The sequence below is a fragment of the Thermobia domestica genome, chromosome 17, assembly GCF_964235325.1.
Source record: "Thermobia domestica chromosome 17, izTheDome1.hap1.1, whole genome shotgun sequence".
NCBI classification, from domain to species: Eukaryota; Metazoa; Arthropoda; class Insecta; order Zygentoma; family Lepismatidae; genus Thermobia; species Thermobia domestica.
In genome coordinates, this window is record NC_137470.1 from 124,938,615 (window position 1) to 125,010,703 (window position 72,089).

Here is a 72,089-nt window from a genome sequence, read left to right on the forward strand (position 1 = left end):
CCGCATCAAAAAAAAGAAAAAGAAAAAAAAGAAAAGAAAGAAAGAAAGAAAAATGCGAGAGCTAACGCCATGCTGTTAGGTCACCCAATACACACATTCTTATCCAATAATCGTGTCAGGTAAAGAGTAAAAATATATTACTCTCTCTTCTTCTTTCTCCCTCTCTCTCCTTCTTTCTTCTCTCCCATACTAAAATTAGCTAACAACATGAGCGCAATTCTTATTTCAAACTACACATGTATTAGTTTCGATAAAATGAAATGACAAAACCGAGGTGAAAGAAGATTCATAGCTTGGTGTAGGGATAAACTGAAACACACACAATAAAAAATTGAAACCAATGAATGTCTATTACACAGATATTCAGAAATGAGGCAGAGAGAGGAAGAGAGGAGAACAGGAGAGGAGAAGAAGAAAGATAAAAGGGAGAACAGATAAAACTGTGGAATTCAAACGTAGTAAGAAAAGAACCTAACATTAGAAAGTTCGGTTTCTAGAAATAAAGCAGTAATATAGAAATAACGTTTGTTTTCCATATTTTTTCAGAACTATTCAAATATATAGAGAATGCTTTAAACATTTATTGTGTCACTTTCATAATGGATAGCATACTCAATTTCAAGTAGAACTGTAGATCTCCGAGATACATCTAGGATAATGTCTAAAAGTTTAAGACACATGCTTCGCTTCCACGTATTTCGATTGCAAATTCGGTAGTGTTCATTCGACGTACTGATCCAAAATACATTCTAATATACGCAGTAGATAGCGTTGGTCATATCCTTCATTTCAGACTACTAATGCAAGCAGGACAAAAAAGAAAGAAAACAAAACAAAAGAGAAAGAAAGAAAGAAAGGGAAAATGGGAGAGTGCTATATTACTGCAAAATTTCTATCAGATATACCCAATATTAAAAGTCCAAAATGTATCGTAATGAAAAGTTACCCATGTTCGAAAGGAAAAGTTTGTTTCTAATAGATGTAGCATGTTTCAAAGTTCAACGTGAATAAAACACATTGCATTATAGGATGGGAACAAATTTTGTGTCGAGCTAGTATAAATAAATTGTTTTTCAAAGGACGAAAGAGGTTTCCACTTTCTAGTCTTTTCCGAAGATTTATCTGTTCCGTACATCCAGCATTGATTTCATCTCTTCCGGATAACACGTAATTTGCACAGATAAAATGAACACGTTAAGAGCTCAAACTGATCATTGTGTCAGTCGAATGATGTTGGTTAGGTTATAGACCACTACTGGGTAGCGGATTCAAATCCGTAGTGACACGGTAATTCTACTGAGACACGGTAACCTAGAGGATAAAAAAGAGATTTTACTTATTCCCTTGCGTTTAAACAGTACTTCCGTCAAGGATGAGCAAGACTGGAGATATTATCCCCAGAGCACAAAAAACACGACGCCGAAGTTAACAGTTAATTAGATTCTCCAGACCAGGTATAAATTCACCTGGTCCGTTTTAACTTTGGAACATGAAGTGCGTGTGTGCAAGAGAGAGAGAGAGGGGGGGGGCAGAAGTGAAAGATGCAAAGATAGGATAGGAAAACGTCAAGAAAAAGAGAGAGGGACGGGATGAATATAAATATGAAGCATACTTATCATTGCAGTGTATGATATAGAACGCACACACTGTTTACTCGAACTATCGCCAGTGATGCTTTGTAAGTTTTCCATCAGAAGATGAATCTGTGTTTGCAGCCATTATTTTATGCAAAAACATTCATACTACCTGATGGGGAATCGAACCAATATTTTCCCTCTGGAAGTCTGGCACGTTACCACTAAACCACCAATTGCTTAAGCCAAATTTTGTTTAAAAAATGCTGTAGTGTTTCTTTCTGAGAACGATAACACGAAAAGTGTACACTGCAGTCGATGATGTCTTTGGAATGTCCTGGTAATTCCCTTGCCCTTTCCCTACTAACATTCGTAAATCGTTTCTATCATGATACATGTGTTTGCTTCCACATCATTATGTATTGCTTATCCAGTATGTTAAAAAGATTCTTCACAATCATTTTGTAAAAAAAAAACTAACTTTGGCGTGAACAGGAATTGAACATATGTTAGCTGTATTATTCATAAGGTCATTGCGTTGCCCCTACATTATCATGTCACCTGAAATTAGAAGCCAAATATTACTTACTTTAGCCTGATATTTGAAACGAATCAAAGTGCACAACGAAATTCATTTATTCGACGGCCTAGAGAGAAATTAGTGCCCACTAATAAAGGAAAAATATACAATCCATGAAAAATTACAGAAATAAAACATGTTTTGCAGTAATTTCGTCGTACAAGTTCACAAGTACGTGAATAGTAATAATAATAATAATAATAATAATAATAATAATAATAATAATAATAATAATAATAATAATAATAATGTTTGAAATATGTTTATTAGAAGCAAACATCAATACAGCCACAAGCGCCCCCTATAGCCTTGTTAGATATTTACTAATAAACGGAACAAATTTCATAATATTTCTGTGAAGACTTTTTAAAGAAAAAAAGTTCTCCAGAACATATCCCCATGCAGAATTACATGAAAAAAAATTCAAGTCAATAATAGTAACAATAATAATAATAATAATAATAATAATAAATGCTTACATTTACAGTATAGTAGTCTATTATTATTATTATTGTTATTATTATTATTATTATTATTATTATTATTACTATTATTATTATTATTATTAGCATCAATTACCCGCTTCGTTGGGTTAAAGTGAGAGAAAATAGTAATATGTTCCGTTACTCAGTCACTGTTTAGTATTACTAAAGAGTTCTTTCATATCGGTCATTTTCGATGTGTTTTATATATTCCCTCCACCCCTATGTTGTGGGCAAGGCACCTGCAGTGTCATTGTTAATCTCAGCGAGTCGGAAAACTATGAATTGGACACTGATATTGGTTATTTCGATCATTTTTATATGTCTCGCCTTCCTCCAAGTTGTTGGGCTGAATTTGGATTTAAACAGCATCAGATGTGTCACTGTTAATCTCAGCGACTCCAAAAAATATAGATTCACCAATTCCGCTAGTAATTTTTCGTTCTTTTTAAAATGTCGCTCCCCCTCTCCATCTCTTAAGTTACACTGTCAAAGTGATATGACATAAACCATCTCAGGTTCGAACTTCATCTAGGTTGAAAATTTGATCAAGATTGGTTTGGTGGTTCCACAGTCATTAAGTTTTATTTATTTTTATATATATCTCCCTCTCCCGTTTTCCTCTCCAAGTTCTCCCGTGAAAGTGAAATGAAAAAATCATCTCAGGCCCGAACCTCACCTATGTTAAAAAATTGATCGTAATTGATCCTTTGTTTCACGAGTTACCAAGTTTTATTTATACATTTAACTTCTCCCTCCCCTCAACCCTAAGTCATATCGTCAAATTAAATATATAAATATCATATTAGGCCCGAACCTCATCCAAGTTGAAAATTTAATCGAGATCGGTCGGGTGGTTCAAGAGATTAGGAGCCACAAACATAGTTACATTCATTTTTATAATATATAAAATAATATATAATAATAATAATAATAATAATAATAATAATAATAATAATAATAATAATAATAATAATAATAATTATTATTATTATTATTATTATTATTATTATTATTATTATTATTATTATTATTATTATTATTATTATTATTATTATTTTCGTATTTTTCCTCGATTGTATGTTTTTCCTTTATCAGTGGGCACCAATTTCTCTTTTTTTCTGTGACTTAGTGAATTGGTGAAGTGTGCACTACAAGTATTTTGTTTCACTTGTGTGCAACAACATTTATATATACATATTCTGTAGTTGACGTGTAACGTCGTGTGTAAGCAATATGAGTTGTATGAGGTCTAATACACTCAGAATTAATTTCGTAACTGTTCGTCAAAAGCCTTCATCTATTCATATTCATGAATGAATTCGAAGTGTTTTCAAGTTAACTATTGACCAAGTGTTAAGTATAGAACTCGACTTTATTCGTAAACTTTTATACATCAAACTAGTTAGTAAAGTGCTAAGTGAACGTATTCTTGCCGGTACCAACGGCAACGTGACTTATACCAATACTGATGGAGATCATGTGTTACCCATTGATTTGGCAGACAACTCTGTTGTTATTGTAAAAGACATCAGCAATATTCTAAATGTCCAATGGAACTTAGTGATACCCAGTTAAGTCGTGTACTCTCCCAGTATGGGAATATTCAGAATATTGCTGATGAACAGTACTCTACTGATCATATTTATCTTACTCGCACGGGTCGCAAACTAGTCAAAATGATTGTTAAACGTAATATTCCATCACTTGTTACTGTTTATGGTTTACGTCTTTTCGTCAGTTACGCCGGTCAAATCCAGACCTGTGCCGTCTGCAACTCTCAGGACCATTTTGTACAGGATTATCCTAAGAGGAGAACTCCACCTTTACCCAGGTCTACTTCTGTTTCTCCGGGTGTCCGCATGCCTTGCAACCTTGCAGTGGAAACATCAGCTCCTGATACCGGCTTTTACAGTGCATATCCTGTTCTACGAAAGGATACTCACATCCCCGCACAATCCCTGATATTGCCACATGAAAGTTCTGTGTCTAGTGCTCCCGACATTCGTCCCGTCTTCCCTTCCGTTGCTGACAGCTCACATGGTATGGAAGTGACACCTACTCCCGATGCTGACGAGACAAGTGTTCCTTCTCCAGTTCCTATGACTGATCAGCCACTTCTACTAAACTCTGAGGTAGGTGATAGTAATATAATACAGGGGCACGGTGCTACCCCTTCAAGTGTTCCTCTCGAAGTTGGTTCCATTGATACCACTGGTTTTGAAGATGCTACTAGTGATACCATAAATGATTCCGATCTCAGCGCAGCGTAGTATTCAAAAGTACGTGAATAATAATAAAAATAATGTTTGAAATATTTTTATTGGAAGCAAACAGCACTACTGCCACAGGTGCCCCGAAGAAAGAAAAATATATTTTTTTTACAAGCAAAGGGCGCATGCAAATAGAATTAACAACATACAACTGATTATACAAAAATCTATGAAATGGATAAAATATTAGTTCAGAAAAATAACATAAAAACATGCAGTATCTGTTACAAACTCGCAAATACAAGAATAACAGCAGTAAAAAATAAATAAAAAAATAAGCATAATTAACATACATATAGAAAAGGTATAGGAAAAGTATACAGTGTAAAATTCAAAAAAATAGATTATTATTGACCATGTACTTGTAACAGCTTACAAAATATTAAAAGAAAGAAAAAATATTCAAAAAGACACTATGTAGCTGCTACTAAAAATTGAAAATAAATATTTTTAAGTTAAACACATCAAATAAAATACACTGATTCGTTAAGCTATTCTTCCCAATCGGAACGAACCAGGCACCGCACCCATCAGATAGTTCAGTAGGCGGGGTCTCATTTTCGATTCCCTATGGGACAGTCTTTAAAGTATCTCTTATAAGGTAATTCATCCTAATAGATGATCCAAAATAATTCTTTTTTATTTTTCTCAACTTCAGTATGCTTATTTGCATTGGAGTAGGATGTTATATTGACGTCTCAAATACACAGTAATAATAATAATAATAATAATAATAATAATAATAATAATAATAATAATAATAATAATAATAATAATAATAATAATAATATAGAAGACAAATTCTGTATGACACATTGTATTAAAATCTGTAAAATTACCCGTAGTGTTAGGCAGAAGTTACTAAATAGCCGGGATTGGAGAGAAGTGTCAGGACCATCAGAATATACCTTTTGCATACGTCCCTACAACTAGCTAAATGTTAAAAGGGAAAGTTTCGTGGCAAATTTCATGTACAAAGTAGAGATACAGAACTCACAAGAGCCGTGAGAAAATTTGTTTTTAAAATGGTTATCCTGGCTAAGCTACAGAAAACATCGATGATGAGAATGAAAGAAATATTGGAATAAAGAAAGTGGGAGGAAGCGGAACCCGGAGAAAATCTATACACAGGGTGTTTGTTCAGCACAGTGCCCACTAGGCGGGAGCTGGGGGGAACAGGGTAAACCCTTAAATTAACAACGCTTCAGTAATAATAATAATAATAATAATAATAATAATAATAATAATAATAATAATAATAATAATAATAATAATAATAATAATAATAAATAATGGTTTTACAAGTTTCCATATAATTTGCTAAAACTTAAACGTAGGGATTTCGGAGAATGTGTTCCGTACCTTCAAGACAAACTTCTGCAACTACCCACATTTTAAACAAAAGCTTTTCACTAAAGTTTCATGTAGAAAGTATTCTACTCTATGTTTTAAGGAAAATAACTGTAATAAAAATAATCGAATATGACTCAACAGTAAGGCGTATAGCAAACTTATTTTTGGATATGGAGAGGTAATTATAAAAGCTTTGCTACAAAAATACCTACACAGACCATAATTCAAATAGCTTTGAAATAAAAAGTAACAAAAAGGCTATAAGATTCAATCTACAGAGCAATTGCTACTTAAGGAATGGACATACACTATTTCGAGAATCGAGACAAGACGAGAAATGTTTCCGATACTTTTCGTCTCATCTCGATTCTCATCTCCAACGCAAGACGATAATTTGAGTTAGCCTTGTCCCGTCTCGCGTGAAAATGTTAATTCTCATTTTTTTCTTTCTTTTAGAAACGAGATGAAAAATTGGTCTTCTCGTGGGCAACATTAAACAAAACCAAAACATTCTTGCCAAATGTCAGGTTTCTGCATGTAATGGTATAAGCTGAGCGATAATTAGCTCCTAGCTTTTAATATTCTATGAGATAATAATAATTATTATTAGTTTATTATTATTACTGTTATTATTCATGAAGATTTGATATTTCAAGTATTGAAACATCCGAGTATTCAAATATCTGAATATAATAAAACGTGTGTCATCGTCGATCAATCGCATCAAAACTCCTAAAGTAAAAAAATGCTTTACGTGGATTCGAAAATTAAACCTGTGAGTTTTACGTCCCACGATTATGCCGGTTAGGCTAAAGGAGACGGTGATGATGAGTGATGAATGAAAATGGTGGAATGAAGAAAGTGGGAGAACCCGGAGAAAACCCACGCACACGGTGTTTGTCCACCACAAAGTTCACTTGGTGGGGGCTGGGATCGAATCCGGGACCCCTAGCACCAGGGGTGAACGCTCTACCACTGAGCCACCGCGGCCCCTACGTGGATTCGAATCAGGAACCTCCAGATTACTGGTCCAGCTTCTTGGCCACTGAACCACGATCAATACGCGGTAAATTATTCGTCTTTAGTGTCGTTACTTTAGGTTTCTTTGCCTCCGCTTGCAAAGCTGTATGTTATATTTCTTCTTTGGTTCACAAGTTTGTTTCTTCTCCACACGAAACCACAGATATGACAGATTTAATTCTCATACTCTGCATTTGTTTCAAAGCAGTCGCCATTACCTGATCAACGATTTATGTCCCCCACGATACAATCATCAACCATTTTTTTCCTTTGGTAAAATTTATTTTAGGAATAACTGTGGTATTAAAAGAATAAAATTACGTTATTTTTAATTTACTAAAAAACTGTACTCAAACTGTCCTTCCATTCTGAAGTTATTTACGAAACTAATTGCATCAAACGTAAATAATTTTTGTCGCTGGCTGTACTAAATAACTCAAGATACTCAGAAAGGACAGCTGTTAATCCAATTTCCAATTTCTTGTAACTAAATGTAAAATTCAATAAACGTGAAAACATCCTTATGTTAAGTACTGGCTGAATATACCCATTCTTCGCATGGGGACTGTATTTGGAAGTCAACGCCTGTGTAAGTATCAACATTCATTTCCGCAACCGCGAAAACTATGGATTTCACACTAATATCGGTCATTTTGGGCTATTTTTACATGTCTCGGTATCCTCACCTTTCCGCTGACTCCCAGCCTGCATTCAATGGTAGCTGATGGTGGACAAACATCGTGCTCGTGGGTTTTCTCAGAATTCTCCCGTTTTCTCCCACTTCTTTCATTCCACCATTTTCATTCATTTCTCATCTTCACCGCCTCCTTTAGCCTAACCGGCATAATCGTGGGACGTAAAACTTATTTTTTTCAATGGTAGCCGAGTTCAGTCGAGTTGTTTTTAGTTTAGCGTCCCTTTCAGCAGCAATGCTATATGAGACGTGGACCTACTGATTAACGTGGAATCCGAACCACATGAGCTCCCGCCGGGAATCGAACTCGGGTCTCCCACGTCAAAATTGTACTTGTATTTGCAAGCCATCGCTAATGGAAATGTCACCATTGATCTCAGCAACCGCGAAAACTATGGATTTGACACTAGTATCGGTCATTTTCTACTACTTTTACATGTCCCTGTAAACGCCCCCCTGAGACCCCCTGGTTCGAATTTTGACAAAAACGCTTCGCCTTGGTCTGGGACCTGGACCAAGGTACCTGTGACCAAATTTCGTAACTCTCGGTACACTCGCCTGATATCCAGGCCGCACACAGACAGACAGACAAACACACGAACATTTTTTTAAATATTAGATTAATGTTAGTTATTGCTTTTAATGTTCTAGGTTTGAAAGATTAAATACGTAAGTTTGTGTTTGATGAATGAATTAGGAATTCGATTTTTGGGCTTTCGGCATCTATGTCATGTATGAGGGATGACGTCACTCGGCGATCACAACATCCAAGGAAAGGGAAGGAAGGAAGCGGCCTGGGACCTATATGATAGGTGCCATACCAGCATTTGTTTGGCGTGAATGAGGAAAACCCCGGAAAACCTCACGCAGGATGGCTGGCTAAAAAAAATAAATTTTTCCACCAGGTGTCCCCAATGTGTTTATTGCAGAAATTTGGTCGAAAAAGTGTAAAAACTCACTGGTCAATTTGCCTATGTCCGATTACCCCTGCCGACCAACCTGACTGGGGTTTTCCAGGGTTTTCCTCAGTCCTACCAGGCGAATGCCGGGATGGTATCTACTAAACAGGCTCTGACTGATGCTTTCCTAAATTATTTCCATTGTTGTTATTGTTGTTACATATCCAATATAAAATGGCATTTGAGCTGAATCTAGTGATTGTTAAATAAATTAATTAATAAAATAAATAAACAAATAAGTCGGCATCGTTTTATATTTTAAACATCCAGATTTAAGAAACATTTATTTTAAATAAATATATTCCGAGTAGTGTATAGAACATTATATTTTTCATAAATATTAATCCTACATACCCGTTTCAAAAAGTTTCATCTGAAAAAAAAAAATGATACTTAATTCCAGCATGTAACGAACACATACAGGACAACGGTATGTATAATGTTGTCATTTTTGTTGAAATAGTGAAGCATACAATGCAAAAATGTTAGATGTATTTCTTTAAAAAAGAAAAAAATGCAGAATGCAAAGTTTCACATTCATATAATTTATTACATGAAGATCATTGTCATTATGATTATAATGTTTTATAAACGATGAGACACGCTAACGTACGGTAGATAATTGATTTGTAATGTTAAATTATTATTCATTTGTGCACTATATATATAACTAGCGTCAATTACCAGCTTTGCTGAGTTAAATAAGAAAAAAAAATAATATGTTTCGTTAGTCAGTCACTTTTTACTATAATTGAAGCGCACTCAGACATCGGTCATTTTCGATGATTTTATATATCCCCCTGCCCCATGTTGAGTAGTATGGCATCAGAAGTGTCACTTTTCATCTCAGCGACGAAGTATGGATTCTACACTCATATTGCTAATTTCCGATCATTTTTACGTATCTCCTTCCTCCAACTCCCCCAAGTTGCGAGACGGAATTTGGATTTTAACGAGATCGAAAGTGACGCTGTTCAACTCAGATACCCCGAAAACTATGGACTCGACACTATTATCTGTTATTTTCGATCACTTGGTGAATCTCTCCTCCTCCAAGTTGCGGGGCTGAATTTGGATATGGATCAGTTTATTTATGTTCCCTGTACAACGACAAAGAAAGCAAATCCCATTATTTTACTCACCATTTAAAATTAAGTTCGAGTTGTAATAGAAATAACTTACTTCGAAACCTGCAATGCTTTTTTCTTTTTCTTTATTTCATCATTTTCTCATTTTTTTTTTTTTTTTACTTTTACTTTTTTTCTTACACTGCGCTCTTTCCTGTCTACTTACATACGGGACTTCTGCACACAGAGTCTGTGTGATCAACAAGTAGCACAGCGCCACGGTCTTCCTTGCCAGTTAGATAGGAGGAAGTGTGCTGTGTGTCACGCCTTATATGCGCGTAAGAACGTCCGCTTGTATTCTGTGCAAAAACAAACAACAATTCTTCAATCGCTCTAGTTAAAAAGAAAAAAAAAACAATGACAGAAACCTTAGTGAATAATTTTGTGAGAAGCATGAAAAGTTATGGAATATACGTAGATATTCCACAAGAAATAACATCTAAAATAAAAACAATTAGTGTACTTGGACCAGACTCCATTATATTCTTGTCTACAAGTGATGATACAACATATATATTTCGACCCGCCAAAGTGTGGAACGAGTGTTCTGTACCACAAATGAGCGTGAAGAACATAAAACCCGAAAGTATCACGTGTTTGTCTAACAGCAGAAAAATTGTAGGCATAACTACCAGTGGTGATCTGTGTCATTTTGTCATTCCTGCAGGTGTAACTAAGAACAAAATACTACAAACGGAGAAATTTATACAATCAAGAGATATTCTTCAGAGTATCTTTGTTGAAGTGGTCGGTGGTAATAGATGTTTTCTTGCTCGAACTGATGACGGTAAAGTGTTTGAATTTAGAGAAAAAAGAGAGGGCTTTCGCATAACACGTATTTCGTGTTCGTACGTAGATCGAGAATGTACTCCTTACAAGCTTAGCCCTCTCCGAATTGTAAAAGTTGCATGCACTACAAATTATAGCATTGCACTGACAGAAATTGGAGAAGTGTACTCATGGACGTCGGGCCCGTGGTTTGATTTCATGACCCCTAGAAGCAATATAAATCTGGGTTTTGACGGAGACAGCTACAAAGTGTCTGGATTTGGCAGCAACTTCATTATTGACATTGCATCTGGTATTGATCATTTCTTAGCATTGTCAAATGATGGTAGGGTATTTGCATGGGGTTGCAATTGCCACGGGCAACTTGGTTTTCGAGACACCTATTGCGAAGCAAACGCAAAGAAATTACCGATTGAAATGTTGGGTCATGTTGTAGAGATAGCTGCATCACCAGAACTCTATATATCTGCAGCAAGAAATACGAAGGATGAAGTGTTTGTTTGGGGTCAGTTGAAAGATGAGCCATATTGTTATTTCCCTGTGAAAACATGTGTCCTTCAACTGAGTGATGTTTTCATTTCTAGAGCACCCAGCCCCGTCACATGGAAACCGTTAGAATTTTCTTCTGATTTCGATAATATAGAGCATTTGTTTGATGTTGAATCAAGTAGTGACCTGACCATTCTGGTAAAGAATAGGCCCATTTTTGTACATAAGAATGTTTTAAGAGACAGATGTGAATACTTCTGGGGCATGTTCAGAGAGTGCTGGATTGAATCTATAATGAATAAAGTTGAAATAAAGCACAATCATTTCAACTACGAAACATATAAAGCATTTTTGTACTATCTGTACACCAGGAAAGTTCGTATCTCAGAAGATAATATGATGGATCTCTTAATCTTAGCTGATTTCCACTGTAACACTGAGCTTATCAAAGCATGTGAGGAAGAGTCCAAGCGATTTGTTAATGAAGAGAATGTTAACACTTGGTATGAGTTCGCTATTGAGTACCGGCTAAAGGAATTGGAAATATTCTGCCAAGGAGTGATTCTCAGATATTTCTCCAGTATACATGAACTACAAAAACTGTGGAAGAGTGTCAGTAAAGAAGCCCAGATAAAACTTAAATCATTGGCTGCGAAACATTTTGCAAGCGGGTGGTGAAACAGATTTGGTAAGTCAATTATTTTAACGTTAACCATTAAGATAAACTATGATTTATGCAATTTCTTACATCCCTTCGGTTTCCATTTAGAAACATTTAAGAAAGTCATTTTAAGTAATTTCATAATACAATAATATTATTTTCTTGCCCTGTAATGTAACAGAAAAAGTACAAAAAATGAATGTACCTCCCGTTATTCATTGTTACGTATAGGAAACACAAGAATGTTTAAGATTGCAAGTAATTAGACTCTCCTTGTACAGTCAACAACAAAAGTTCTTTCCGTTTGGTAAACTTTATTTTAGGAATATCGGTAGTAAGGCTGGTGGGTGATAAGGAATTACATTTTCTTTAATTTACTGAAAACTGTACTCAAATTGTTCTCACATTTTGAAGTAATTTCCGAAACTAATTTCATCAAATGAAAAAAAAAATGTTCGTGATTGTACACATTTCCTTTCTTTCTTTCTTTCTTTCTTTTGCTTATGTTCCAAATAGGATCCTTCGAATTATGCTCCGAGGCTAAGACGGACAGCAATTATGCTAATGAATGAAATAGTGGAATGAAGGAAAAATGACACCTTTGAGGAAACTCATGCACACGGTGTTCGTCCGTCATTTAGTGATATCTTGGATCGAACCAGGGACCCCATGCACTAGAAGTGAGCGCGCTACTACTGAGCCACTGCGGCCGCATTGTGCATAAGATGTAAACTTTAGCGTTGCTAGGAACCTACTAATAATAACACACAACCACCTACGAATATATGTATACTATGCGGAGTGTTGAATGTAATTAATGACATGTTAACTTTCACAAATTCAGATTCATCACTTTTCAGTCCGCTGCTAATCTCTTTATATTGGTGTAAAATTGTATAATTTAATATTGTTCATCAATTCTAACTTCCCCTTCTCTCCCCCCTCTTATACCTTACATGTTATCGCATTGCCAGCAAAACTGGTTATCCTAAAGTAATATCTTAATCTCATACCATGTTTCTCTTTCAACTATCTGCAATATTGCTTATATTTGTATAACTTTGCAACCTTACTGTCTCTCTTTCTCTTGTCTTTCACCTTAACACTTTCCATTCTTCTCTACCTTCACATTTCAAGTACTTTTAGTCTTTTTATAGCTATTTCATAATATCCACTTTTGGGTTCAGTTCTGTTGCTTAAAAGCCTATTCTTGCTTTTATTTCCCGTTTATATTACAGATATTTTCTGGTAATACTACATAATACTGAAAACTGGTCACTTGTACAGTTGGCGACAAAAGTTCTTTCTTTTTGATAAAATTTATTTTGGTAATAATAGTGGTATGGCTGGAAGGTATAGAAAATTACATTTTTTTTAAATTACTGAAAACTGTACTCAAATTGTCTTTCCATTCTAAAGTTATTTACGAAACTGCTTTCGTCAAATGGAAAAAACATTTGTCACTGACTGTACTACTTTCTCTTTCCAAATTTTATAATTGTCATCATTTTCTTTGTTCCAACCATCATTGTTCTAGTTTTTGATAGGATTTTATCATCCATTCAGAAATTCCTTTTTTAATTTACTAATACCATTACATTTATCATTCCAGGTTTCGCTGCAAGTGTTACATCATCTGGAAAGTTCCAACATTGAAGAAACGTGTTCAACATGAACTACGTATGATTTAGGATTGAATACAAACAAACTTTCCAGATATGCATGATTACTATAATGTAACCTCGTGTTAGTAGTAAGTATTTCTATTTTACGATCGTACTTAAGTAAACAGAAAACTTCATTTTAAAGAGAATGTGTAGAATTAACACCCAGTCAGAGATAAAAATTTAGAAGCAAAATCCGTAAATTCAGGTTACAGGCCGCTTTCCTGGTGCTATTGCTACCAGGCAAGACAATCGCAATAAGCATTTTGCGCAGGTTTTCTGTATTGCGTTAGAAGCAGTAGAGCGAGGTCAGCCTAGACCATTGGTTCTTAACATAATTCCTACCACATCCTCTTGCCAGCGACTTTTTTCTAATTACTGGTTTGTAATAAGATTGTGTGTTTTTTTTTAACATACCTATTGCGGATATCTCACGATATCCATCTATTTCTATAATTGTAGAATCAATTTCTTGTATATAGTAGATACAGTAACTTCCCTAAAAGCGAATGGATTAGAAACAAATTTGACCAGTTCATTCATATTGCAAATATCAAATCCAATCCGTCAAAGTGTTTCAAAATAGAGACCGTTTGAAACATTTAAAACTTCATAACTCCCTTAATTTTAGGTCATATGATAAAAAATACAGTTGATATAGTTATATGTCCTACATTTTTTGTGGCTTCCCAGTCATCACCTACACAGAGAGTTTAAACCTGTAGAAAGCAAGGTAATGGATTATCTCTCCTATTGGCGCGATTTCATTCAAAGTTTCACGATTTTTTTTCTAAAATTCATTCAGTTTTGATATAACTCAATGTACATATTCTTTGATGTTTTTCTCATAAGGCTCAGTAACTGGGATTAAAATCATAGGAGAGTAAGCATTAAACTCAACCATCTTACGTGGGATTAATCCCTCGAATAAAAATATGTTAAATAGTAAGAAAAAAAGAGATAGATAGAGAGAGAGAGAGAGAGAAATGAAATGAAATCTTTGAGTTTAACGTCCCGCGATTGTGCCCGTTAAGCTAAGGGAGACGATGATTAAGGCAACTGAATGATGATAAAAGAATTGTTGGAATGAGATGTGGGAGGAAACAGAATAACCCCGAAAAAAATCACGGACACGATGTTGTCCACGACAAACTAACTTGGCCGGGAATCGAATGAGAGACTCCAGACACGTGAGATAAGCGCTCTACCACTGAGCCACAGTACCATCTTGTCCCAGGCTAGTTTCCGTTACAACTGTTCGATTTGGATGCAGTGTGGTACATGTTCACCACGAACAATTCACTTTTCATGGAGTTGAAATCAGTAAAGAATAAAATAGTAATATTACTCTCTCCCTGATTATTTTAGAGTTCCACGATAACCTATATAAAATAAATCGGTTTTTATACAATATTATGTATAATTACTACCACATTTAAATTAATCCGCTGTACTTGGGATTAAAATCCATCACGACTCTGCAGTGAATTTAACCCTTTGATGTGGTATGGAATATCGCTCCCCCTCAGTTTTTTTAAAGTATTATTCATCTTTCATTTAACAAAATAGATTTTCATGAAATGTAGGGTATTATTTTTGATGTTTCACAACCAACCTCACTATTTGGATTTAAATATAGTCCAAAACAAGAAAGTGAATCTTTTCGTCCGTCATTTTTAGAAATATATACGTATATCTTCTATGGTAGATTTCGTAAATATTATTCGATTGTAACAGAATATGAAGTATACGTTTATTAAAGTTTTCACATACCTCCCACTCTTACAGTTGAATTCAATCAAATATTAGGCCTAGGCGCACACCCAGAAGTTTTTGTTGAGAGGGTTCCAAACTTTCGGGGGGCGGGCGTGCCATACTACAAGCCACTAAGTCTATGTAGTATTTAACGGGTATTATTCTGCACCGGAAAAGACGATAAGTAATTGTAAAACAATTCCACGTGTATTTACAGAAAAAAAGATTATTTTTTATAAAAGAAAGAGTACAGATGAAGTGTAAGATCAAAATTTTCATGTTACATCAATCATATCCCTGTTAAACAAGTATATGAAAGTGTACAAATGGATGTTGAATTAGGAAGTTTTGGGAGAATTCCCGTAGATGCGCCCCTGATTAGAACTCGCTTAGCAGCCGCTCTCTTCTGAAGTTTTAAATAAAAATCGTATGATAGGCTTCGTAGAAAAATAAGATTTGGCTAAATATAGTTCTTTTTTTCTGAAAATATCCAATCAGCTCAATTACTTGTAGTTAAGTTGGGCCATAAATGACAAATCACGTTCTGCTCAATTTTATGTACTGGTACATATTTTTATAAATATTTATTAAAAACACTCAGGTTTCTATAGACCATTCTGTGTGTTTTGGTGGAGATCTGCTACACCTATAGTTTAGTATTGAAATTAGTAAGACAAATGATCGCTTGCTTCAACAATACATAACATCACTATTCTTCTTCTTCTTCTCTTTCTTCTTCTTCTTCTTCTTCTTCTTATTATTATTATTATTATTAATAATAATAATAATAATAATAATAATAATAATAATAGCACTGTATCCACTCAATCGAAAATGTGTAACAGCCTTCTCAGGCCAGTGATTATGAGTGAGTTGTTTCCTGTGTTTTCCTCATTCACACCAGTTAAATGCCGGAATGGTACCTAACATAATTGTTCCAGGCCGCTTCCTTCCTTTCCCATTCATTTCTTTCTCTCGAATTCCCCGGTCAATGTGATCGCCAAGGAACGTTATCCTTCATATGTGTGTGACGGGCTAGCATGACCCCAGTTGTCCAAAGCCCATAAAACTAATTCCTAATCCAAATACTAATAAAGTACTTGTCGAAACGTATACATCGAAATGCACATAGGAATTGATTTTGAATTTGATAAAATGTGATTGCAACTTTATTTATTGTTTCACAAATGCTTGAGAGAGCCAAATTTAATGACGTCAATAGTAAAATTTATATTTATTGGTTGATTTGAAGTTTAGTGTCCATTTCAGCACCGAGACTATGTGAGACGTGGATATACAGCTTAAAGTAGGATCGAAAAAGCATTATCTCATAAGGAGAATCGAACTTCGGCCTTCGCCTTTGATGGCACATAAAATTTGTAATGTAATGTAACGAAATCAACTCTTTCAGTTTAATGTGCTCCGTTATTCCGTTTAGGCTAACGGATACAATGATTAAGGGAAGTGAATGATGATGGAAAATTGGTGAAATGAGATTGTGGGAGGAAAGGGGATTGCCCGAGAAAACTCATGGACACAATTTTGTCCACCACAAACTCAGTTGCCCGGAGATCGAACCAGGGACCCCACACACCAGAAGTGAGTGCTATACCACTGAGCAACCCTGTCCTTCGCGTAACGTATGCACTTTTCTGTGTAAGTGTTCCATTTGTATGTGTTGTTACACACTGTTACAAAAACGAATAGTGTGGTGAGCTAATATATTTATGTTAATATATTAAAATAAAGGATAAAGGGCATTGCCGCATAAAGGGGGGGGGGCTGAAAAATGCCCTTACCCGGGTTGCTGTGATATTTATACCAAAGGCACCTCATATCAAAGATAACTTCAAACTCCTCCAAATTCAACTTCAAATTCCTTTGAATTTCGAAGTTATTCTTGAAAATTCAAAAATCAAAAATTGTTCATATCTCGGAAAAGATTTGAGTTACGAGGATGAAATAATATATGAGTATACTTTGCTTAAAGGGCCTTACAGGAAAAATGAAATAATATATTATCTTTTTGGAAGTTGAATTACAAAGGAAACTTGAAATTCATTAGAATCGTGGTCTTAAGAGGTGAGAGGCCGTAAGCTGAGCGAAGGTGGTGGTCTGGGTGCAAATCCCCAAGTTGGCCAAATTTAGGAAATATTAAGAGCAAATGCACAAACTTCGCTCTTAATGGAAAGGCTGGTACATAATAGATGCGATGCCGTAGGCCGAGCAAACGCCGGGTTCTGGAGAATGATGCCCCGGCTAGCGAATGTCTAGTCTAATCTATAAAATTTTGTCCTGTATAAGAAAGCCACTGGGAATTCAAACACGAATGTTCAGTAAGAGTTTTAGGAAAATTATAATACAATACATTACTGATAAATGCTGTTAGGTTATTGTTATTTAAAGCAGCCCAATATAGAATGAAAATCATAATTGGTAATAAAATGTGTGAGTGAGCTGAAAAAATGCACAATCTTGCCTAATATGAGACTGAATGGTATCTAGCAGCTACATTTTGCACTGCGAAAGTAAAAATTTCATAGAATTTCGTCATTCATTCTATATGAATATCTTATGAAATGCAACCTTTCTTTTCTTGTTGCGGCAATAATTCCTGGATTGGATTTGACACAGCTGTCGATTTTCTTTAACTACTTCCAGAATTTTAATTTTCTTATAATTTTCTTGAAGACGTATCATTTTTAAGTAAAATTCATAGGCGGTCGTCCACTGTATATTTTCAACGAACTTAAAGCATTCGTCACTTAATTCCCTATGACTGTGTATGTGGTGTGTGTGTGTGTGTGCGTCTGTCTACCTGCCTCTTATTTGCGATTTTTAAATTTTGAGCCCTAAATTCGATAGAGCATCAAAAACTAGCTGAGACAGCTATGGAAGTTTTCGCGGCACTCTTACTGTTCTCGAGATATTGGCCAAAAAATGGGCGACCGTATGTTATAGAGAGATGATCATGGTGTTGATCAATACGGAAGAGGATGGTGAACATTTTGGTACCAAATAGTAACCGTGGCCACTGTCCAACTGGCCACTCGTTTGACCAGTGGTCAGTACTTAATTTTGGTATCAAAATGTTTAGCATTCCCTTAGGTTTTGATTGACAGTCATATCATCTCTCTATGACTTACCGTTCCCAAGATATTGGCCAAAAACTAGTTCCGATTTGCGGAGATTTAAGGAGCCGTATTTCGGGAACCTTAAGTCATAGAGAGATCATATTGGTGTTCGTCTATACCTAACAGGATCGTGAACATTTTCGTATCAAACAGTAACCGGTGGCAACTGGTCAACTGGGCACCGTTTCTCACATATTGGCTAAAATATTCCGAATTTCGGAAGATTTAATGAGCCATATCTCGAGAATCGTAAGTCATAGAGAGATGGCGTTTTGCGAGAAGGAAAAGAAGGTGCGGATAAAAGGATTCACTTTTACATGTAGGAACAATGACAGTTATCCTTCCCGCTCCATTTCTCCATTCATTTCAGTCCGTTGTGGCAATGCTCTTCCAGCATTCTCATCTGGTTTATTCTGTAATTCTCTCCATTCGCAGTAGCGTGATTCTTCAATATCTCATAACGTATGAAATCATCCTTTCTCTTTGTTCCGAAATAGTCTTTTATTGTGTTTCTTATCTTTACAACTATTTCTGTTTCACATTTGCCATTTGAAACCTTACTCTTGCATAGTCTTTATTTTTTCTTTGGCACCATTTATGAGCACTTGCATTGTTCGTTCCTCTTTTTGGATCAAAAGATCTAATATATTTCAGGCAATTTTTTTCTTGTAGGCCTTTTATCTCGAGAACTACATATATTGTAGCCAAACCAATACTATCATTTAACTCAGTATGATTTTCTTATTCCGTAAAAAATACGAAAATTAGATTTAGGGATCGTTCAAAAATTTTGTGACCCTTGATCCACAAAATTCAATATATTTCATTGAATCAAACATTTTCTTGTACTTATCAAACATATTTTGAGCAGTGGCGGCGATTGGACGTTAAAAGTGGGGGGGCAAGATATGATCAGAATATCTGTATATAAATCTTAGTTTCCCTGGTTGTTTCTAACACTTTGTTTGACGAAAGGTTGTATAACTAATAGGATACTATCTTTTTCGGTTAAAATACTGTATATCGTATTTCATACTTTATTATTTAAATTGACAAGAGCAACGCAAGTAGGTGCTAGCCCTTTGTACTGTTAAACAACGAATGTGTAAGAAGAGATTTGATTACGCTCATGAATATCTTAAAATTTTATCTGGAAAATTGTGTAATCAGATTATTTAATAATAAATTTACAAAAGAAATAAATAGAAAGGATAATATTAAACAGTAATGAATAACGAGTCTTGTTTTGTAGAAGTAATATTAAAACTCGAGATTAATGAACAACTTAAATTTTAATTCCGGATATGCTATTAAATGTATATTACTCTTAAAAAATGAAAGACAGTAAATACTACAAGCATATGCTACGACATTTAAAGCAATATTTGCTTTTGCAGCTTCCCGAAACGTGTTCGTTGCCATTAGGTGCATGTTACATTTTCTTGGAACACATTAAAACACAACAATACTTAGAATCACTCCACACTCCAGTTATAGAAAATTATCCTAAAACCTAGAATTGTGTTGAATTCACTAAATTTCATTGTATATACACTCGTACACCCCTAAACACACCACTTCACGCGTATATTACACTACAAAACAATTAAAAAGGTAGAAGTTGTTTCTTATTACGGTTCTTTTAATCAATATTCCTTACTTTAGAAAGAAGAAAAGACATTTTAGGAACTGACAATTTTTGTGTAATTAAATAATACCTTGTGAAATACGTATTTTGTTTGCGAAACGTTCTCTCAGTTAGCTTCAAAGCGGCTGACTAACATATCGAGCCTTTGTAGGAAGGGAGTATAGAAGCAAACCCTGCTAAATCCATTTTCGAATTTTATCTGGGAACAAAGAAAAAGTGACGCCATCATGTTTTCAAAATTGTTGAACAACTTTTTTTTTTTGTTTAGTGGTTGATTTCACTCATTTGTATTAAGTAGTGAACAAAAAAAAAAATGTTCAATTCTGAAACATATGGGCGTCACTTCTTCATTTCCTGAGAAAATTGAAACATGGATTTAGCAAGTTTTGCTTCTATATCCCTGAATTGAAAGTATGCTGGAATTGTTGTGCTTCAATAGGTCAATTTTTGGGCCATTTTCCGTGGCAAAACGCAATTCCTGTAGGTTTCTTAACTTCACGGGAAGACAACCAATACGTACTCACGCAACGGCAATCACATGGAACCACTTTTTTTTTCTATGAAAGAGTTGTACATACAAAAACTGCACTTCCAAATGAAATTATATACTTTAATGGATTACTTCAAAAAAGTGGGGGGCAACTGCCCCCCTTTTCCCCCTAATCGCCGCCCATGATTTTGAGAACTACATATAGTGTAGTCAAACCAAAACTAACCATTTACTCAATATGATGGGCTTATTCCGCAAAATATAGGAAAACTTGATTTAGGGGCCGTTCCAGCGGCGACTGGTACTATATGTTGCATGGTTGTGATACCGGATATTTTTTTTAATACTAAAGATATTTTTAAGTATTAAAGTATTGTATCAGTAAAAATAAACCGTTGCTCTTGAACGCAAAACAGTACTGATGCATTTCTTTAAAAAATAAATTTAAAAAAACTGAAAGAAAGAGAGAGATTTGCATTTCGAGTTGCAGCGACCGTTACCACTGGAGGCAGTAACATTGAGCGATGGCTGCGAGCTCCTATACCCATGGGGAAGTGGATTTATTCTTGCATCGCTGCTATCTTCCCGCATAGTTCTCTTTCAATTGCACCTCACTCTGCCTGTAATAGTTACGAATTCCTCCGCTTGGCAGCGCTTGACTCAAATGATAAGATGACTAAGATACAGGCGCTTGGAAGACGGAAGTTAATCACAAAATACAAACTCGTAAAGAACAAATACGCGTCTTGTGGTAGTAAGGGCGGATCCAAGCTGAATGTTTTTTTTTGGGGGGGGGCGGTCGTTCGAAGTCAATAGGTTTTATTTTACATTTATAATACAAAGGTGAAAATTCTTGGGATGGGTTGTTTTTTTTAAATAAAAAGTATCCTATTCTGGGGGGAGGCGATCTAGTACGATTCAAAAGCAGCAAGTAGTCGGTTGAAAACAAGCAATGATCGAGACATCCTTCGACGTCAAAAACTAATGAAAACGTACAAGAAATGGCATTGAAGATTGTCTATAGGTGTTATGAGCAACTCAAAAGCGGCGAGGAGTCGGTTGAAAACGAGCAATGATCGAGACGTCCTTCGACGTCAGAAACAGATAACTATTGGAGAGATTTCCGAAGAATTAAACGTCTCGTATGAGTCTGCGAAAAGCATTTTAGCCGCCTATTAAATGGGCAAATGACTTTCTTCTTCACCACAAAAACGCGCCACACCTTGTTTCTCATGCACATTTTTTGGCCAGAAAAAGTTTTCCTGTTCGTTCACATTCGCCTTACTCACCAGATTTAGTACCATGCGACATATCGCTCTTCCCAAAAATTAAAAGCATGCTTAAAGGAAAACGTTCTAACACCATACCTGATATTGAGAGGTCCGCGATAGAGAAAATGGAAATACTTAAATAATAATAATAATAATAAAAATAAAAATAAACTTCCAGAATTTTTTCTAGTCATAGATTCAACGTTGGAATTAGTGCATTGCCAGCCAAGGAGAGTACTTTGAAAGACATTAGATATTAAATCAAATTCGATGTAAGCTTATTACTTTGTTTCTAATACAACTATCCACCGTACTTTTTGGTTACACCTCGTATATAAAACAGCGTATGTTTGTATGCATAACTACATGCATGCACAAATATATTGAGCAATAAGTTTCAAACAGACGCTTTATAACGTTATTCATATCTACGATTATAGCAAGCATATGGATATTTATCGTTGATATTCATACTACCATAAAATATATCTTACAAGCGTCAGAAAAAAATATCAGGTAGTCTAACTAGTATTGAGCCTCTCATGCAAAGTATTGAGATGTGTTAATGTCCCAAATCTCACAGTATATGAATCGCAGTGGATCAGGTCTAATCTCATTCGATATCTGACAGTTGAAGCTATTAGGTGGGTACAAAGTTGTGGAACTCTTATAAGCAGATGTAATGTGTTCCGCCGTGAAGATAAGTGAACTTTTCGCAAAACTGCACCTCATTTTACAATTTTATTTCGCTACATATTCTAAATGTAGTTCAGACATATTAAGAAATTTGAGCTATTTATAGGCAAGATAGTTATCAAAAGCAACAGCCAATAGACGGTTCAGTCGCTTTCGTTCTTAATACTTTCATATTCATGATGCTTCCCGCAGTGCGCGACGAACTGCAGGAAAAGCAGATGATATTCTGAGAAAAGTCGAGCAATGCCAGCATATAAGCAGTCATAACCTCGCTAATGACCTAAACATTTATCACCAATTAGTGTTAAACCATTAGAGAAAGAGCTAGCTGAAACATGTATGTTGAGTATGACGTTGTATGGATGTTAAAGTTGAACTCTAAGAAAACAAGAATTTTAGGAATGATCCAAAAAATGGATCAAAATATTGCGATCTTGGCCAAGAATTTTACGAATTATATATAACAAAACTACATCAAAAGATTGCGATCTTTCCCAAGAATTAGTTTTTGGATCAGGGGACACAAAAGTTTGGAACGGCTCCTAAATCGACTTTTCGTATTTTTTACGGAATACGCACACCATACTGAGTTGACTGATAGTTTGGGTTTGACTACACTATATGTAGTTCACTATGGGGCGTACAAGAAAATGTTTGATTCGCTGAAATATATTGAGTTTTGTGGATCAGGAGCCACATAAGTTTTGAACGGCCCAGTAGCGATTCGTGGTCTCTAGAAGCACCGGTTGCAAGGTTACAATATCAAATGTATGTAGGTACATGCAAATGTTTCCCTCCCCCAGCATTCTTAAGTCTTATCCCCCCCAAAAATATTAAGGAAATATGAAGAAGAAAGTCCTTTTAAGCTCTATTTGTATATTTATTGATTAAAGTGTATTCTCTAATATTGAATTAATATATAACTTATTTTCTTTTTTTTTAAACAACCACTATCAATGTACATTTATACACTATTTATATACAAAACTTCTACACTCATGTTATTGAACAAGAGATAAATCGAATATATAGCATGTGCTGTAGGTCTAAGCCATGAATGATATCGTTAACCCAAAAAGAAACATTTTAAAATAATTCAAGAAAATTATATATATTCATGCACGCAGTTAAACAAAATTATTTAACTAAGTAGGCCTAAACTATGCATTATTTTAAAATGTTAGGTCTTTCTCCGTTCTTTTCGAGCTTCAAATTTTTCTGACTTCAGTGAAATCTGAAATGCTGCTCGCCAAGTTTTTCTGAATAAAAAGCATCCTTACCGCAAATATTTTCCGCTTTGTTTTCTTTAGGGTACAAAACACCTCTCTCCTCCGACAGTATGCATTTTGTTAGCATTTCTTTGTATAAATATAAGAGATCACTTTTCAGTAACCACTTATTTTTGTCTGCTGTTCTAGTATAAAGAAGCATGAAATCTAAGATCTTTTTCCTCCGAAAATTAATAATAATAATAATAATAATAATAATAATAATAATAATAATAATAATAATAATAATAATAATAATAATAATAATAATAATAATAATAATTTAACATTCCAGTAATTTAGACTAAAGAAGACAGATGAGTATTGAAAGTGAATGATTTGAGATTAACTTTTTATGCTCTCCGCCCGAAATCGAACATGAGATCATGTGCAGGAAAGATACAGAACTAGGAATTAGACCAGTGGTAAGACATTTTCTTCTTCGTGACTAGATCGCCTCCCCCCGTAATAGGATAATTTTTCCTTTAAAAATAAAACCTATCCCAAGAATTTTCACCTTTGTATTATAAATGTAAAATAAAACCTATTGACTTCGAACGACCGCACCCCCCCCAAAAAAAAAATTCAGCCTGGATCCGCCCTTGCTACCACTAGACGCGTATTTGTTCTTTACGAGTTTGTATTTTGTCTGGATTGAATGGATATTTAAGAAAGGAGATAGAGCTTATTCTCAGAAAATGAACCAGCTGCTGATTCGCTACTGCTTTTCCGATATGAAAATCAGAATTGAAACCGAAAGTAGTAGTAAATTTCAACCATTTTCGCTTTTGGTAGTGTATGTTTACTTTATCTTCTCACGCTTCCCACCATTGCACTTGGTTGGCTTTTAAAGTATTTAAATACTTTCTGCTACCACCCACGTGAAAGTTTTAATCAAATAGCCGTCTTATTGGCTTTGTTGAGTAGGTGACGTTAGTTGCCAGCCAGCCGATCAAATCAGGTCATTGCTATTTCGCGGGTAATGGAAGTGCTTAGTTTCCACACGTGATCAAGTGTGTTACAGTGACTTGTAAGTGGTGTGGTGTTTTGCTGTGTTTCCTAGCGCAGACAGATCCATGTTTTAGGCGGGAAGCGTGCCAAGGTGACAAATACGCTATATTTAGATACTGAATCGATTGTAGAAAACTGACACAATCTGTTATCATTTGTGTTCTATAACGATAAGTGTTGAAGCCGGAAATGGGTAATTTCAACCACTTCTTGTTTTGATAGATGTTTAACGAAGAAGATGGAACATATTCTTGGGAAAATCTGCAAATATCTTCAAGTTTTTGCTCTGTGCAAATCAGTGTTGAAACCGGAAGTAGCGGTAAATATCAACCACTTCCGATTTCTGTAGAATGTTCGTGACAGTCGTAGTATATTGCCTTGAGACTCTAAACTGTCTACAATATACCACTTCTTGGTATTTGTTACCGTTTTCCTTCTACGATGATAAATGTTGAAACAGGAAAATGACTAATTTGAATCACTTCTGATTTAAACAGTGAGTTAACGGAGGAGAACGAACCTTTTCCTTGGACGATGAATCGATTGAAAAAAAAATCTCTATATCTCCTACCGTTTTTACTCTAATACCTGTCGACGGACTGACAAAACCGTTCTATAAGACTTTCTACACTTATCTATAGCATATTTTGGAAGTCTAAAATGGAACTAAAAGGGTAAATGTTCTGATGGTAAACTTATAGAAAGGCTTATTATTGAGGGTCAAATTAGCGGAGTATACTGCATTAACATATTGTTCAGATAAGACATCTTTAATGTTTGAATTGTTTAACCCTGATGAACAAGAGTTGCTTGGACTAGAGATATTGTTTCGAATAGTATACATAATTCTTATGCAGATGGCGTAACCTCAAAAGTTAAGAAATAACATAAACGAATTGGGTTCATGAACTGAAAACTTATTTCATCTTTCAAACTTTTTCCAATATTTTGAAAAGCAAGTTTACAAATTCTAAAATTCAATTGCAATTTTTGCATAGTGCAGAAAACCAACCATCCTGCGACCAAACATTAAAATGTCCCGCGCTTGACAAAAATATTCTTGACATGTATGGTCAACAGATTATCCCTTATTCAACAAAATTCTGAAATTTAGAAAATTCCAGAAATACGTACCTCAAATTCTACATGTATCCCATGTGCCAGGAGCGTAATTTGCTGAGGGCGGAAGGCGTACTACCGTAGTTACAGAAACATGATTTTTAATAATTTGTAATGTAATATAGTAGTAAATGTCGGTGGATAATCTTGCCTCTGGTGGCAGGAACGTAGGAACAAAATTTTTGATTTGGGCGAGGGTGGGGTGGGGTCAAAGCTGGATGACTGTCTTTATATATATCTATACTGACTGCCTGACTGATTGATCAATGCCCACGTAAAACTGATTAAGCTTGAACTTGAAATTTGGACAAAACATAGGATTTGTTATGTATGTTCACACTATGGAAGTATTTTCAGAAATTCGACGGTGAAGAGAGCAAAGGATGGATGGGAATCACTATCTTAAAATTTACATAATCTCAGAATCTGTGAATGCTAAAGAGACTTAAAAATTTGGTATATGGACTTCTCATCTAATCTAATATAAATAAAATAAAGACTTCGTCTGTGTGTGGCCAAGGGACCAAACGAGTGGACCGAGAGTTACCAAATTATGGTCACAGATATCTTGGCCCAGGCTTCAGACCAAGACGAAGCATTTTTTGAATTCGAATTAGGGGATCTCAGGGGTGGTTGGGGGCGTTTACCGGGGCATGTAAAACTAGTAGAAAATGACGAATATTAGGGTCAAATTCATAGTTTTCTATGTCGCTGAGATCAATGGTGAAACTTCGATCGCATTAACTTCCAAATTCACCCCATTCGGCTGCGGGCATGGCGTAACCGGGTGAGGGGGTACCGAGACATGTAAGAATAATACAAAATGACCTATATTAGTGTCAAATCCATAGTTTCCACGGTCGCTGAGGTGGATGGTGATACTCCTACAGGCGTTGACTTCCAAATACAACCACATCGACTGGGAGTTAGAGGCGATTTTTTTTTTAAATTTCGAACCAGGGGGTGTCAGGGGGCGTTAATCTGGATATGTAAAAGTAGTAGAAATTACCAATATCTTTTTCCTTTGTTATTCAGGTTGTTTACATAGATATTCTACCTAACCCATGAGAAGAATGGGTTTTTCAGCTAGTTTAAAATAAACGAGACACGTCTTTCAGTGTTTTTTAATATTTGAACTAAGTGGAAATAAAACGGGATGAGAAGGAAAAAGCTGTAGGAATTACAATTATTATAATAAGATACGAATCTATTATAATATGCACGAAGCGGGGGGATACTTTATTGCCAAAGAGTTGTTATCATTAATGGGAAATGGTTAAAATCAGACTTCATTGAAGAGATGGAATTGAAGCGGTATAGAGTAGACGTAAGTATATGACTTAAAAAAGGATATAGTGTGGTAGTTTGGAAATGGTGAGTTCATAAAGGATAAAAAATGTAGTAAATTGAAAAAAAAAATCCTTTAATCGGTCAAAGGAATTCCGAGTTCTGCCTATTATTGTGGGTAGTATAGGAGACAGATAACAATGATTTCATTGAGTTATTCTACAAAATTCACGAATTATCTCTATGGTGTAGGCTTTTGTAATGTGTAGGTGTATAATATTTTCACCTTTTTAAAAATAAATTTAAGAAACATATCTAGACAAGTGCAAATCTGAGACATAAAATTATATATATGAACTTCTCATTTAAAATAATTAGATACATGTTTAGCAGCTTTTTTTAAATATTTACCCTAGAAGGATAGAAAAATAAGGCAGGAGGAAGGAAAGGTGGGGATACAATTGATATAATGGGGTGAGCATATGTCTATATTCATTAAGGTTATAGATATGAAATATAGTATTTTGATTTTTCATTTAAAATCATTTAAGGACGTGTTTAAGTGTTTTTTTTTTCATATTTCTCCTACAAAGGAAGAAATAAATTGGAAATAAAAAAAGAGTCAGTGTTGCAATTGAAATGAAATCTTAGGAACGCTAGACTAAAGAGATGGTGATAATAAGAAATTAATAAAATTATGGAATGAAGAAAGTAGGAGGAAACAGGAGAATCCCGAGAATACCCACGTACACGATGTTTGTCCATCACAAGGCTCACTTGGCGCAAGCTAGGATCAAACCAAGAAGTCCATGCACCAGAGGTGAACGGTCTAGTACTGAGCCACCGCGACCCCAGGGGTTGCAATTGTTAAAATAAGAAAGCCAAATCTTGAACTCTCTTAAAGTTAGGAGCATATTAGTTTTTGGTTTTAATTTAAAATAATGAGTGTTTCGGCGTTTTCTCCTTAGAATAGACAAAAATGCAAAAAGAGAAAACGGTAAGTGTTCTAATTGTTAAAGTAACATGTTCATATTCGAAATCTTTTAAAAGTAGAGAAATGTTTAATAATAATAGAAAAAAGTGTTTTAGCGTCTTTCGACGTTTTCCTTCGAAGAGAAGAAAGAAAAATGGGGACTCCAGTTGTTCTAAGTAGATGACCATGTCTCAAAATTCCTTAACATTAGAGATACGTTAGCACGTTAAGGATGTGAGAAATGCGAGAATAATTGGAAATTACCGATAATAGCGTCGGATACATAGTTTTCGTTGTCACTAAGTTGATTGATGACAATTATGATGCCTTTAAGACCAAAGTCAGTTCCCAGTTGGGGTAAGACTCCCAGCACTCCTAGGAGAGGGGTGGGGAAGACACAAGAAAGATTAAGAACGAGGGGATCTAAGAGTTCATAGTTTTCGAGGTCGCTGAGATGAATAGCGACACTTTCGATGCCCTTTAAATCTAAGTTCATCCCCCGTTAATACCTCTGGAGGGGAATGGTGACATGAAAAAATCAAAAGCGACAGTTATTAGTGTCGAGTACATAGTTCTCGGGGTTGTTCAGATAAACAGTGACACTCCCGACGCCATTTAAATTCAGCTTCAGCCTCCATTAGCACACAGGAGGTGGGTGAAATGATGACATGTGAAAATATCGAAAACGGCCGATATTAATGCTGAATGTTTAGTATTTCAGCGTCATTAACCCTCGAGTAGTCGTGCCGCGGTCAAAAGCACCGCAGGGAAATTATTTTTTATCGTGTGCCCACTCTGTTTGTCCGACAGACTCCACCGTTTACCTAATCTTACCCCTCACCTTCCCGAACATTCCTGCTCAATCACTCCCTTATCCGTTGTTTAGTTTAACTACTAGTGATTTTTTAGTGACTCTGCGGTGCTTTCCACCGCGCGCGACTAACCGTGTAATGTTTTTTCTCAGTGTTTCGTTCTGCACGTGACCTTTGCTTTGGAGATGTTTTAAGCTTTATAAACATACATATTATTTTAATGAATGGAAGAGAGGTCGACAAAGTTAACAGACTGATACCAAGTGTGGAAAAAGAGGAAATTAGAAATGAAGAGCTTAAAAGAACGGAGAGAAATGTTAGGAATGGACTATTCGGATAAATCAGCCATGATGATCTCGTGGAAGCTTTGTCTGAGGAAGATCATAACAAAAAAGATAATGTAGAAGTGAGTGAACATGAAAGTGGAAGTGAGGAGTCTGCGAGCCAGTCTGAAGATCTTAAAGCCAGAAATGACTAGCGATTCCCCGAATGTAGTCAGCGCAGCAGAGGCCGAAATAAGCGACGACGAAGTGTAAAACAGTGTAAATTTGAATGCAACCTAGAATAATTCAATGTAGTGTTGTATAGGTGAAGTTTCAAAATAATAGGACCGTAAAATAAGTCAATGTAAATTTGATTTGATTTGATTTGATTTCAATTTAGCAGCCCTTTCAGCGTCAAGGCTATGTAAGACGTAGACCTACTGCTTAACGTGCGATCCGAACCACATGAGCTCACACCGGGAATCGAACCCGGAAGTTCCATGCCAAAGGGGCGTATGCTAACCGCTTAGCTACGAGTGAGCTATAATTGAATGTAAAATGCGCTTTTAAGCTTTGTTTTATTGTTATGTGTATATAGTATTTATTTTGCTAATTTATTATTGCATTTCTAATTTTAGACGAACCAAAGAGTTGACAAAAACAAAAGATCGTCATCAGAATTAAAATTTTCAATAAAACCAATCCGTAGTTATCTATCTAAAGAAATATGTAACGAAAAAAAAAACATTTTATTCCAAATAAGAAATAAAAAAGAAAACAGTACATGCCTAATACTAGGTTCCACTAATAGTTACTACTGTAAAACTTATTATAATAATACATATTTGATCCCTCTTAATCAGAAAATATACAAAATTACGTTTCTAATACAAGAAAAAATGTTTAAAACGATATTTGCAACACATTATGTTCGTGCGGTCCTTTTGACCGCGCGCGACTACTCGCGTTACTTTTTCAGCGCGACTTCTCGAGGGTTAAGTTAATAATACTTATTCAGTTAATAACTATTAAAGTCCATAGTCTTCATGTCGTTTAAGTCCAAGTTCAGCTCATCGGCATGGGAGTGAAAAGGAGTGCAAATATAATGTCTCAAATGGTTGAGATTAATGTCGAATCCATAGTTTGAATTCGTCAAGCTATTAGGTTGCAATCACGATGACATTTAATCCCAAGTTTACATATGAACGAACACGTCAGCTGGATAGGGAATATACAAGAGCAACGCTAAAGGCCTTGCTCGCACGTCTATATACATGGTATTTCAAAACAACACCGACAACTTTTGGGAGGTGATTCCTGACAACATGATAAGACAAAAAGTATAGACCAACCTGGGTGCACAAATACTTCCTTTCGGAGTTATAGGATCCCAAAGACATGAAAAAATCAATTTTTAAGTTGCATAGCTTCAATACTATGGAGCCTACCGTAGTCGGGTCAAGACTTTATTTAGGAACTAGTATGTGCCCTATCCAAATATCCATGTTCCAGAATACTGTGGTACGGGTACTTTCGCAACAATTTTTATAAGGGTAGTTGGTGAGTACTTCTCCTTCTCCTCATCCTCCTTCCATGAACTTTTTCTCTAAAAATTGTATCGTCAGTATTTTAGGATGCTGAAACATGTAATTTTAGACAACGCACGTATTAGTTCCTAACTAAAGTATTGAATCGACCACGGTAGGTCCCATAGTTTTGGAGATATGGACTTTTAAATCTCATTTTTCATGTTTTCGGCAGCCTATAACTCCGAACGGAAGCATTTTTGCACTCAGGTTGGTCTATACATTTTGTCTTATCTTGGTGGCAGGAATCACTTCCCAAACGTTGTCGGTGTTGTTTTAAAACATCCTGTATATTTGGATGCGTGTGCACGAATTTATATTTCAGCGTAACTCCGAAACGTCCTTAGCAATTTTAAGCAAACATGGTAGACAAATCTGGAAAGAAGGATTGTGGGAATGAGACACCCCAAAGAATGGGAGTTTGAAAGGAGTGACATGTAAAAAATAATGCGAAACGACTTATCTTAGTGCGGAATGCATAGTTTTCGGGGTCAGTGAACGAATAGTGACGCTTCTAATGTCGTTTAAGTCCAAGTTTATCCCCATCAGTAGAGGGAGAGAGTAAGTGAAAAATAAAATGTGAAAAATGACTGAGATCGGTGTCGAATTCATGGTTTTCGGAGCAAGAACACGTCTGGACCATTTGAAATGACTTTAAACAGTACTCACTTCAAGGCGTTTTCATTATTCTTATCAATTTGATTAAATGTGTATTCTGCGACAGTAGGGTATTTTAGTATGAATTCCGAAAGTAGAGTATATTCTGTGTTTTTACTATTACACTTTTATTGAAGTAAATATTCTAGTGGAGAAGGAGATTTCTCATAAACCTATTTTTCCCGGGTGAAGAACCGAGGAGCGTGCAATTCAGCTTATACTTACTTTATATTAAGCTATATATGACAAACATGAGATTGTTAAATTCCTGTTGTGATTTGGAATGAATAAGGCGATGAAGTCATTCTTTGCAAGAGTAATTAGGTGTCAATGCTATTTCCGGTTGCCACATACTAGATATATGTTACATACCTGAAGGTTGATGTGTTGAACGTCTTCGGAAATGCTGTTTTATTACTTTTGATTTATTAGTCCACATCATTACGTAAACATGTTGATGTACAACTCAATGTAATCTGTGCATCAAGCATTGGAATTTTGTTTGTTTATTCTGTTTCCGTTAGTAGCTTGTTATCTTTTTACGACAGTGGGTCAATCTATGCAAACTGATGGAGAAAAAAGAAAAATTGCCACTCGACCTCTTCAAAAAATCCATTTTTTTCGTGAATGTTTATTCTATATCAGAGTACTTCAAAGTACAATTAATTATTTTCTTTACAACATCCAATGGCGACGCAGCGACTGCCACCATTTTGCGTTTTTTTTTCGAGTTTAGGCGTTTACGTTATTTTGTATATATCAGCATGTATTTGTCCTACCAAATTGAAAATTGCTGAACGTCTCCAACTCGTGCAGAGTTAAAACGTTGATTTCTTAACATTTTTTTCCCCTAAAACCACTTAAAGAGGTGAAATCAGGGCCAAAGTAGCAACATTTTTGGACATTGAAGACTTGTTTGGGAGAGGAAACAACACACTAGAGGTATGAATTTGTGTATGCATGTAGTCCGGTGTCATAAGGTAATAGACAAAAAAAAGACCTGTAGCTGCTCCCAAGGGACAAGGAACTGAAAAAATTGCATAGTTGGGGAATTGTGCGAATTTGGAATGTTTCACTGTTCAATATCTCCAATGGGCCTGAATAAAAAGTCTGAAACTTTGGGAACACTTAGTCCTTTAGTACACCATAACGCACAACAAAGTGCATTTTGTGTTTTTGAGCAGAAGGAGGTCAAATTATTAAGAAATGACGTCTTACGCTAGGAGGTGTTTTGTTCACGAATTCAACTAAAAGTAGTTGTTGTGAAGTAAAATGAAGTAGGATGAATGGTTAGTCCAGTCAAGGCTCCCAAGCTCGTAACAATCTAAAGTGTAACAATCTAAAGTTACATTATTTACAGTAGACAGAAAATGGGTACTAAGAAGAATGTTATCCGTTATCTGTTACTATCGTCATTGGAAATCCCAGTACGGAAAATACTTCTTCCAACTTTGCTGAACTTCCGTACTTATCATAGCATTCATAAGCCAATTTTTTATTCATTCCTAAATTTCCAAGAAACATAACAGAAACACACATACCTACTAATAGATAGAAAACAATTCTATTTCCTGGGCCGCCGTGGATCAGTGGTAGAGCGTTCACCTTTGGTGCACGGGGTCCGTGGTTTGATCCCAGCTTGTATCAAGTAGACTTTATGCTGGAGAAACACTGTGTACATGGATTTTATCGGGGTTCTTCTGTTTCATTACACCACTGCATTCCCTTCTAATCATCACCACCTCCTTTAGCCTAGCCGGCGTATTCGTGGGACTTAAAACTGAAAGATTTCATTTTCATTTCAATTCTACTTCCTGACATCAAACAGCTTGTGTCATTTTAAATACACTTTCTGCCCAACAAGTACGTAAGTTGCAGCGAGTCAGACCTAACGTCATTTAACAGCTGAAACTTGGAGCTTGTAGGACTGCAAAAACCGCTGAAATAACATAACCACGCGGAAAGTGTTCTGCTGAGATGAGTGAACTTTCAGCAAAACTGCGCGAAATTTCATAAATTCATGCCAATAATGACGTAAATGTTGTTAAGATTCGTGAAAAAATAGAGCTGTGCGTGTGTGTGTGCAAGATACGTTATCAAAAGCAACAAACAAAACCTGGTTCAGACGATTTCGTTCTTGAAATGTATATGTCAAAATGGTCCTCACAGTGGGCGACCAACCACAGCAAAAGTGGATGACGTTCTGGTAAAAGTTGAGCAAGACTGACATGTAAGTATCCATGACATAATCAAAGACCTAAACATTGATCATCAAGTAGTGGCTAATTATTTGAAAGCAAGGTACAATATGAAACTCGGCGTTTGGATGTCACGTGATGTAACTCAAACACATCTGCACTAAAATCTAACGAACTAGATCCATTTCTGAAGTGGATGATCTCTAGTTATAAAAGAAATGGATCACTTACAACAACAATGTACGAAAAAGAACGTGCTTGAAGTAAAGAAAAGCTCCATAAACTGTGATAAATCACACACTAACGCTCAGAAAGGTAATGCTATGCATTTGGTGAAATTGGAAAAGCATGGTTGATCATGAACTGGTGGAATGGGGCGAAACGATATAGTCGGACTTGTACTGTCGATAATTACCGCGAGTACACCTACTAAGTTAAAAGAAACGACCGAAACTCCAGTACAACGCTGACAACACCAACCCGCATACGTATTTAACATCCCGTCAAAAATTGCGAGAAGTTGTTAGGGATTTTTTAATTCATCCAGTGTATAGCCCGAACTTGGAATCGTCAGACTATGATTTGTTTCGGTCTGTACAAAACGCCATGAATGTGAAAAGTTAGTTTCAAAAGAGAACTGTAAAAACCACGTGTTTTAATTTTTGACCAGAAACTACGAAAGTTCTAAAACGGCTTTATTACGATATTGTCGGTAAAATGGCAGAAAGTCGTCGAAGAAAATGGTGTGTGTGTATCCGTTTTCATAACCTTATTTTCAAATGGCAGTATTTTTTTTTTCAATTTTGACCTCGACAGACTCAATACCTTTTGAGACTCCCAATAGTGTAGTCGTATGTTCTTCCCTTCTTTCTTTTTCTTAAGAAAAATAGATGAGAGAAAGAAAGAACGAATGAAAGAACTTCTTTTATATTTTTAACAGATAAACACTACCTTAAATATAGAAAGTATAGTGGCTGATTGGTGAAGCGCTTACTTGTGATGTGAAAGGTCCTTTGGTTAGTCTCCGAAAACGCGAATTTGTAGTTGACAACATCATGGCCGAATTTTTCCTCGGGGTTCTATTTTATCTTATGGGATGTAAAATTTAAAATTTCAGTTTCACCACTATATTTTCGTCTCCCGCTTTGGAACTGTTCTACGAGTATCTCACTCTACAGATGGGGAAGTTTTTTTTATTTATTTATTTATTTAAAAAAAACAGAATCGATCATTATTTCCAAAACAGTGAATTAAAAGTTCATCTAGCAGCTGCCATAATTGGAACCTACGAACTTTTCGAAGTTCACAATAATCGCTAGGCTCTTCTATAATCCCATGACACTCGCAGCTACAAATAACTTGTTAAAACTATTTAGTTCTTTAGGTAAAGATAGGGGGAATAAAGAACAGGAAAAAAGAAAATTAAAATTACGGAAAGATAAAAGTATGAGTGCCAGACGAGATATTAATCTTTATGCACCCAGAATATTAACTGGAGGGCACGGTGGTTCAGTGGTAGAACGTTTGCCTATGGTACGTGGGGTCCCTGGTTTGATCCCCTACTCCCATTCTAATTCCACCAATTCTTCCATCATCCATATGCCTGAACCATCCATCTCCCTTAGCTTAAAGGGCGTAATTATTGAACATTCAACTGAAATACTTCATTTCATTTTCCATAGTCTAACAGGCATAACGTGGGACGTTAAATTGAAACAATTTCATTTCATATTAGAATTTTAACTGAATGAACACAAACTTTATTTGTAACATACGTTTAACTTTTCTTATTTTGATTGCTTATATAAACTTCTATATTTATTTAGCTAGTAATTTAGAAAATACTATATTTCGTGTTTCCTCTTCTTATTTTTATTGTAAATGAATTGATCATTGCAGGAAGGATCTTTGTCCGTTTTGTGTACCTTTCAGATGCTAAAGAATAGGCATTTGAATCTAGAACTGCAGACCTTTTTGATCTTGACCTATAGTTCAATGTTGATTCTACACCATTGTAATAGCTTCACACCTGTCCTTTCTATACACGAAGTTGCATATACCCCAAGAGATTCGCTAAAATCCATAATCCGAGTTTCAGGAAGAAAATGTGATTAGGATTTTTTGTGAAATCAGCGATTCAAATATAGTCCCTCTACGTGGAAATTTACACAATTTTCTAGTATAGGGTGGGCTACACAAAAGTTGCCCGGCGTGTTAATACCAGCCGAAAGAGTTAGGAAAATATAAACAATGTCTTATCTGCATGTCACAAGAAATGCTGAGAATGATCCAAGTTAACATCGAGTCACTTCTGCGCTCATCGCAGCACAATTGGCCGACACCCCGTGTAGCTCTTAATGTATGATGTTCTGGATGTTGGAGGTAGTGTTTCACTAAACTTCAGCTAGTTTAGTGTTCATAGATCTTCTGTTTTAAAAGCCAAAGAAGGATAAATTCGGGTAACGAACCCACAATCCCTTATTTACTGTGAAGTCTGTAAACAGTTTATGGACCAATGGCAGGGATTCGTCGAAGTGTGGCATTTGGCTCCATTTGTTGGGAGTAGGAATATAGTATTTTTTATGGTGTCAATTCGTCGTGAAACTGTTGCAAGAAGTCATGATAAACTTTACTATTTACTGACGAAATAGATAACATTGGACCTTTACACGTACCCCTGAAACTGGGCACCAAACACGATTTTTTTCTTTGCTCACGGAGGGGGGTTTCGAGCAGAATATATGGATTCTCAGGTGACCAGTGTCGCGTATCCTGCACATTCACGCAACCTGATAAATGGAACCACGCTTCGTCGGACATAAAATACAGTAGAGAGTTCTTACGTCTGTCCGCAATCACTGTTAGTAAACACGTTGGTGCTAGTGGTCTACTATTTCCACGTTTAATTGCATCAATGGAGAGCATGACTGCGACCGTTTGGTCTCTTTAATGGACGGGTACCGCCTATATTGCACCCCGCCCGTAGATGCTCTTGTTTGGACCTTAGTTCTCGTGCACGAAGTGAACCGCCAGGATTTGTCCCCTAATCCTGACTCGCCTAAGCTATGTAACCCCCATTCTCTGAGGGAGTAATATACACCCACTGCGCGGCCAGAGTGCCTACCAGTTAACCTACTGGTGGAAGCAGACTCCTAGCGAGCCAGTCCTACCATGCTCTGCAGGCATAGCGTCTGAGCGTTTCAAGGCAAGCTCACGTCCCGCCCATGCTCACCGTTACCCAGATTCCTGGGATTGTACCCTCCGTCACCCCCGTTCGGTCCCCCGGCAGACAGGAATCGGACACTCCCCTCCCGGTAGGATCATCCAAGCAATACCGGACTTCCTCTAATTACGGTAGCGGTACACCATACATTACCAGAGCCAATGACCGATGTATACCGTCTGCTCGAGGCAGACATTGCCATTTGGGAGCCATGTCTCCACTGGTAGGCCCACCTAAATAATACGGGGCTACCTATCTTTAAATGTTTAGGTACCACGTACTCGTTGTAGCCATGCTACTTGTCCGAAACCCAATGGTACGTGTAAGCCACCATTAGAAGGGACACCCACATCCTCCCTCAGTAGGGTCGTTCGAACAATACGGAACTTCCTCTAATTACGGAAGAAGTACACCGTACATTACCGGACCCAATGGCTACTGTAGACTGTCTCCCTTTAAAGACAATGGCCATTTGGAAGCGGCGGCTCTTCTGATAGGATCGTGGCTCCTGCACCCAGGGAGCAACTGGGACGACGGAATCCCACTTCCTCAACGCTCCTGAGGTATGAGTGTGCGTTAGGATACTAGGTATCCCATCCCGGACCGAAGAGCACGCACTACACACTCTATGAGGGCAGTACCTACATCATCCTCCCGGTAGGGCGTTGGATCCGTCCACACTTTGGGCACAACAACTGCCTGCTCTTTCATACGTGTTGAGGTACCACGTAGCTTTATCTCCCGAACCCAAAGGCACGGCCTAGTTGCCCATTTCGGAGGATAGTCGAAACCTCACCTCCGCCGGTAGGGGCGGCAGTTGAAGACTACCTACCTCACTGTGGATGTGATGAGGTCACACGGTCCTGGTAGTAGCTTGTGGCAAACATACATTCAAGTTTGAACAGAATCGATCGAGCCATTCTTAGGAAATAAAGTAATCCCACTTTTTTTTCGCTTTTGCGGCATTTCGCATGAACCAATGAGAGTCGAGGTTTGAAACATGAGAGATTAATATATCTTGGGGGTACCTATATACCACCCACTTGTCGTTCCAAGATTCATCTGGGGCCATTTCACTATACTTATCCACCCATGCCCTTTACTCACTTAATCTTCTATTCGAATACTACATTCATAAACCATGTTTAGGTATAATTAGCTTTAGGTCACATGGATAATACTAAAGCAAATGATCAAACTAATCCCAGCATGAATTGATTGATTGTTGTCAAATACAACAACTCAATTCTCGAACCATAGCTAACACCAGTTTCATTTAGTTAGTTATCACAGTTTTGATATGAAAACTAGTGCTGTCTTTCTCACAAACAAGTTTCTTATCATTGAAAGTGGAAACATTATATATTGTTATTTAAAGAAGAAAACAGACACAACGAAATTTTATTTGTAGTGATTAGGTTTTTCTGAGTGCGAGAACACTTTTCCCTCCCTTTCGTTGTTCATGATGGAGTAGCATACTTAAAATCGTGATCTACAAGATTCATTTTTTCGGAGAAAGGGTGCGGGAAGTGATTCCATTGCACGGGACGGCAAATTGCCTAGGGCTGGATCTGCTTATATTCCATGTTCCAAATCTCAAGTCCATTTTACTTGGCTGAGGTCTTGCCACGTGATCAGTCCTGCTCGTAGACTTCTGTGAATGTTTCCGAATAAGTATTTTTTTCTTTTGTTATAGATTGATGTTGTTATCCTCACGTCAAACGCTCATGCTGGAAGATGTGCTGTGAATTGTCGATGATCAGTGTAAATGGAGGTTTAAAACAAGAATTTTAGGAGTGATTACAAATGTATCAAAGGATTGTGCTCTTTGTCAATAATTAGCTTTTGGATCAAGGGTCACAAAATTTTTGAACGGACCTTAATCAAGTTTTCGTATTTTCTACGGAACAAGCACATCATATTAAGTGATAGTTTGGGTTTGACTATACTATATGTAGTTCTCCAGATATAAGGCAAACAATAAAATTTTCGATTGAAATAGGGCTATATTTGACTTTTTGATCCAAAAAAAGTAAAGAGAAAGGAAAAATGCATTTATGCTTGTAACTGCTTACTGTAGATAGGTGATGTTAGTTTGTTCACCTGCTTGCCGCTAGTCCATACAATTGTCAGGCCTTCAGATATGCGCTGCTTCTGGCTGCCATCTGACAGGCATACCGTAAATGTTTTGATCCGCCCATTCAGTGCTGAAGGTAGCTGAATTGCACCTTGAAACTTGTGTTCTACCTTATTAAATACAGCTTTTTATAGATTTTGGTTTTTGCAGTTTAAGGATAGAATTACTTCATATTAAAAGGGGGTTGCATTGTTAGAAAGAGAGTGCGAAGTTTAAACCTAGTCTTTTTTCACTTCTTAAAGTATGAAGTAAAATTTGCGTCCTGATATGTGAAAATTGCGTGCAAACGAAATGAGTCGTGTGGTGCATTTGCCGAACTTACTTGAGTAGGGTAAGGTTTGTGTTTTAAATTGAGCATAGAACATAAGATTTTTTGTTCTTCAATTTAAATCCAAGTACAGTAATTACCTTGACAAGGAATAACTTTCTAAAGTTGTTTTCTCTTTGTCATTTTGAAAGCAAATACCAATTAATTCACGTTACTAAAGGAGTCGATCATTTTAGCAATCGATAACACACTTTCATGCCATATTCAAGTAAGTTCCTTCAAAGTACCGGTACTTAAATTGTATGTTGTTATGAAGTTTATTACCTTCCCGTTTTCTCACGTTGATTAATAGTTTCAGCATAACATTTGTTGGGTGTTATATTTCTAAGAAAAAAGTTTACAATACACGTTATCATGTACACTCATGTCCAAAATTATTGACGCATGTCTATAAATATGTTTTTGTAAAAATATAATTTGATAACGAATTCATCCGGTATTTCTTATAATGTTACTATGTGCATAATGGGCAAAGACATGAATGTGGCAAATTTCATGTCAAAAGAACAGTAAATAAGAACAATAAAACGAAAATAAAACTTTCTTGTCCATTTAGCAACATTTTGTTTTATTCATTATAATTTTTGTATTTATAATTCTTTTCCTATGAAATTTACCACAAATATACATTTCCCGATTATACATATAGTATCTGTATTATAAGAACCCTGTAAAATGACTATCAAATTATATTCTTACAAGAAGATAGTTATAGATATGCGACAATCATTTTGGACATGAGTGTACATGTGCTGTCTTATTATTTATCTTCGAACTGAGTTTATATTTGGGTACGTAATTAAAACGTTGCAAGGATCATCCCTTGTCGTCTGTTCACCCGGTATTTCTTATAATGTTACTACGTGTATAATGGGCGAAGACATGAATGTGGCAAATTTCATGTCAAAAGAACAGTAAATAAGAACAATAAAACGAAAATAAAACTTTCTTGTCCATTTAGCAACATTTTGTTTTATTCATTATAATTTTTGTATTTATATTACTTGAACTCTGTATAGTTGAATGTTAAAATTTGACTAAATATGAAAATATAATATTTATGTAGAATATTAGTTGTAAGTATAAAATTAAAGAAAAAATTTTGTGTAATTTCCCACCAGAATTTACATTTAATTTATGATATTTGTTAAACATTAAACTTTCATTGTTTCCTTCTTGTGAGTAATATTCACTGGTTCTCTTCTGATGTGAATTACACTAACAGAGATAAATAATGGTTTTCCACTTTATACATTCCCATATTCAGCCTTATCATAATTGGCCCTCCAACCAATTTACATTATTTCTTAACATACTTAGTCTACGGTCCTAAAGATAACCTAAGATGCTAAATAATTATGACACAGTTACACTACAACAACACTTCATATTTACACACACACACACACACACACATAACACACTAAAATATTGATAATTATAAATTGTATAAAATAACTTGTTATGTCCATTGGACTTAAGCGCATGTTTATATTTTAATTAATGTCACCCAGTTCGACGTCTCCTGGCTAAGTCCATTTCTATTTGGGCATTGTTAATTTCTAAGATTCTAGAACACGTTTTCCTGAAAAGACATCTATAATTGTCATTGCAAATTAATTCCAAAATGTCATGTTGATTTTTTACTTGACGTAAGTTTCTTTTAATTCTTTGCTTCTCTTCTGGTAGTAGTATATTGCTACACTCGAATACCAAGTGGTCCGGAGTTTGTATCAGGCCGCAGTCACAAACGTTCCTTTCCAGTAAGCCTATTATATGAAACATCGAGCGAAAAGGCCCATGTCCGCTTAAAAATTGGATAACATGCTTATTCATGTCTAAATGCACCAATTCTAATCGTTGTTTGACGTTTGGAAACATTTCGTGTACTTTGGCAGACTTGTTACGAATACTCCAGTGGTCTTGCCATTAGGACAACAAAGGATTCAACGTCATTCGTTAAAATTAGTATCCTTTGAAAAATTTGTTCCATTTTTAAAAATTTGCTTTTTGAATCCAATATTTGTCCGAAATTCTTAATATAGTTAGGTGGAGTGCTCAATACTTAATATAATCTGCAGAGTCTCAACAAGCATTGTTGCCATGGCACCTGAGATTCTTAATAGAATTGTTCTCTGTGCACTAACTATTTTTCTGAGAACCCTGACATTTTCAAGAATTCTGTTACCCCAGGTACTGAAACCATACGAAGCTATTACTTGGAATATAGTTTTATAATACAATTGACTATGTTTGGGAGAAAGTCCATATTCCATTACCATGATGTAGAAAATATTATGTGCAATACTAATAATTTTCTCGTTATGTTTCATGACACGATGTTCGAAGCCACACTCCTAAATATTTAAAGGTTTCTACCCTACTTATTGAATTATTTGCAATTTTGATAATTGGATTCCTTTTAAATTTTCATTTTACTAACATATATTTTGTCTTACTGGTTGAGATTTCCAATTTTGCTCTTTTAGCCCAGTCCAGGAGCACTTCCATTACTTTATTTGCCTTTTCCTTTAACTTTGTTCTGGTCTCTGCATTAATCACTACTGCCAGGTCATCAGCGTAAGCTACAATTCCGGAGATCTCTTCAAGATTATTCAACAATTCCAGTCCCGGTTGGAGCGTGATGTCCCACAATAACGGTCCTAAAACTGATCCTTGTGGGCATCCTTTTGTTATGTTCCTTTTAATTTCAAAGGAGTGTCCGCTATAAATGATCCATGGATGTGTACAATAACTTTTAATAGTATTAAGAATTTTGTTGTGAATATCTAACCTTTCTAACTCTATAAACATCATTGGCCACCAAAGATTGTCGAACGCGCCACTTATATGTATGAAAATAGTTATTGTGTATTTTTTGCCAATGTCACGTGCTAATTCTATGTGATTTAATAACGAGTTGATGGCCTCTGTTGTTTCTTTATTCTTTTTGAAGCCATATTGAAGCTCACAATTATTTATTCTAATTCTCTTGGCGCACATTCGACTTGCAAGTATTTTTTCATATATTTTTCCTACAGTGTTCACTAAGCATATAGGCTTGTACGATTTCGGCGAGTTAGTTTGATCCGAAGTGTTCTTTTGGAGTAAAACTAATGTCGCAATCTTCCATATTTCTGGGAAGATTCCTAGTTCTGAGCATTTATTATAAAGCTTAGTTAAATATGGAATCCACAAATGGGAGTCGTTTAAAAAAAACTCCCTTTATTCCATCAGGTCCTGGATATATATTAGAATCTTCAGTATGTTTTCTACCTCGTCATTTGTCGTTAAAATGTTTTTGTTGTTAATAAATACATATGCTTCATCTGTTTTAGGTTGAAATATTTAGCACACAATTACCTACAGAAACGAATGGAAAACATTTCCACCTTTAAATACAGTGAAATGTGTCCGATAATAGAGTTCTGATCTTTATACATTCATGAGCAAGTAGTACAAAACGAGTGAGGGATCTCAATTTGAGTCCCATCAGTTCAGAGGCTGTATGTTTCCTTTTTTTTTTTTTTCAATCGTCAGTAACAATTACAATACGGAACCCATTTACAAGTCTGACTACATCAATTTCTGGACTCGAGTATGGTTTCAGTTTGAGAGAGTTTAGTACACGCTGACACGTTGTTCGTAACACTCCGACCGGCAGTGTTAGTTTCCGGGTAAACTTCTGCACGATTCGTATTGTCCATTGCTGAATATTTCAGATGGCGTTCAGCGCTTGAACAATATTTTGTTTCCATCTACCTACATTCGCAACAGTCCCGGTTTGATTTGCACCAGGTTCTGAACACAGTGTTTTGGAGGTAGATCATGGATAACTGTCAGTAAAGATCTCTTGTGTGTTTTTAATTGACTCCGCTATAAATATTATTCCACTCCAAGAATTCGCTGAAGCACGAAAATACCATATTCTTTATGTGAATTGTTTACTGTAACTAAACGGGTATGAAATTTCAGATACATAAGAGAACATCGGGCGGAACAACGGTATCGGCCTTAATTACTCAGAGAATTATACACAATTATTTACTCTTCTGTAGTATTATCCGGCCAAGATACTTTTATGTGGCCCCCCTGTATTTATCTAGGCTCGAGCTCGAGTGGAGATGGAATATGTTTTTAGAACGTCTAATTGATTACAGAAAACCGCTCCTCGTTATATATTACCATTTTTATTCTATGAAAATCAACATTGAAACCGGAAGTGGTTGATTTCTTCCACTTCCAGTTTGAATAGGGAATTAAGGAGAAAGGCGGTACCATGGGCGCCCGAAGAAAAGTTTCTAGAGGGGGATCAAACTCCCTGGTTGCTATATTACGTTTGGTATTGTTTATTTGTATTAAGAAAATCTCAAGAAATTTAATGTACTTTCGTGAGACAGAAGGGGCCGGGCCCCATCATGCCCTTCCCTTCGGGCGTCCATGGACGATACCTATTCTTAGGACGCTAAATCTATTCCATGAAAAAGCTTCTCGCTATGTCTGATCGTGTCTGCTCTATGTAGATAAATGTTTAAATGGAAAACTAATTAATTTCTGTCACTTCCGGTTTTAGTACAGAGTTAAAAATGGGGAACAAATATATTATTGGGACACTTAGTTGACTGCATAAAATATTTTGTCTCTATCTGTTACAATTTTAACTCCATAACGATCTATGTTAACTAATCAATTATATATTATTTCTTTTCAGCTTGTTTCTTTTCAGGTTACACCCATGTGCTGTCTATCTCTGTATACATGTATGATTTTTTACAAAATAAATAAATAAAATGAATAAATAAGGGATGGTTTAATTTTCTACCTACAATTTCATGAAAATATAGCCTCAACTCAATATCCTAAAGATGTTAAGCCCAAAGACGAGGAAAGAAGACAGAGAAAAATGAATAAAAGTAAGTAAAAAGAGAAAAGAAAAGTAGAGACAAGTTGTGACTGCTATCTAGAAGATCCATCCAGTAAATAACCGGAAACGTTGTATAAAAATGCAAAACTTCGATAAAATTTGTGCTTCTTTGTTAGTTGTGGTGGTCCCAGAACTATTATCAGATGGTCCTGGTACGCCTGCCTTGCGAGCAGGATGTTGGAAATCAGTGAAACAACATGGCGACATCCTTGGAGGTTTGCACCAACGTGGAGCAGCGGCTTATCATTAGATTTCTGTTAGCTGGAGAGTTAAAACTAATCGAAATTCACTGTCGGATGGCAGTGCAATATGGTAAAAACTGTTTGAGTAGAACACAAGTGTAAGAGTGGGCAGATAAGTTTAAACGAGGAGTGTAACAAGTGATGAAGATTCGCGACGCCCAGGACGCTCTGTCTGTGAGTCACGAAGAACAACATTGCTAGAGTTGATGAGTTGATACGGGAAAACGGGTGCATTACAGTGAGTGATATTGCAGTGCACTTGCATTCGATTCAAACAAACTTCCACCATATTGCACTGACATCCGACGGTGAATTTCGATTGGTTTAAACCCTTCAGCTAACAGAAATCTAATATCACTCCGCTGCTCCACGTTGGTGTAAACCTGCAAGGATGGCACCATCTTGTTTCACTGATTCCCAGCATCGCGTTTGCGAGGCAGGTTTGCCAGGTCCATCTGTCAATAGTTCTAGGACAGCACCAAAAATAACAAAAAAGCAAAAACTTTGTCGAAGTTTTGAATTTTTAAACAACTTTTCCGGTTATTTATGGGATGAACCTTGCATAGGTCTGAAGGAATCAATCAAGCCAGGGCAAGGAAGGCCATTATAAAATATATTATGATTTTTATTCTATGGCGCTCAAAGTTAAAACGGGAAGTGGTTGATTTGTGTAAGTTCTGCTTGAATAGGGAGTTAAGAGGAAATATGTTGCCTATTGTTGGAACGCTAAAACGATTAAAAGGAACGCTTGTAGCTACTTTTATTGATTTTGTTCTATGAAGATAAATATTGGAACCAGAAATTAGGCCTATAGTATATTTCTACTAATTGTGGTTTTAGTACAGGGTTAAGTATAGAGATGAAATGCATTATTAAAACTCTTAATCGATCTCAGAAAAACACTCTTCAAAATATACAGCGTTTGTCCGTAATGTAATGATATTGGCCGCAGCGCGGCGCTCCAGTCGTCAACAGTACGCTCCCCAACGAAGGGATTTGTGGCACGGGGACTAAGCGAGGCATTGCAACGGGTGGCAGTCGTATCCAAGTTTGACACAGTGAAGATCACGCGTGAAGCAAAGGGTGTTTTGAGTTTTTTCACGCAGAAAACGTGAAAAATGAAGCGTTTGCTGGACCCGCGCCACGCGATTAAATTTTGCTTCCACCTGGGTAAAACAGGTTCCAAGACGATTGCGTTGGTCAAGGAGGTTTTCAAAGATGATTTCCTGCCAACGGCCTAGGTTTTCTGGTGGTTCAGTGAGTTCAAGAACGGACGGGAAAACGTTTAAGACATGGACCGATTTGGACGCCCTTCAGAGAGTGGTTTGGACAAACATGTGACCATCGTACAGCCCCGATCTGAGCAAACCAGACTTTTTTTGTTCACAAAGCTCAAGAGAACTTTGAAAGATCACCGTCTTGAGGATGTTCCCGCCATCCAACTGGCTGTCACAGTCTTTGAAAGAGGTTACAGCAGCTGCCATTGCAGGGAGCCATTGCAGCTTGGGAATCGCGTTGGCAACGGTGTATCGTCAACCAAGGAGACAATTTTGAAGGATTTTAACAATATGACCCAGGCTCATTATTTTACTTACAAACCTTGCATTTTTGTTTTTGCTTTTAAGTGGTCAACGCAAAATGCGGAAATGGTTTATTTCCGACACTTTCGATTTAAAGGTCAGCCCCAAAAAGAAAATTTAATAACTAACTTTTCACCCTCTATATTATGTCCAAATTTTGTGACGATTCATCAAGTAGTTTTTGAGATTGTGTGACCGGAACGGACGGACACTCGGACAGGGTAAATATAATTATAAAGAAATTTTGGTAAACTCTGCTATTTAAAAACCACCAATTTATTGGAAATTCCATAATACGATGTTCAATTACGAGTAGAGAAGAATATATATATATATATATATATATATATAAACAACCTTGAAGAATGTTAGGGGAGTGTAAACAGCTAGTAAGCAGATACTGAAGTCGCTCATCTCCCGTGCGTGAGGTCTCTGGTTTGACAATAGCTTGCACCAAACTGACTTCGCAGTGAACAAATAACATGTGCTTGAGTTATCTTGGGATGTTGGCGATACCTCTCACTTTCTTCATTCCATTGTTATCACATATTACGCCATCAATGTCTTCGTAAATCTCGGCGCACAGTCGTAGAACACTAAACTAAAAAGAAAATGCTAGTAAGCAATTTTTGACACAACTTTCTTTCAAACTAAAATGAACGAAGATCTTTTGAAAGGTTGAAGATTTCGGAGTTTTAGAAGTCCAATTAGCGTATACCCCACTTGTTTCGCTGGACAATATTTTTCATGTCTTTCTCTTCTTGCGTTTAATTACTTATACTATTTGATATTGAATCCAAGTAAGTATCAAAAATAAAAAAAATACTACTTAATCCCCCATCCCCCTAATGATATGTAATTACCGAAAATTCATCTTATTTACATTCTACAGTGCAAGGAGTATTTATACATAACATCCAAGTTCTAGACCTTATAATTTTTAGACGTAGCGAACGCCAAAAATGCTGGTGGCCCCCATCAAATTTAGGATCCCAACACATTGTCTTATTTGCAGCCTAGGGTGCAAGAAAAATATTTATGAAAAGTTTCAGGGCTCTACGCCTTCTAGATTTGAAGGTAAACAAAAATAAAACATTAAGCCTCACCCCCCCCCCCCCTAAGATTAGCAAATAACAAAATTTTTGTCTTATATGCAGCCTAAGGTATATACAAAAAGAACAAGTATACAAAATTTATGGTTCTACGCCTCATAGTTTTGGTGATTTGGTGAACGGAAAATAACTAACTCTATGGCCTATGGAATCCAGAGGTTCAATGCCGCCTTTACAAAAGCTCTCCTCTGACTTCTGTTCTCAGACATCTGGATCCAGTTTCTACTTTCTATTCTTATTTCTACGAGATCCATCTTAATAATGCCCTCCCATCTGCGTCTAGGTGTTCCTAATGGTCGTTTCCGATTGGATTACCAGTTGAAACTTTAGAAACGTTATTCCTTTTTTCCATTTGGCTACATGACCTGCTCACCTTTGCTCCTAGATTTGTTGACCAAAACAATATTTGGTAAACTGTATAAATTATGCAGTTCCTCGCTATGAAGTTTCTGCTTTGAGTTCATCCGTGGCTAAGCGGTTACCGTACGCTCCTTTGGCGCAGGAGACCCGGGTTCGATTCCCGGCGGGAGCTCATGTGGTTCGTATTCCACGTTAATCAGTAGGTCCACGTCTCGTATAGCCTGGCTGCTGAACGGGACGATAAACTCAAATTCAACAACAAGTTTCTGCTTTTACCCCATTCCAGTTATTCTTGGGTCCGAATATTCGTCTCAGGATTTTATTCTCAGACAAATGAAAAAAAAAGCCCCCCACTCCTGCTAAGGGTACTCATTTCCTGAAACTTTTTATCTTTCAGCTAAGTGAAACAAGAACTTTTATTAAAAATTTCAAGTGTCTGTGTTTATTGGTTTCGAGATCTAGCGAAGAGCAAATAAACAAATAAATAAATCATAAAATTCTGTTTTATATACAACCTAGAGTGCAAGGGTAACATCTCGCCAAAATTTCAAAGTTCTACGTAAGGTTGTAATAGGAGCATTCATTTGAGCTAGCTCATTTGAGTGCACTAATATCTTCGTAGATTTTTCATGAGTTAACTCGTTTTGAAAAATGTGAGCATAAGTTCAGTTAAACTCCAAATATAGAGAAGTTTAAGCGTAAAACTACGCTCAAATTCACACTCAATTCTAGTCATTCTTACTTTCATAGAACATTGTAATATGCCATTCGTACCCTGTTGTAGAATCCCTGAGCAGAGAATTGAAATACTAGTTCTTTCATTAGTCAAGTGACGCAGGGTTAAGGAAGGCTAGCACTAGAAATAGCTCAAGGCTGCTAGTGCTTACTTATGTGTGCATTTAGATAAAGTGATATTTGTTTAGTTGGCGGAATTTATCATAAATTTTAAGTTTATAATAAAATAACATCAATTACCCGCTTTGCTGGGTTAAATTAATAAAAACTAGTAACATGTTCCGTTAGTCAGTCACTTTTTACTATTACTAAAGCGCTCTTTGATATTGGTTATTTTCGATTATTTTTATATCTTCCTCTCCTCCCCATGTTGCAAAGCACGGCATCGGAAGTGTCATTGTTCATCTCAGCGACCCCAAAAACTATGAATTCGAAACTGATATGGGTCATTTCGATCATTGATATATATCGCCTCCCCCTCCCCAAGTTGTAGGGCTGAGTTTGAATTTAAACAGCATCAGCAGTGCTACTGTTCTTCTCAGCTACTCAGAAAACTATGGATTCGACGCTAATATTGATAATTTTCGATCATTTTTAAATATCTCTCCCCTTCCCCACCTCTAAGTTACACCGTCAAAGTGATATGACAAAAAACATCCCAGAGTTAAACTTCATCTAGGTGGTAAAGTTGATCAAGATCGGTTCGCTGGTTCAAGTGTGTTGTTTAATATAAATTTGATAATGATATTGTGTATAATTAAAACTTTTTAAAACTCATTTAAATATAAAGGCAATAGCTACACTCTTTAGAAAACAAGGTATTTCATCAGACGTACAAATCATTGTAAACAACTTCTGGTGAAAGGGAAAGTGTTCTGCCACAATCATATAAAAGGACTCACTTTTAACAACAAGTGATAATTTGAAGATTCGAGTTGATTCGACTACCAAGATCTTGAATAGGTTCTTCGAGGTTTTCAAGAATGGCAGCACACTCTCCTGGTCAGTAAGTTGTCCTTTCTCTCCTAACTGCTAATTGTTATGATGGCATTAGCTATGCCAGATTGTTGGTAGGTCTTCCAAAAGCAGGCTTCACTAATACTACTGAGCATTCAAAGTTATCATTTATGTAATTATCATGTTAATTAATACGTATGTTTTTGAGAATATAAATCTCATTTGGCTCCCAATTTATCATTATGTTTGTTTAATGATATCTGCTTATGCTAATGGCACATACATAGCTAATTAAGTATTCTCCATTCTTAAGGATATGACTCTAAAAAGAACAGCTTTTACATTTATTTTAATTGTACTCAAATGTAATAAAACTCAAAACTAAACCAAGTAAGAATTCGTTATGAAGTGCAAACTAATACAAGTTGTTTACAATGATTTGTACGTCTGATGAAATACCTTGTTTTCTAAAGAGTGTTGCTATTGCCATTATATTTAAATGAGTTTTAAAAAGTTTTAATTATACCCAATATCATTATCAAATTTATATTAAACAATATACAAGAGTTATTAAGTTTTATTTATTTCTATATATCTCCCCCTATCGCCCTTCCCTAAGCTCTACGATCAAAGAGAAATGATAAAAAGAAATCTCAGGCTCCAATCTCTTGTATGTTAAAAATTTGATCGATATCGATCGTTTGGTTCAAGAGTTATTGAATTTTATTTATTTTATTTATTTATTTATTTATTTATTGAACTTCTCCTCCCCCTTCCCTAAGTAATATCGTCAAAGAGTATAGATAAATTCCATTCCAGACCCGAACCTCATCCATGTTGAAACTTTGATCGAGGTCGGTTGGGTGGTTCAAGAGTTAAGTTTTATTATTTTTTTTCTATGCGAATTTCCCCCTCCCCTCCTCCTCACCCTAGTTTTACCGTAAAAGTGATACAATAAAAACCACCCCAGGTCCAAACGTCATCTACGTTGAAAATTTGGTTAAGATCAATCGGGTGGTATAAGCGTGATGAACTCACAAAGACAGTCACTTTATTTTTATTTTACATATATCTCCCCCTTTCCCACTCCTAAGTTGCACTGTAGAAGTGAAATGAGGAAAACATCCCAGGAAAACATCCCAGGCCCGAATCTTATTTATGTTGAAAGTTTGATTGAGATCGGTCGGGTAGTTTAAGAGTTGTTAACTTTTATTCATTTTCACATATTTTCCTTCCTTCACTCCCTCTTCCCTAAGATCTACCGTCAAATTGAAATGATAAAAAAAAAAAAAAAAAGTTTCCAGGTTTCAACCTCATCTATGTTGAAAATTTGATTGAGATTGATCGGGCGGTTCAAGAGTTACTAACTCACGAACATAGTCACTTTTATATATACATATATATATATTTATTTATATATTATTTATTTAATATATTTATTTATATATTAATATTTAATATATAAATATAAATATTAATATAAATAAAAATAAATATAAATATAAATATTAATATTTAATAGACGCCAACACTATTTAATGTCTATCTAGAAGAGATAGTGAAAAAGAGCCTACATGATGATGATGGCATTTCGGTAGGAGGTAGAATGATTAGATGCATAAGATTTGCAGACGATATGGCGCTTGTTGCAGAATCTGAAAAGAAAATCAATAAAATGTTAGAAAAAATTAGAAAGGGCTTTGAAGAATATGGGATGAAAATAAATGTTAGAAAGATAAAAGCCATGGTGATTGGAACGAAGGGGTCTGTGTCAAATATAAAAGTAGGAGGGGAGAAAATAGAACAAGTGAATAGTTTTCGATACCTGAGTAGTATTCTTAGTAATGACATGAAGTGCGAAGGTGAAATAAAAGCAAGGATAGGAATGGCGAAAGAAGCCTTTAGGAGGAAGAAAAGTCTGTTTTGTGGAACCTTGAATAAAGAGTTGAGAAAAAGACTCATAAAATGCTTCGTGTGGAGTGTTGTACTATATGGGCCGGAAACGTGGACATTACGTAAAGGTGACGAAAATCGACTGGAAGCCTTCGAAATGTGGGTGTGGAGAAGAATGGAAAGAATTAGTTGGGTAGAGCGAAAAACGAATGAGAGAGTGTTAGAAATGGTGGGTGAGAAAAGAACACTTTTAGATATTATTAGGAAGAGGAAGAGAAACTGGTTGGGACATTGCCTAAGAATAGATTGTATCATGAGGGACGTCCTAGAGGGTATGGTGGCGGGAAAGAGAGGGAGGGGGCGAAGGAGACTACAATTAATGGATGATATTAAAACAGAAAGATCATACGCGAAGACGAAAAGGTTAGCGGAGGACCGTGGAGCATGGAAGCTTCTCAGCTGCGGCAAGTGACCTGCCAATAAAGGCAGAATACCTATGATGATATATATATATATATTGATTGATTGATTGTAGTATATATTCCACTCCCCCTATGTTTCTCCGTCAAAGTGAAATGATAAAAAGGACCCCAGGCACGAATCTCATATATGTTACAAATTTGATCGAGATTGGTCGTTTGATTCAAAAGTTATTAAGTTTTATTTATTTTTATAAGTCCCCCCCCCCAAAAGTTCTAATGTGAAAGTGAATAGTTAAAAACACACACAGGCCAGAACCGCATCTACGTCAAAAATTTGATGGAGATCGGTCCGGCGGTACAAGAGAGTAAGAGTCACAAACATAGTCACTTTCAATTTTATAATATAGAGTAGCCTCCGGCTCACGTAATATAGAGTAGCAGACACTCACGTTTGCTCGGCCTACGACCTCGCATCTCTTATGTATTAGCCTTAACAACAAAAGCGAATTTCGTGCATTTGCTCTTCATATTTCCTGAGTTTGTCCAACTGGGGGATTCCCCACACATCCCCGCCTTTGCTCAGCTTACGATCTCGCACCCCTTAAACTCACAATTCTAGTGAATTTCAAGTTTATTTTCCTATTTCAACTATTTGGTCTAGGAATTAATTCGTGCGGGTGGACAAGAGATGGCGCAACGAACGGAGCGTCCCACAGTTCCGTGTATCCACACATGTGTTGCAAACCCCTGTCATCGCGTATCGTTCGTAGTATAGGGCAGTGGATTAAAGCGTCAACAACACCAGTTTGTAGTTACGTGAACATGGCGCAATTTGTGCCTGATAAAGTGTTTTTGCGGGGTGTCCTGCTGCATTACTTTAACATGCAGAAAAGTGCGACTGAAAGTCATCGTATTTTGGTGGAAGTGTATGGTGACCATGCTCTAGCTGAGCGAACGTGTCAGAAGTGGTGATTTCGGCTTGGCAGACCAAGAGCGAGCTGGACAGCCAAAAAAATTTCAAGACGAAGAATTGACAGCATTGCTCGAGCAGGATTCGTGTCAAACGCAGGAACAACTTGCAGCAGCATTAGGCATTGATCAAACAACAGTCTCCAAACGCTTGAAAGCCATGGGAATGATTCAAAAGATGTCACATTGGGTTCCACATCAATTGAAAGACAGAGACGTTGAAAGACGAAAAACCATTTGCGAATTGCTGCTTCAACGACAGAGCAGAAAGGGGTTTCTGCATCGAATTATTACGGGTGATGAGAAGTGGATCCATTACGAGAACTCTAAACGAAAAAAGGCCTGGGTGAAACCAGGTGAACCAGGTCCATCACAACCAAAACGAGATATTCACTGTGCAAAGGTTATGCTGTGCATATGGTGGGATATGAAAGGTGTGGTGTACTATGAGCTGCTGCAACCGGGTGAAACTATGAATGGAGAACGTTATCGACGACAATTAATGCGTTTGAAGCAAGCTCTGGCCAGAACACGACCAGAATGGAAGAACAGACATGATAAACTTATTGTTCAACATGATAACGCTCGCCCACATGTCACAAAACCGGTCAAAACCTATTTAGAAAATGTCGGATGGGAAGTTTTACCCCACCCGCCGTATTCACCAGACGTTGCTCCTTCGGACTACTACTTGTTCGATTGCATGAACAACGATTTGATTGGACAGCGGTTTACTTCTTCAGAAGATATAGAAACATGGGTCTCTGACTGGATCGCTTTCAAGGATGAGGACTTCTTTCGCCACGGAATCCGTACATTGCCTGACAGATGGGCGAAAGTGGTGGCTAGCGATGGACAATATTTTTCTTAAGGTATTTATGTATTTTTTGTTTGTACTAGAGCTTCAATGTGTGCGTACCAACCGCACGAATTAATTCCTAGACCAAATATCTAAAATATAATATTTTCTGTTTCAAGAAAACACCCATTTATACAGGGTATCTTAACTAACTTTGCGACCTGAAATATTTCCAAAATGACAAAACATTGACCAATCTAGTTACGCAGGAAAGTACTGATGCCAAAGGTCTATAAAATTCTGTAAACAACATGAGCCTCAATGGGTCCCATTATAGGGCCCCAGGGTCCAACTTGAAAATTTCAAATAGAAACCCCTTATTTTTATTGCAGATTCTGATTTTGCGGTCAAAACTAAGCAACTTTTACTTGAAGCATTATTCGTTATTCTAATAGATGGCGCTGTAATCGCAATAAAGTTAATATCATCTTATGTACGTCCGATAACTTTGCGACCTGAAATATTTCCGAAATAACTAAAAATGTGACAAATCTAGCTACTTAAAAATGTACACATTTCAGGGGCCTATAAAATTGTGTAAACAAATGCTCCCAGGGGTCCCATCATATTACCCCAGGGGCCAACTTCAAAATTTCAAATAGAAACCACCTAGTTTTATTCTCAGATAAAAGTAAGCGACTTTTACTCGAAACGCTTTTTCGTTATCCTACTAGATGCCGTTGGAATCACATAAAAAATGAATATAATCGTATGTACTCCCATGCGCAAAAAAAAAAAAAAAAAAAAAAATGCGCGTATACTGTAACTCACGATTTTCCGTATTTATTCCTTTTTCCTTACGTTTATGGGTAAAATTGAGTTATTAGTATGTGAAGATAATAGAGAACAGTCCATCTAAGGAGATATTTCCAAAAAAATATAATAAAATAATAAAAATATAAACAAAAAACAAAATTATGCTCGGTTTTGTGTATACTGGCAACGATGATTTCTAGGGATTTTTTTCAGTAGCACAGCACGATTGCGGAGGGAATTCAGTAGGGTAGTCGAGGAGATGGATTAAGGAACTGGATACTGGACTAAAATTTTGCATTTATTGGTTAAAACCTAGTGTGTAGATTGCCTGCCAAATATAAATTAGCTTCTGTAACTAAGATGTCGTACGAAAATATAGAATTAAACAGAAAAACTCTTATGTTAAGGTTCGAAACGATACGCACCATGGTTATGAAGATTATTCCTTAAGAAAAAAGAACAAACACAACATAGCCTCTGTGGTTAGGTGGATAGAGTGGCGGACTCGTAGTTATTTTATTAGTTTGACACCACATCGAATCCCATCCTATCCCATTCCTTTTTTTTTTTACATAACATTATAATTTTCATGTTAATAAGAACCGAAACAATATACTAAGGACAACTTATTGATATCCAGGATTACAGTATTATTGGTAATAGCTATTGTTTTCAGTTCATGTTGTTGTATAGCTTCTCTCACCCTGTTTTCTTGGGAAAATAACAATTTTGTCTCCAACAAAATGTAAAGGATATATACGGACAGAAAAAGACATCTTAGTATCAAACGTGATTTATCGTGATGAAATGGACTAGTTTGCCATTATTAAAAAAAAAAAAAAAAAACTAAAGTAAATTACTGAAGTTGACTTCCCTTTAGCTTTTAGCTAAAAAAAAAAATATTTTTTTCTTTATAAGACTATACTTTATGAGGCAAGGTGTGTGATCATACCCACAAATTTAGCTAGGGAGTGAAAGATAATCGTTTATACAAACATTTTACTGGTTTAGGAGCGTGAAACACCAATACACCATGGTCTCGCTTATCCGACCATCCTTTGTTACACATACCGTATGATCCGATATATCATTGCAGAAAGCACCAATCGGCAAGAAGAACTGCAAGTTGTGGTCTTAATCTATTTTTCATGTTCTGGAGTATATCGCCTAGTGCGCCCGTCTACACGTTGACTCATACATCTATCATTCAGTGCAGACACGTATCCAGGTTTTCTATTCGGAGGGGGCCCAACACAAATCCTCGTAAGCACGTAATTCTAATGTTTTAAAAATATCAATATCAATAATAATAATAATAATAATAATAATAATAATAATAATAATAATAATAATAATAATAATAATAATAATAATAATAATAATAATGCAACAGTTCTGTATTTCTCTTAAAATTTTTCCTACTTTTCATTTATAAACCGGTTTACTTTGGAAACTGCATTATAGCACAAACAAAATGAAACATATTTTCGAAAGAAATGTAACTAAAGAAAACTGTCTGCTACGTATATCACATAACAAAAATAGCAAGAAGATATTGAGTGTATCGTTCTAATATATTAAAGTTAAAAACAGAACGGAAACAAAATGTTAATCCTATTTAATTCCTGTTCTTTAATTCCAAATGGTATAATGGCATTATGTTATGTTCTTAGAATTATAACAAGACAACAGCACATTGCCCAAAGTTTGGACACTGACTATTAGTAAATTGATATAAAAGAATCTCAAAAGGGTAAAAGCATGTTTATTAAAAAGTGCTTGAGTTTCGGAGGGGGACAGCCCTCTCAGGCCCTCATGCTGGATACGTCCCTGATTCAGTGCAGTGCAGTTATTTGTTATAAAACATTATTATTAGATGTGTAATATGTAAAATTATATCATAAGTTTTACTTTTAACAGGTCTTTTCTTAACACATCCATATTATCCAGCATTCTGCCTGCCTGTTTATGTCGGATAAGCGAAATTCTACTGTATTTCCAAAGCTAGCATATACATGAACTAGAATTGTATTGTCCTAGAACAGACAATAGTGTGAAATGCTTATATTAAAAGGCTGGAATAAAAAAAATAAATACTGTTTTGGTAGCGTGAGAACAAATTAAAAACAATTCAATATATTCCCTAGGTATTAGATTATCATCTTATTGTGTCGATATGTGTTCTTTTTTTAAACATAGTTTTAAAAGTCATACCATTCTCAATTTTCCTAAGGAAATCGAAAGAAAAACTCCTATGTGCCTCTTGTGGCAAAGCGGCTTAAGTGCGTGGTCTGAAACGTTAAGGTATAGATAGAGTACCCGTACTTCAACAATGCAAATCCGGGACGCTACTAAATTACGAGAATCTTTGAAATGCTTAAAATTGAAAGACGTGTTGAATACTAATTTACTTTTCTCCATTAGATAGAGTTGTTCAAGCATTACGTTATCACATTTTTATTCCTTTCACTAGACCTTCTTCCAAGGGCGCCGATTTCTCTGTATTTTTTTTCTGGGAGGGCATTCAAATGCAGACGATATATATTAGGATTTTAAGGCAAATTGCATTCAAATTATGCCAAATATTGTATATTCATAAATACAAAGGGGGCCTACATGAGATTTGGGGGGCCCGGCCCCCTAGGATCGGGGCCCTGGCCTTCTTCCTAGTTAAGCAAACGTAAGCAGATGGTTTACTCCCTTCCCCTGGTAAGCAAAATTGTTTTTGTTTCTCAAGATTTGTTGTGTTTCGTGAAATAACAGCAGGAATTTCCAGATTACTTAACCATCTAAATGAATGTTTTCACTTAGAGCCATCCCGTCGATTCGCTTTGCCTAGGACTAAAATAAATTAAGGGTCAATAGTGAAAGAGACATGTGGATCGAAGATCTTTCTTTGTTCGAACTTTGATTATTTCAAATCCATGATGGGAAATTATATTATGTGTACAATTTTCGAAATTAATAGTATACAATCGTAAAAATATCTTACAAAACGATGGTTTATTGCAAAATACTTTGACTCAAAGAATAAATTACAAGTAATAAACTTGTTACTTTTCCTGAAGAGTCTAAGTCTTGAATGAGACAGAGGCTCTTCAGCGTAGTGCTTGGAAAGATTGCCTCACTTGTTCTACCTTCCCGTGACGCAGCCTTGATTCGACTTGATCCTAAACGGATTATTTAGAAGTCGAAGTCGGAAGATGTTTCCCTTTTTTCCCAAAAACTCTTGGTCGATTACAATCTGCCTCACTTGTGAGGAGACAACCCCATGCCGTAAGCGTCGGTGGACTACCGATAGGCAACTTGCGACATGTCCCCAAAAATTGGTGGTCCCGCAGCCAAAAATTGGTCCCACTTCCGCTTTGAAAATTATACCACCACTGGCAGAGAAGCGACGGAACGCCAACGAACCACAAAATTGTTCCCCTAAAATACGTTAAATCGCCTTTGCATTAAGGTGAGTCTACAAACATTTTTTTTAAAAAAGGTAAAAATAAAATGCCCTGAGCTGGGCGTGAACCACCAACCTTAGGGTTATTAGTTGCGTGTTCTTCCGAATTCGATACGGAGGCGATTATGAAGACACAGCTTGTAGAGTGATAAATCGTTGAAGTATTTTTAATATTTCTAATCAGAGTGCTCCATTAACCTTGTATATTTGACGATAACTGTTTGGAATCAGATCAAATGCACTCGTCATGTAATTTTATAACAAAATGGCAAGCGTCTATTTACTTTTTTCATAGTTCTCCCATATTCACTTGCTAGTGATCGGCGACAGTTGCCAACTAAATTCATACTATTATACGCACCCATCTCAAGATTTTTCACTTCATGATGTAAAGGCAGGAGTTACTCTTGACCCCCGGAGCTCAAGTATTGTCCTTATAATAACAATTCGTCAGGGAAAAGTAATATATAATAATAACCACATGCACATGACTGGCGATAGTTCGTGTTGGTCCCTTTGCGATTCTCCGTGACAAATCAAAGGAGCGGGGATCAAAATGAAGTCCTCGCTGTTACGTGGTGGTAACTTCAATATCCCTGATTCTAGATATCTGCTTCGACTCGACGAATCCCTGCCACTAGTGGCACACTAGCGGCAATCCTTCTACGCGTCGCTATATTGACGATCGCCATTTACCAGCAAGTGGGTCACTAGGTTTTGGCGACGTTTACGGCATGGAGAAGCTAATAAACAAACAAACCAATAAATAAATCTAAAACCTTATAAAAATGTTTTCCCAAAATTTACATCTAGCAAAATCATTTGTTGGTATTCCAGAACTGCAAATTCACCTGTATTCATAATTTACTTCTATCGTAGTTTTGATATGAGAATGATGTGTCTGAAACTGTAACACAGGTCATTAAGACTTTTTTTTTGCTTTAGTCAGATTTAGCAGTTTTACTTAGCAGTCAATTTGGATCTGTGATTTTAGAGTTTTAGAGATTTCCTTAAATTTTTCATTTCTACAACAGTTGGCAGCTAACACCATTAACGTATCTCTTTCGATATTTCCATAGGCAATGGCTTGGTCACTCCCAGTATATTTCATACAATGAACTACGGTGTCTTACTCCATTAATCCGAACTACATTTAATATCGAACAACTCTGTACATTTTCTCTTAAATCTGCAAACTTTCTACTAGGTTAAAACAGTATTTTCTATTTTCTTCCTTTCTTGCTAAAACGAAAGTGTTCTTTAGACAACCTAAAATGATGACTCTATATTACATTATGTTGCATAGGGCATTTTATGTAGCATATCATTTGACAGTTGGACACTTTCTTCGTATATTGAAAGCAACAGGGATTAAGTCCTTCTACACTTACATGAGAAGTAAACAAACTCTATTTAATTCGTGGAATTGTGCCCATGCACTAGGTCCAGAGAGTTTTTAATTTAAGATGATGATGATGATGGTTATTATTATTATTATTATTATTATTATTATTATTTTATTGACTTAGGTTTTCCTGAATATTAAGCAATATTTCACAAAAAGCTGGTATTTTTAAACAAATGTGTTCGATATCAAGTTTTCATAAAGTAGTCACTCTCTCCTATAAATAATTTCAGAGGGGCCGCGGTGGTTCAGTGATAAAGCATTCACCTTTGGTGCATGGGATCCTTGGTTCGACCCCAGCTCGCACCAAGTGAATTTTGTGGTGGACAAACACCATGTGCATGGGTTTTCTCGGGGTTCTCCCGTTTTCTCCCACTTTCTTCATTCCACCATTTCATTCATTTCTCATCATCACCGTGTCCTTTAGCCTAGTCGGTATAACCGTGGGTCGTAAAACTTAAAGATTTGATCTCAAATAATTCCAACCCAAACAGTTGCATGAAGTATGTCATTTCGAATAAAACAAACTACTCTATAAAATTCTGAGTATTATTATTTTTTAAATATACAATTCTAGCGGACCTTATTTCTAAATCGAAGGGTAAGAAGACTAAATTCACTCTTATTATTATAGATTAATTTCAATTGAAGCAGTTAAAATAGTTGGGGGAAAATTAGAAAGCCATACCCTATATTCCAGTGTGCCACAAATGGATAACAGGCACACTGGCGTGCCCAGCAAATTACAAGAATATTTGTCGAGTTTATTTTATTTATTATTATCAACGATTCTCCCATGGATCAGCTGTCTGTATACAGTTAAACAAACAAGTATCACGTTGAGGGAATGAGAGTAATTATTTACTTTAATAGTAATAGAAAGGTATATTTTCTTGTATTTTCTACCGGGAATAACTGCATCCGGTCTAGAAAGCTGGGGCTAACAACGAAGGAACCCGATGTGCCAAACACACACCACTCTATAGTCATGAGTGCCACAAGTCCTTCTCTACGTCTTGGCACCCTAAAGGTTGTTGCCTTCAAAGAGAGAGAGAGAGAAATAACTTAAGTCTATTGCACTTCCATGCTTAAATAAATACATTATGTAAATAACTCTTTCGTTTCCTTTTATTATTATTATTATTATTATTATTATTATTATTATTATTATTATTATTATTATAAATTTCTTAGGAAGTTGACTGCCATATGTATGCACACTGCTCTCCCGTGCAGCGCCTCGTGTATGGTTTTCCATACATAAACTATATATTCCAAGTTTGTTGTGTTTGTTCTATAGGTGTGTTTGTAATTAGATGCATATGGCGTAGAAGTCAAAATTTAATGTCCACGCTACGTATATGAAAAACCATAGACAAAGAAATTTATGAACAAAGACATTTATGGCGCTAAAACAAAGGGCAAAAATAAAGAATTACTGGCGGATTGTTGCCCGTTGTGCACAGGTATTAACGGTTAACAGTGTTAAATTTAAACACATAGTTTTAATTAAGCACGAATTTAACTTATAGAGTACAGTGCGGAAAGGCTGAGGAGTTTGCTAGGATCGTTACAATATCGAACCCCGTAAAATGTACTGCAAACCTGTCCGCAAGCCCCCCGTAATGTTCAACAGATGTTGTGTATTAATGCTCATTTCAATGCAAACCTATATAGGCCTACGCACTTCAATACTCAACGAAGGTGCAGAGACTATTCATGAGTTCCAGTATTAAACTCTCTCACCCAATGTATTCTCCTAACATGTCTCCCAGCGATTACAATATTTCTTTTGTTTCTCAATCACTTCCTAGTAGGATAGCTTTAACTAGAGACCACTGATTAACCTGGTATTTGGATGTTTCACTTTCTTACCTTTGGAGTTGACAGTCATGGGTTGGACTTTTACACGCAAATATCTAATATTAACAACGTTTCTTCTAGAAGGGGCTGCGGTGGCTCAGTGGTAGAGCGTTCACCTATGGTGCTTGGGGTCCCGGGTTCGATCCCAGCCTCCGCCAAGTGGACTTTGTGGTGGACAAACACCGTGTGCGTGGGTTTTCTCGGGGTTCTCCCGTTTCTTCCCACTTTCTTCATTCCACCATTTCATTCATCACCCATCATCACCGTCTCCTTTAGCCTAACCGGCATAACCGTGGGACGTAAAACTCAAAGATTTCATTTCATTTTCATTTCTTCTAGAATTTCGTAATATTGTATTATTTCTTTGTATTACTCATTAGCTTGGTTAGACTTGTTTAAACACTTTTCTCTTTGCACCTATTCCTTAACGTTGGATAAAAATACACTAGCTCTCACCGGGAATCAAATCCAGAACCAATGCACTTGAACCATTTGGCCACAGCAAGGCACATTAGAAAGAAGTTTCGATTTTGTTAGGAAATTTGTGATTGGGTGTAACATTTAAAAATATATTTAAGAATGGGTACGGATGAAACGCACTGAATTTTCTCGCTCGAATTTCTTAAACTGACTCGTGTTAGGCTGCAGCTATTACTGAAACATTTATTTGGGAAATGCGAATAAAATAATGTGTTTTAGAAAACTTTGTTCGAAGCAACTTACGTCCAAAAGTAAAGTACCCATTCGTCATATTTCTGTTAGAAATAACTTATGCCATACATTAGAATTATTAAGGAGATAATTGTATGTGAATTATGAGCAAAAGCGTCTGAGTACTTTCTGAGGAAATCGTTAAAAAAGTCATAACCAATAATAAAATATCCCTTGTATATCTTTTCAGGACAAACGAGTTATGCTATTTATGAAATACGAACAAAATTGCCAGAGTAATTATCGACAAAATCGTAGGGTAAAACTTGCTCCGAAAAGTAATATACCACTTCTAGCTTTTTAGGATGATGGAATTATACCATATCGTTAGGTTATTTATGTAACATTTATTTATGAAATATGAACAAAATTGGGTCAGGCGTTAATGGGAAAATCGTCGAAGAGTAGGCTAAACTACCTCTTCTGAATGTTTACAGGACGAACGAGTTGTCATATTGTCAGGTTATTAATGATACATTTATTTATAAAATGTGATTGAGAAAATTGTTCAAAAAAATGCATCCCATACAGTAAATTACACTTTACGTATTTTTTCAGAGCAATGATTCATACTGTATTTGTAAAAATACAAACAAAATCTTTACAGCCGTTTTTGAGACAATTTAATGATTTTAAATTTTCATCCTTCAGTAAACTACCCTTATTTTTAGGTGTCGGAGGATATAGAATTCGAAACGATAGTGTTATAAACACAAATCTCTGGGTGTAGATGAAATTCCGGCTGAGTTAATTTTAGCTGGAGGCGAAAAATTGTGGAACAAGATACACAAACTCATTCTCCTTATATGGAACAAGGAAGAATTGCCACAAGAGTGGAAAGAATCAATCATTGTTCCAATTTACTAGGAAGGCGACAAAACTGACTGTAATAATTATCGAGGCATTTCTCTTCTATCAACATCCTATAAAATCCTTTCAAATATTCTGTTAGCAAGACTGACCCCATACGCAGATGAAATTATTGGAGATTATCAGTGCGGGTTTAGACGAAATCGATCAACTATCGACCAAATATTTACCATTCGCCAAATACTCGGAAAAAAGTGGGAATACAATACCCCGGTACATCAATTATTTATTGATTTTAGAAAGGGGTACGACTCGGTTAGGAGAGAAACATTATACAACGTCCTTACAGAACTTGGAATACCGAGAAAGCTAATTAGATTAATTAAGATATGTTTAAATGAATCCCAAAGTAAAGTCCGGCTAGGAAAATTTTTGTCCACGAGGTTTCACGTCGAAAATGGCCTGAAACAAGGAGATGCGTTGTCGCCATTATTATTTAACTTCGTTCTGGAATACGCTATAAGGAAAATCAAAGATAGCAACCAGGGCCTACAGTTGAACGGTATTGACCAGGTTATGGCATATGCTGATGATGTAAATTTAATAGGGGATGATAGGAGAACAATAGAAAGAAATGCAGAGATCTTATTAAACTCTTGCAGGGACATGGGTTTAGAAGTAAATGAAGAGAAAACTAAATACATGGAAGTGCGTCGGGACCGGAATACAGCAAATTATGGATGCGTTAAAATATTAAATAATACTTTTGGTAAAGTGGATAGTTTCAAATATCTAGGATCAATATTAAGAGAGGAAAATCATATTCACGAAGAAATTAAATGTCGACTTAAAGCAGGGAATTCGTGTTACTATTCGGTTCAAAATCTCTTGTTGTCGCGAAATTTGTCGAGGAATTTGAAGCTTAAAATATACAAAACGATTATTATGCCTGTTGTTCTGTATGGCTGCGAAACATGGTCACTTACTCTGAGGGAAGAACATAGACTGAAAGTATTTGAGAACAAGATCCTGAGACGAATATTCGGACCCAAGAGGAATGGGAATGGGGAATGGCGGAAACTTCATAACAAGGAACTACACATTTTATATGATCTACCCAACCTTGTTAGGGTCGTCAAGTCTAGGAGGCTTAGGTGGGTGGGTCATGTAGCTAGAATGGAAGAAAGTAGAAATGCTTTCAAAGTCTTGACTGGAAGACCAACTGGAAAACGACCATTAGGAAGACCTAGGCGCAGATGGGAGGACAATATTAAGATGGATCTCGCAGAGATTGAAATACAAAGTAGAAACTGGATGCAGTTAGCTAAGAATAGAATTCAGTGGAGAGCTTTTGTAAACGCGGCATTGAACCTCCGGGTTCCATAGGCCATATAGTTAGTTTTTTTTAAGTGTTATAAAAACTTCATGTCTAGAATTCGGTCCAGATACGTCGAACAGTATGGCCTCTATTTGAATACATGAAAAAGCGTGACGAACCGACAGACAAACAGATGGACAGACATCAAAATTACTTTTTCGATATGTGGGGGCGTGAAACTTGAATTCATTGAAATCTCGAATTCGATTTTTATCACTATTACTACAATTTCTTCTTTCGTTGCTCGAACGTGAAAACGAATAGGAATACAACGACACGTAAGGTGATAATTTGTAATTCCCAAAATTTAATGAGTTAAGTTTAATGTGTTGCCGTGCTAGAAAAAAAGCTTATGCCTGTTTGTTATATCATTTTAATATCAGTTTTTCACGCTACTATATAATGTAGAAATATGGTATGATTATCGTTCATATTCATGCTATCTTTTGAAAATATTCGTGTTCCGCATACATAGATCTGTATAATTTAGCTTCGTTCAACGAAAACATTCCTTACACAGACTTATGATTGCATTTTGAAATCGTGTTTTTGTCGTCGTTAGAATTTAGTAAATATAAGCATAACACTCAAATTAGTTTTTACTTTTACAGAAAACCAAATTTCTGTAAAAAAAAATCTATCTAATCAAAGTAAATAATTTTTAAAAAATAAAAATTAAAAATAAAGTAATTGTTTTTAAGCACTCAGGTTGTTAAATATATAATTTGCTTGTAGTTTACTTATTGTATATTATTTGTTTAATCATAATACATAATACTCGTAATTTTAATCTCACGTTAAATTCTTAGCCGTAATCGCTCGTAACTTTACAGTGTATTATAAAGATTTATAAATTATTTGTTTTAATTTTTTTATTATTATTATTTATTATTTTTACGGCAAGCACTTTTCTCTTCCCCAATATCTTTTCAGCGGCCGGTGTAAACGGGAACTGCTTATATAGTTTATAATGACCTTTCGTGGCTGCTAAGAGCCACAAAGCCAAAGTTTAAAGCAAATGGTTAAAAAAATGTCGCCTGTTAGCAATCCAAAATGAATTGTCATATTCCCAATAAACCCACAAAGGTCGGTCATAATTTCTTGCAATTGTGGATATGAAAAAAAAAGAGAGAGGGAGAAAGTCAATACTCTAAAAAGGAAAAAAGAAACACAAGCACACACACACAGACAAACGATAATTTGACATCAGCTTTTTCCTTTCTTCCTTTTTTTCACGACAACAACCATCATTCGATGTAACGTCATGTCGATATAACAAGGGGTAAACTTGGGAAGACTGTCAAGGTCGCGTATGTTATTTTTCCTGTTCTTGACACACAAATCCGAAGTGAGTTGTCTGCTGTTCAAGAACGGGCAGGTAACATACAAGACCATAAACTGAAAACAATAACTGTTTCCAATAGTACACGTATTCTAATACTGAATAAATACGTCGATTAAAGGATACTATCAATAAGGTATTTCCTTATTATACTGTTTCGGTTCTTATTAACATCAAAGTTATACACTTCGAATAATGTTTTGTTAAAAAAATGGGATGGGATAGGATGGGATTCGATGTGGTGTCAAAATAATAAAATATCTACGAGTCCGCCACTCTATCCACCTAACCACAGAGGCTACGTTGTGTTTGTTCTTTTTTCTTAAGAAATAATCTTCATAACCATGGTGCGTATCGCTTCGAACCTTAACATAAGAGTTTTTCTGTTTAATTCTATATTTTCGTACGACATCTTAGTTACAGAAGCTAATTTATATTTGGCAGGCAATCTACACACTAGGTTTTAACCAATAAATGCAACATTTTAGTCCAGTATCCAGTTCCTTGATCCATCTCCTCGACTACCCTACTGAATTCCCTCCGCAATCGTGCTGTGCTACTGAAAAAATCCCTAGATATCATCGTTGCCAGTATACACAAAACCGAGCATAATTTTGTTTTTTGTTTATATTTTTATTATTTTATTATATTTTTTGGAAATATTTCCTTAGATGGATTGCTCTCTATTATCTCCACATACTAATAACTCAACTTTACCCATAAACGTAAGGAAAAAGGAATAAATGCGGAAAATCGTGAGTTACAGTATACGCGCAATTTTTTTGCGCATGGGAGTACGTCCCCTAACTCTGCGACCTAAAATATTTCCGAAATGACAAAAATGTATCAAATCTAGTTCCGGAACAATGTACGCATATCAGGGGCCTATAAAATTCTCTGAACAGCAAGTACCCCGAGGGGTCCCGTCATAGGGGCCCGGGATCCAACTCAAAAGTTTTAAATCGAAATTACTTATTTTTATTGCAGATCCGAATTCTGCGATCGGAAATAAAGAATTTTTACTTGAAGCACTTTTTCGTTATTCTACTAGATGGAGTTGTAGTAACAATAAAAATGAATATCATCGTAACGCACGTACACCACCTAAGGCTGAAGATAAACTAAATACCCCGAGAAATGCATTTGCAATTTAAGTAGGCCTACGTGTAAAAGATCTATTAAAGTAACATAACATGAAGTTGCCTTCATCTTCCAAAAATTCCAAATAGCTATCTTCTACATTAATGCAGATTCGGATACTACGACCGAAAATACGACACTTTCAGTTTAAGAATTTTTCGTTGTCCTCCTAGATAACACATAAATCGCAATAATAATAATAATAATATCATTGTATGTCACTGAGGTTGATAAACGAAAGAAGATGCTGGTTCAAGAACTGAACATGCTGTGTAATATTGGTGATAGACTTGCAAACAAATAAAGTTAGAACACTTTGTAATAATATTTTTCAACAACTGATATTTTTCTTCTGTAAGCTTATGGACATTATGAAAGTTGATTAGCTCTCCGTTGGGATATGAAATTTCAATTAATAATCGGAGATAGTATCAAAAGAGAATTAACTTAATCAATTTTGTCATGTTTATGTAGATATATATAATGACGATTTGATTTGAATATAGGCCATCTGATTTTACCTGAAAGGTAAAAGTGAAAGTTAACACTAAGGTTGATCGGTGGATCTATTAAAGTTTAAAAGGACATCATCATTTTGTTGTTATCGTTATGTAGATGTGTATAGTTATGATTTGATATGAAACTGCATGTAATTCCATCTGAGAAGTGAAAGTAAATATGAACATGTAAAGTTGATCGGTAGATCTGAGGGAGCAAATGGGCTCTTATAAATTTAGTGGAACAAATAGCATTTGACCAGAAGACACGTGTCACCCCTATGTCATGTTCTGTAAATACTTATGGTTGATTGTAAATGACGGTCCAGCAATGTAGAAGCCATTAGATATTGGTAGCAATAAGCATTATTACAGAGAATCTCTGAACACACAAACTGTATTTCCACTGGTATGTATTAGATCTCTCAAAGTAAAGTTCTAACGCTCTCGATGATATGAGGACGAGACAATCACCAAAGGTCATGTGCGGAAGTAAGGGTAATATTTAATGATAAAACTCGCGTTCCACACAATCTCATTTCGAGATCTACTGTCGATTGCATCGTAAGACGCGTCGAGGAAACGGTAACTATAAAGAATTGTAACATTCCTCTTCGACCAAAACCTTAGACAAACAGCTTGATGTTGCAGTCATTTGTTGAAAATACTCAACTTGCCATTCACAAAGCTGCTGAACAACATGACAATAGTCACATGTCTGCGTAAAGAATGTTGAAGAAAATGAAGTTCCACCTATACAAAATTCATCTGATACACCAGCTGAATGAAGAAGTCTTTGATCGCCGTGTAGAATTTTGTGAAGATATGATGAAAGAAATCAATGATGATCCTACTTTTCTTACCAGCATTGTGTTCTCTGATGAAGGCGCGTTCCACCTAATCGGTTACATTAACAGACATAACTGCAGGTTTTGATTGGACAGCAATCTCATTGGTCCTTTCAAACACAGTCCTTATCCTGAAAAATTGAATATCTGGGCAGCAGTGTATCGATATACAATACACAATAATTGGTCCAATGTATCGGGATATATTTTATTAATAACAATTCGACTTCTGAATTGTGTGAGGAGATACTTCGAAATCAAGTAGTTTCAGCAATGAGAGACACTGCAGAAGACAATTTTGCCCATATATAGTTTCAGCACGATGTGCAGGACCGCACAAAGAAGCGGCAATTTCTTAAATAACGGATTGGTAAAAGAAGTTAGATTGGGTGGCCCACTCGTTCTGTGTTTCCCTGATTTATCGATACTAAAGTACTTTTTTCTGGGTTTATCTAAAAATCCGAGTATACCAAAGAATGCCCAAACACTTTAGATAATCTTCGTCAAAGGGTTATTGATGAAGTTGCACTTATTGAACTGGACGTCAGCAGGAATACAGTATTTATATTTTACCATCGAATTGCTCACTTCCAGACCACGAAAGGTGTGCAGTTTGAGTATATGTCGTGAAACATCAATTACATTTTTTCATCTGCCAATTTTAGACAACCAAGTTGTGAGAGGCAAGGGGACTCATGATAATCAAGTTCTTAAAAAAAAAGAACAGGACGACACTACGTGGTTGATAAAGTTGATGTGTAGTTACGCATTCCGTAACTAGCGTAACAGTAAATCTAGATAGCAGGAAACGAAGATAGGACAGAGTTCTTTTATTCTCCACTTTCATGTGAAACGGAATTTTCAACGAAGTTAGGATCCAAGTGTATCAGTCACTTTTCCCTAACAATTTAACTGAACTTTAAGAACGCATTTAAGAAGCAAATGGATCTCCTGACTCTGGGATGTAAAGAAGAGTGTGTCAAGAATTAGACTATCAAACTGATGTATGTTGAATTACAAACGGCACTCATCTTGAGCAACTTTGACAAGGATCAAAACACTGAAGTATTTATAAAAAAAAAATAATAATAATAATAACAATAATAATAATAATAATAATAATAATAATAATAATAATAATAATAATAATAATAATAATAATAATAATAATTTTTAGTTTTATCTCGTTTAACATAAGCTGCATGTCATTGTGAATAAAGAAACGTGAGTTATTAACCTTTGAAATCGGGAAGATCATTTACAATAGCCCTGTATATCAATTAAGTTTCTTTGCACTTTATCCAGGTTTTGCAAATTTGTTCTCCTGCGAAATCTCCTTTGTCAATTGTGCTTTTAGGTACTAGTGTGAAATAATGATTTTAATTAATCTGTCAGTGTCACGTGATATTTAACAAACATATTGGTCTACTTGACCTTTAAATTCTAGGAAAGATGTTCGTTCCTTGTTGCAAAACACAATAACTTCAATTTCCGTACCGTAATGCTCTACCATGGTCGCATTGAAATGTAAATGAAAGCAATTTTGTTTTATGCTAAGGCTTTTTAAAATATTGGTGACGTATTTCGTGCTCTTTAATTTCATGAGTATTTCTCGAGATATTTAGTTTATCATCAGTCCCCGGTAGCGTACGTTGATATTTCTTTTCTTTTTAATTTTGTTTTGTGATTACAGCTCCCTCTAGGCGGATAACGAAAAGTACTTCAAGTAAAATTTGCGTATTTTCGATCGCAAAATTCAAATCTGCAACAAAAGTAGGGGATTTCCATTTGAAGTTTTCAAGTTGGTCCCTGGGGCCCTATAATAGGACCCCTTGAGCATTTGTTGTTTACAAAATTGTATAGGCCCCTGACATGTGTACATTCTTACGCAACTAGATTTGCTACCTTTTTGTTATTTCGGAAATTGTTGACGTTGTAAAGTTACGGGGTGTACGCAGGATGATATGCAGCTTTTTCGATTGTAGCGCCATCTATTAGAATAACGGAAAATGCTTCAAGTAAAAGTATCTTAATTTCCATCGGAGAATCAGAATCTGCAATTAAAATAAGGGGTCTCTATTTGAAATTTTCAAGTTGGCCCCTGGGAAACTGTGATGGGACTCCTGGTGGCAAATGTTGTTTACAGAATTTTATAGGCCTCTGGCATGGGTACATTCTTGCGTAACTAGGTTTGTCAATTTTTTGTCACTTCGGAAATATTTCAGGTCGCAAAGTTAAGTCAGACACCCTGTACATCATGGGAATTACATCATCCTCCTTTAGACTCCTTAAAAATTAAAAATATTCACTTTTTGGCAACTTTCCTGTCGGTTAGCCCCGAAAGGCTACAATTATACCAAATTTCACCATTCTAATCCTGCCGGAAGTGCCTAAACATTTTGGGGTATAGAAGATGATCTATATAAATAACATGGGAAAGATGTTTTCAGTTCCCCATGAAAACACACTAAAGTTGGAAATTTTTATTTTTACTGATTTACTTAGGTAGCGCTAACGAAAACGTACAAGCATTCCTAATTTCAAGTTTTTAATCCATTCCAAGTACCGTACCTAAAATATGAGATTATATGTCCAAAAAAGGCCCATTTAAATAATATGGGAAATTTCTTCATTTCCCCTTTAGACCCACTAAAACTTAAAAATATTCACTTTTGACAACTTTCCTGTACGTTAGTCGAGAAAAGCTACAATCATCTCAAATTTTATCATTATAGCCCTACAGGAAGTGTCCAATAATTATGGGGTGTAAAAAAATGTCCCATATGAATAACAAGGAGAAGAGTTTTCAGTTCCCCGTTAAACCACTTTAGATTTGGATTTTTTTATTTTTGGTGATTTACTTAGGTAACGCTAATGGAAACATACAAGCATACCAAATTTCAAGTTTTTTATTCCAATTTCAAGTATCTGAAATAAGAGATTATAAATCCTAACACGGGAGGATTCCACAAGTGGTCGCTAGAATCTGATTGCCACATAGCACATCTGATAGAGCGTCATAAGAAATGAACATTAGCAAAATTTAAGGTGCTATTGACTAGAATGATAGGAGCTAGGGGGCTTCAAAATTTGAATAAAAAATTATATCATGGGATTATGTGCGTTAAAATAAATATCTTGAAAATCGTTAAAGCAATCAAAACAAAAGTTGCACAATATAATGAAAATGAAATGCCCTATCGAAAACCATAAACAGTGTTGCCATAGGTGAAGCAGTATTGCCAACTCGGCATAAAATATTTTATTTGAAATAGCACCATAAACAAATATGCACAGATTTGAAATGCATTATCATCACTAAACATAACAGTAAAGTGTAGTGGTACAGTGTTTCACGGTATTGGAGCTACGTGTGCTGAAAATGTACAATGAAGAAGTTTGATATGTGGCAACAGATGGTAAAAAAGGAATCTGGGGGTCCGCGGTGGCTCAGTGGCAGAGCGTTCACCTCTGGTGCTTGGGGTTCCGGGTTCAAACCCTGCTCCCGCCAAGTGAACTTTGTGGTGGACAAACACCATGTGCGTGGGTTTTCTCGTGGTTTTCCCGTTTCCTCCCACTTTCTTCATTCCATCATTTCACTCATCTCACATCATCACCGTCTCCTTTAGCCTAACCGGCATAACCGTGGGACGTAAAACTCAAAATTTCATTTCATTTTCTTCAAAGGAATCTGGTTCTCAAACTATGAATTTAGTTTAAATGCATAACACAGATAGTATAACATAGCAAAATGTCAGCAATGTCACATAATATTGATGCATTTGAAAAACGAAATTGAGTGACTCCATTTTTACGTCCTATGTCAGCTTCAAATCTATACAGAAGTGTAAAGTGGGATCCAAATCACTATGAATGAGAAAGATTACAATGAAATGTAAGGTGAAAAGTACAACAAAATCATATCCGAGGTGAGATTGGAACCCGCGATGCCTAATATGTCGGTTCTCTAGCCTTCTAGACTACACGGCTATCCTGGCCCACTAAAAACGTAATGAGCTGGTAATAAAATAATTATATTTCCAATGTGAATATGGTAATGTTACAGTGTACAAACCTAATAATATGGTATGTAGGAGAGGAAGTAAAAGAATATGTCACTTACGAAACGAAAGACAGAAACCAAGAAACTACTCTTCTAAATACTGATAAGATAATCGAGAACAAGTTTACAGAAATAGAAAACACGTGTTTCTTCCCTCGCTTGTATCATTTTGTTTTCGCGAATTGTCTGCATATTCATCAGGGCTACAGAAGTATAATGCAAAATCCTCACTTGTTTCTAGTGCATTC

General features: G+C 36.0%; 1 protein-coding gene and 1 long non-coding RNA gene across 2 annotated transcripts; both read left to right on the forward strand.

The window, feature by feature from the left end:
* The first annotated feature begins 10,419 nt into the window (after positions 1-10,419).
* LOC145674157 (RCC1 and BTB domain-containing protein 1-like) lies at positions 10,420-11,735 on the forward strand. The gene is made up of 2 exons (XM_081743987.1): positions 10,420-11,538; positions 11,712-11,735. Exons 1-2 carry the CDS (start codon positions 10,420-10,422, stop codon positions 11,733-11,735), a joined length of 1,143 nt encoding a protein of 380 aa, XP_081600113.1.
* A 69-nt stretch (positions 11,736-11,804) lies between these two features.
* LOC145673887 (uncharacterized) lies at positions 11,805-44,317 on the forward strand. Its single transcript, XR_014128839.1, has 3 exons — positions 11,805-12,028; positions 13,614-13,754; positions 44,233-44,317. It is a non-coding gene; the product is annotated as an uncharacterized LOC145673887 (long non-coding RNA).
* The last annotated feature ends 27,772 nt before the right edge of the window (positions 44,318-72,089 follow it).

Coding starts and splice junctions, on each gene's coding strand:
- LOC145674157 (XM_081743987.1), top strand. CDS start 10,420: ATGACAGAAACCTTAGTGAATAATTTTGTGAGAAGCATGAAAAGTTAT. Junction 11,539..11,711: donor GTAGTGACCTGACCATTCTG/GTAAAGAATAGG, acceptor TCTGTACACCAG/GAAAGTTCGTATCTCAGAAG.